The sequence below is a fragment of the Simochromis diagramma genome, unplaced genomic scaffold (genome assembly GCF_900408965.1).
Source record: "Simochromis diagramma unplaced genomic scaffold, fSimDia1.1 OVJJ01000585.1, whole genome shotgun sequence".
Lineage (NCBI taxonomy): Eukaryota > Metazoa > Chordata > Actinopteri > Cichliformes > Cichlidae > Simochromis > Simochromis diagramma.
Window position 1 is genome coordinate 6,556,701 of NW_024387398.1, and position 61,910 is coordinate 6,618,610.

Here is a 61,910-nt window from a genome sequence, read left to right on the forward strand (position 1 = left end):
AAATACATGTATGTATGTATGTATGTATGTATGTAAGTATGTATGTATTTTTTTCTTCTCCATTCATTATCTTACAATGGCTCTGAGGATTTTTCTTACATTTCATTCCTATCTCAGAAATATAACAACGATCTTAACTTGAATGCGATTGGCTCTGTTGACAGAAATGTAATCATATAATCACAACATGCTTGATTTAGCCCTTGTCTCTGTAATCTGTGTCTCTTTAAATGCCCCTTCAAACCATTTCTTCCTGCCACAAACACAAAACTGTGTTTGTGGCAGGAAGACACAAAGATCAGGGATATCTGATTTTTAACTCAGCCTCTTCCCTGCACTCAGACCGGATACACCTATTGTCTGATCTGATCATATCCCTCTCCTGTGAGGCTTCATCACAGTTACTCAATGTGAAGGATATGGAGGTCTGAAAAGGACAACCAGTCTAGTGCACACATTTCCCAACTAATGGAGATTGTGAGTAAGAGGCTTTAAGGTGGGTGGATCAAAGATATGATATGATTAAAGGAGAACTAAAACATGTGGTTCCCTGAGAAATAAATGAACAATGGACTTTTTCAGAAGCTTCTGTTACTATTTTTTTCTTTGTAACATATAAAATAAAACAAGAAGGTGAGCATAATTTGTGCTTACTTTAATTAATACATTATTCATTTACATCTCCTCAGCCTTCTGCTTAATGTTTATAGCTTTAAACATATTACTAGACATCCAGTTCAGAATTCTCAGACTGAAAAGAAAAATCTAATTTAGACTTTGTGCCTCTTCCTTACACTTTAAATCATAGGTGTCAAACTCTGGCCCGCGGGCCAAATTTGGCCCGCAGCCTAATTACATTTGGCCCGCGAAGCCATACCAAATTACTATTAGAGCTGGCCTACTGGTATTATACAGCTAATATATATATTGTTTAGTATTAAGCTTTGCTTGTTCCATATTCAGTTTTCCAGCAAAACTTATTTGAGTCCATAAGAAAATATTCATTCTTATATCTGGAGGAAGATTTTTTTTTTCAATAAATATTAATGTTAGCCCGCGACTTTGTTCCAGTTTAGAATTTTGGCCCACTGTGTATTTGAGTTTGATACCCCTGCTTTAAATCATCTTGGCAAGCTCAAGCACATTCAGATTTTATGATATCATGGGTGTAAGTCAGTTACACAGTTCCCTTGTATCATGCTTTGATGAAGAGTCGCTCTGGTCTGATTAAAAGCTCGGTATAGCCATCTATCATATTCCAAATACCTGGAGTTGTATTCACAAAATAACCTAAGGCTAAAAGTAGCTCATAACTTGCTTAGGTAGAAGAAAATATAATGGGTGTGTAACTCTGAGTGTTACTACTAAGTGATTCATAAAGCATTAAATAGCTCATTAGTCTGACTGAGGTTAGCGGTAGTCCAGAGGACTCAGGTGTTACTAAGATCTGCTCACAATCAGATGTAGCTGCTGCTGATCATCTGCACCCCTGCACACATATTGTTTGGTTGGTAAAATGATGATGAAAAGTTGCACCTTTGCAGTAAGAATATAGTGACAGATCATGACAAATTAAAACACTGTTCTCACACAGGGGATGGTGGTTTTCTCAACCCTCTTTGACTTTACCTTGATGCAGTTACAGAAATTTCTCGACAGTAACAGTATTGTTTAGATTTATAAAGCTCCATAATAGCAACTGATATGCGATCAAAACACATGCTTTACTTTTTTTAAAAGGTTAACCGATATTGATTGATTAACTAATTACAGGAATCTGTATACACAATATTTCAGCTTTCAGGGGCTCAAATATCGTCAGTTACCACTCAAAGCTGGTAACAGGTCTGCTGATTCCATACATCCTGCATCAAGTTTGCGAAAAGGTTTTAAAAAAAAAAACTGCCATACAGAGAGAGACTACCAGTGGTAAGATAAGACCCTTTGTGGATATGACCCGTGGTCTTTACAGACAGTAAGAATGATGTCTACATTAGCTCATCCTTAATCAACTAAACTAAAAATTGAGCTACATTCTCGTTTAATCAAAGATTTCTAATCAGTGCTTCTCCACTTTGATAAGACAGAGAAGCGAGACTGTTGAAAATCAACTCTCTTAAACTTGGTGCTGAATTACGTGTAGGTGGTCTAATCATCTAAGCTCCCCATCAGGACTCATCCTCACTAACTTTTTCCCCCTTGTGACTTCACTTGACTCAGTGACACACACACCTAAACACACACACACACACACATACACCTAGGTATACACAGCCCACATTTGTATTGCTGCTGACCAAAGAAGACAAATCAGAAAAGCCTCAGGGCTCGGCCTATGCGACCAAAGAGATGAGGTCATCCGACAGAACCTCATTTTCCCTCAAATTGCACCTCTGATCAGTGCGGTGTTTCCTGCAACAATTACACTCACCCTCATTAGCAAATAGTGTGGAGAAGAAAAAAAGGACCACTTGGTTTATGAAGAGCAGGATGTTTAGTCCAGAGAGGATTGCTGTGTTTTTCTACCCCCCCTTCATCTACCATCATGTCTTGAGGCTTCTTCTCAACATCACCTTTTGATTAGTGAATTCTGGTTTCTAAATCTTGCGCTTGAAGTCTGAACATGAGAGCGCTTACTTAATGTGAAGTCCATGATTTGACATTTCTTACAAGAAGTCAGTCTGAGTAAATGACAAATGCACAGACTTATTCCAAAAAGAATTTAAAAGAACAGTCCCTTTAGGAATGTATTTATAGACATGAAAGCAAAACTTTTTAAAGTACCGTATTTAAGTTATTAGCTATTTTCAGTCTCACAAAGGCTGAATCACCTACAGCATCTTTTCCTTTTACGGTAGTTGTTTTCCTTCGATATGGGGCATTTGAGGAAAACATGCTGCAGACATTTTACATCCAATTAGGAGAGTCACATTTCTCTTTAATAGAGAAACACAGATACACACATAAACACACACAGACAGTCTCTTTTAAAAGACAGCATACACCTGGCATCTTGAAGGTCAGATACAGGACAACTGTAGTACCAAATGTTTATTAGAAGTGGTTCTAGAAATGGCAAAGTTGGTCTATCTGGTTAGTTTAAACCATATTAAGTATAGATATTTGCAGTCCCCATTGGATGACTACTGATGGCTTTGGGGTCCCTTTCTCTATCAGTAGTCACAGTTTGTCCCCATTGAGCATTTATTTTAATTTATTGGTTGGAAACAGCATACAGTTTACAACATGTTTGTTGTAAACAAACTACAACAAACACAATGACATGACTTTTCATCAAGCTCCTTGATCAGACTGTTTGTTACATTTTTCCAATCTTTGCTTTATGAGCACCGACATGCAAAGTATCAAAGGTGTCATCCCACTCATTTCTTGGGTATCTTGAATCTTGCTCACTCCTTGTTTGCTGAAATATATTGGATCTGGGCTGAGTGCAAGGTGATTTCTTAAGATGGACACTTTGGCAGTGTAGGACCTTGATTCATCCCCAAAACACGGGGGCCCTCCAAAAGCTGGAAACTGTTATAATTCATTCATGCTGCTCTAGGCCAAACGGCTCCCACTTGAGTCAGTATGATCTACGAGTGACCATGAGCCCCAGACACATGTAAATGTACACCACTAATTGGTCCAGCAACAGACAAGGCTTTTAAATCAGCAGTTATAGCACCTGTTAGTTCAAACAAGATGGGATAGAGATTGTTTTATGATTTGTTTCAATATTTCTTGATTTCAGATATGTTGGTTTTATTCGCTTGGCTTGTAACTTTTTGTTTTGTTTTGTTTTGTTTTTCCTCTCAGTTTGCTCTTTTTGGTGATGTTAGTACATTATTTTTCAAATGATGATAATGGTTACCAGGTTAATGTACTTTTTAAATCCAGTGTAAGCAAACATTTATGACTATTTAAAAGGAGAACGTGCAATAAAATAATGACTATGAAATGATAAGTAGTTGTGCCTATTTTACTCCAGAGACATCTAGTGACGTTTGCATGCTAACTAGCTAGCACCAGCCCCTATACCCTCACAAGATACAATGTTGTACATCAAGATGAGATAGTGAGTCACTGTAGTGTACAATCTACCCTAACTCCAATGTGGGAGGAAGTAGAAATAGGGCCCAGAGGTTGCATTTTTCTCAATGCTGATGAAGGACAGGCAGTTAACTAAAAACAAAACAAGCAAACAAAAAAAAAACCCCAGTTATGGCTGAAGCTGTTTGAAAGCAGTCATTGAACGGCAGAATTAAGGGTAGAGTCAACTGGCTAGAGTTTCTTTTTGGCCTAGCAACCATTATTCTTCCTCTCATACTGCTTATGTCCCGTCCCCAAGGCCTCAAACTATGCCGAGGACTGAGGGCCTGGTACCCTCAGCAAGCCAGGATTTTCTAGCATATCTGGGATAATGACTGGATTCCATATGTTACTGCCAAACAACAACTGACCCTCCTAGATTAAAAATTCTATGTCTTTATATAATAGTAGTTACAATAATTGCATAGGAGATCAAAACAGTTCTCAGAACAGCACCACTTGGTTTCATTTTGAAACATCCAGATGAAATGGGTAAAGAACTTATAATATAAAATAATGAAAAAAAAAGTTGCACATGTAATGCCAAATATATGCTCATCAGTTTAACTGGCAATTTTATATTGGTTGTAGTTAGAATAAATGGTTGTCTGTCTCAGTTATCCCTGTAATAGACTGGTGAGCTGTCTAGGGGTATGCCCCACCTCTCGCCTATGTCGTCAACACAGTGAGAGTTTATCAACTGTCAACCATTGATGAAGGTAGTGGATAGACTACTCACCTAAGACCACGAGTTAAACACACCCTTGACCCTCTGCAGTTTCCATACAGACCAAGTGGGAGTGGATGATGCAATCATCTACATGCTGCAGAGAGCTTACTCCCATCTAGATAGTAATGGCTGCATGGTGAGGATCACCTTCTTCCCTTCTTTGATTTCTCAAGTCCAACACGATTCAGCTGCTGCTACTGAGAGAGAAGCTAAAGGAAATGCTACTAAACACATCCATTGGATCACCAATATGATGTTGTAGTTCAGTACAGGAGTTCCACAGGGGACTACATTGTCTCAGTTACTGTTCACTTTGTACACTGCAGTGTTTTAATTCAACTCCCGGTCATGCCACATCCAGAAATACTCTGACGTGGCATGCAGTGGTTGGATATATTAGTGATGGGCAGGAGGAGGAGTACAGAGTACTAGTGGATGATTTTCTGAAGTGGTCAGAGCAGAAAAATCTACTTCTGAATGTAAATAAGACCAGAGAAATGGTGATCAACCCCAGAAGCAAGAGGAAAGCTCTTTGTCCTGTCTCTGCATTGATGCGGTGGAGGAACACAAGTACCCGGGCGTCCACACATCAACAACAGGCTGAATTGGAAGACAGAGGAAAAAAGGGGATGAGCAACATTTATTATCTGACAGAAGGAAAGAAGCTGACATCATTCAGTGTGTGGCAGCAAAATGGAGAGATTTTCTATCACTCATTTGTGGTGAGCGCAGATTTTGACACTTTTGAAGCTGTGGTGGAGAGGAGACGCGCAACAAACTGTTATCCATCATGGATAATCCTATCTACTTTCTACACCATATTGCACCATACTGATTATTGAAGCTCTCTATCAGTAAAAGATTTGCATTAGATTCTTGCCAGCAAAGAGTTTATGTAGGGATTTAGACCTTGCATTAAAGCACGAGGCTGTACTCTACAGGAGGCTGTACAGAAACATGTTGACAATAAATTGCGAGCAAGGAAGTCCAGCTGATGCAACAGATTTTACATTTAACGGCTTATCAGACTCAGAAATGCCATACAGTCATCTTTCTTCTTCATCTTCTTTAGCTGATACCTTTGGGGTTTGCCACAGTGGATCAACTTGGTGGACAACTTTTTTGTCTTCTTTCAGTTCTATCTTTACCATTGTCTGTCCAATATATTTAATATCCCTTCTCTCCACATTTCTCGGCCTTATCTCAAAACTGTTCAACCTGAGCTGTCCCTCTGATGTATTCATTTCTAATCTTGTCCATTCTGGTTCTCCCAATGGAAACCTTAGCATCTTCAACTCTGCCACCTCCAGCTTGGCCTCCTGTCTCATTGTCAATGCCACTGTTTCCAAATCATACATCATAGCAAAACTCACTACCATCTTGTAAACTTCCCCCTTTACTCTTCCTTTTATCCCTCTGTCATAAATCACCCCTGGTACTTGTGTCCATCCATTTCATCCTGCCTGAACATTCTTTACCTGCACTGTGCACCTTCCATTGCTTTGAATGACTGACCCCGCGTACTTAAACTTAACTACCTTCACTATGACTGCTCCTTGCATGTTCAGTGTTACCCTTGTCTCCCTCTCATTTATATAGCCATTGTAAAAATAAATGTAGGCATTGTCAGGTTTTATTTATCAGGATATAGTAAAGAAAAATCTATTGGTGCTTATTAAATTCTAAAAGTCTGTAAAGCAGTTCAAATGATGCACAATAGACCAGTTAATTTCATTATTTATTTAGAAGAAGAAGTTTGTGAAAAGAAATTCAAATAAAAGTACACCTTATAATTCAGTAGCTCGTAAAATCACATTTAGCATCATTAACTTGAGGTTATCGCTTTCTGTATGACTTTGCCAATCTCTCATATTGTTGTGGTGAAGTTTTAGCCCATTCTTCTCTACAGTGATCTGTCATTTCATTAAGTTTTATTGATGCATAGCTCTGTTAAGGTCCTACCTCAGCATTTCAATCTGGTTGAGGTCTGGCCTTTGACTGCCATGCCTTGATTTCTTTTTTCACCCATTCTGTTGTAGATTTACTGGTGTGCTTGGGATCATTGCCCTGTAGCATGACACACTTGGGCCAAGCTTTAGTTGTTGGACTAACTACGTCAAGTTGGATCCAACTCAACTCGTTGGCTCTAAGATACCCAGATCCCATGGCTGAAAAACCAGTCCAAATCCCCACCTTTCCACCTTTCTGACATTTGACATGAGATTTTTGTGGTGATATGCTGTGTTTGTTTTTTTGTTTTTATTTCTTGCCAAATGTGGTGCTGTGCATTATGGCCAAATACCGCTCCTTTTGCTAGTCTTGTGGTTTCTTCAGATGAATGACCTGAATTGCATCCAAACTTTCAAAACCTCTGCTTTTATATACATGCACACACTTTCTCATAATCAAGCAATCAAGTGTATTTGATTAGCAGGACCTGGCTCCTTCTCACTTCCTGATTCCTGTGAAAGCAATAAGGGTGTACTTAGTTTTTCACAGAACTGCATTAGTACTAGTGTTTCGTCCTGGCAGCTGTCCACCTCTTCAGATCATTGTCTTTTTCCTGTCTTCATCTGGTTCCTTTTGTTCTTCAGCACAACGTATTTTGTGAACTCTATATCCTTAGCTCAGAATCGTTCATTCAATTTTGCAAGGCAGCATCTAGAGCTGATAAAACAGCTTTGACATTCAAAATATTTTTGCTTTCCTCATTGCTGCTCTATTGTTCATATCTTACAGCATCGCAGCATCGCAGTGTCGAGAATGTTCTCTTGACATAATTTGACCCACAATGTACAAGCCTGTCAAACATAGTATGCTTTCAGTTATCTTCAGTGTCAAAACTGAAAATGTTAATTGTCACATCAAAATTGGGTGGGAATAGATCAAATACTTGACCTCCGCTAAGGAAAATATTAACATATTTTTGTAGTGATCTTGTGCAGGCTTCCACGCTCATCAATGAAAAAATAGAAACTCTCATCATTTGTTTAGATGACGTTGTCCTAGCAATGCTCTTTGATGTCCAAAGTTTGTATTCACTTGCAGAAACGGCTAATGTAACCCATACTGTACCTGCAGACAAACAGGGTTAAATGCTCCAGACTGAAGTGATCTGAAAGAACAAGACAGAAGATGTGGTTTTCATTGGTTTTGGAGCTGTTATAATAAGTTTAAATCTAGTGAATGTGTTTGAATAAGTAATAAAAAGAGACAAATGAAGTCACTTATTTTGTAGACCTTTTTAATGCCCATAGTATTTTAAGTAATTAGACAGACTGTAAGCACTGTTGCCTCACAGCAAAAAGGTCCTGGATTCAATTCCACTTCCCGAGTCTGGCCTTTCTGTGCGGTTTGCATGTTCTCTCCATGCTAGAAAGGGGAAAATGGCTTCCTCTGACAGTCCAAAGTCATGCATGGTGTTGGGTTATATGGTAATCCTAATTGGTGATATTGATCATAGATGTCATAGGCAGATAGTCAGTCCAAGTGATTTGGCAACATAGCATAGCAATTCTTGGTGTTTCAAGTTCACATATTCTGTTTTCTAAGTTATACAACTAAGAATACACAGGATAATTACAATAGGCATTATCCATTCAAGAATACATTTACATTACTGTATTTAAAGACACAGAAATTATTCAGTGATAATGAGCACAGAGGTATTTTTTTTAACTAGAATTAGTTTGAAGATGCACATTAAATTAATTTTGGTATAATTCTGAAAATAAACACCAATAAACCATGCAGCCATGCAATAAACACTTTGTAAAGTAACTTCTAGAGCAATGAGCATGGGTCTAGTGTGGGTATTTGAGAATATCATTGTCTTTTTTCCTCATCTTCAAAGAACCAGTATTATTCAGTATCAGTTAATGCTGCTAAAAATACACCCAAAGTCACCAGTGCCACATGGTAAGTGCTTTATTGTTGAAGTAGTGTTAGTGTTCAAGTAGTTGAGGTGAAGACTAGTATAAAGTTTGAGACACTTGTGTAAACATTCACATGTCGTTCAAAGCAGCCAAAACTGAAAATGCATAACCTTAAGAAAATTACCCATAGAGAGCAAAACAGGTTTTTGGCTTTACCAGCCTGGCTACTTATGGAAAGGAACTTTATGGCATCTCAACACTGACTTCATTTTTCAGAAAACATTGCACCTTGTTAGAGCAAAGGAGAAGGCGAGGAGGAGGAGAAGTCTTCTGTTACTCACTTTGTTTTTACAAGCACCTTTGCTTGGTGAAACAAACCTGGCTTAAAACATAAGCTGGCAAAGGCTTGACAACTCTGAATAAGTTTCCTGTTGGTGCGTTGTCAGAACAAACGGTTTCTGCCTCAAACAATTCAAATGTCCAAATGGCTTGTCATAGTCAAATGGATATGCCATGTTTCAGTCAGTCATGTGGTCCAACAGGTAAACTTAGTCCTACTTTGCAAGCTGACACCACTTTTGTGTTCATTCAAATTGTTTTTATCCTTTTCTATGCAAATGACACATCGGTTGACTGGTACGCTGATCAGGTGCCTCCCACATGCTTGTGCTTGCTCCCTGACACATGTTGAAGCCTTGTTGTTTGCCAGTGGTGCTGTCAGGGGGGGGGGGGGGATGTGTCCTTATAAAAGGTGATACACAAATACAAGAAGAAAAATGCAAATGCAATTGCAAATGCAGTTGTCTTTGCATATTTATGTTCAGATGCAAATTACAATTACAACCTCTGATGTGTCTTAGATGCATTTGCATTTAAGACACACCAGACAATTATTAAACAAAGTTTAATAATTTTGTTTATTTAGGTGCTCATTTTGATAAACAAACATTGTTTTTGGTATTTCATGGATGTAGTTTAGGCTCATTTGCATGTCCCATAAAGGTACAGGTGAAATGAGGGGAAAAAAAATCTATGTGCATTACTTATCAACCACTTTTATCATCCCAGTCTTTCAGCGCATATGATCAGAAATGTAAGTGCATGTAAGATGGGCAAAAATATTTGGTTCTGTCTCTCAGAATTCCTTTAATTGGAGTTACGCAAACTATTAATCTGTATAGTTACTGTTTGGGCTGGCTGCGCAAGTTAATTACTCAAGATCTGTCTTTAGTGCCATGTCAACATTCTGTTTGATCACTTTACTGATTAATTACAGCACTGGCTGCCAGTGCACAAGAGACAATGTTTTCTCTGTCACGACTATGCTGTTTTAATTATTAAAAGAGCTCTGTAACAGGTGTCCCTACTTTCCAAAAATGTTTAGAATCTAGCTTGATGCCAATTACAGGCGCAATGGTGCCCAAATCAGGGTTGGATATGCCCTTGGGTTTGAAGTCATTACCAGGGATTGAAGCCAGGAGAAACAAAAAAAAAAAAAGGTTATGTTACAAAGGTTCTAATTTATTCAAATAGGGTGCCACAAACCATAATTCTTCTTGTAATAAGGAAACATTTGACCTGCTTTAAGTATTTTTTGCTGAGATCTGTCTCTTTGTGAGACAGGCAGGTGATTTGTCTTACAAAGAGCTATACATGTTTTTTCTAATACTTAATTCCCATGATTATTCTGAGTGCTTAACATTTTTGGAAAGCAAAGCCACTTTTGGTTGCTCCCTTGGAGTTTCCACCAGGTAGCTCCACGTGACTGCTTTCGCAGCTTTTTTTATGCTGGATGCCCTTCCTTCCTGATACAACCCTCAAGAATTCATGTCTATTCCTTGAACTGAACTAGAGCTCTTTCACTTGTTAGGCAAATACGTAAACCGCTACACTATGGAGTCACATTTTTTAAAGCTTAGGACTAGCATATTTAATTACTTATACTGTTTACATGAAATGGCCTAAGATCCTTTTTAGAATAATTTCTAGGAAGTTGTATATCACTTAATGAGTCTGAGATCTCGGATATGAAGTCTCTTGTGTGGTAGGTTAATGCCTCACTGGATTTACTCAGGATTTTTAATTAAGCTTTCTACTTTCTGTTGAATGTTTTAGGTGTATAGATAAAGAAAATCCTTTCAATGCCACTGTTGTTTGAAATAACAGACACTGAACAATTGTTTCCCAGCTCTGTTGTGACTACGGCTATCCTGTTGCTCTTCACTCATATGGGAAAAAATCAGTTGTCTGTTTTGGGGAGGATCAGACTCCTGCAACCTAGCAGAGAATAATGAAGGGTAATGGTCAGATATTTATTGCTGTTCCAGAGAACAAGCACTCGCAGGACACTGAGGAAGATGATATCCAATGCCACCCAAAGACCGTAACAAATGACTCAGTATTTCTGAGCATCAAAGAAGCTGAGTGCAATGTGGCGGCTGACCTGCGAGGTCGCTGGACTCCATGACATCAGACACAGCATTATGTCATGGTCAACCTCAGCCCCGGAGTGCTAATTAACACCAGACAGAGGAATTATGGACAAAGCTCAGGGCATTACCATTCATCACTGAGCAGCTTAGTTTGTTTATTTGCAGATGTAGACGAGAGAATAATAACAGATTGTGTAGATTAGAGGAAAGAAAACCCAAGGGATATATAAATTAACAAATATAATGGTAGGCAAACTTTGTCGTCTGCTACACCGCTGCTGATTAGACTGCAGCGCTACAATGTTTCCCATGTGACTTAGCACTCCTTAAAGTGGACCTATTATGCTTATCTGTATTTTGTTTTTAATACTTATAAAGTATTGTGCAAAAATCTTGAGCTTCCACTCATTTCTTCATATTTTACCAGGAAAGTATAATATATAATAGAAATATAGTATATAAGGCAAAAACAGAGTTTTTATAACTCTGACAAACTTGAAAATCAATTATTTAGCATGGTCACCCCATTCTTCAACAAAGCCCGAACTCTCTTAGGCATCTTGTTGTAAAATCTTTAAGTATTCGTCAGGTATAGTTTTCCTGGTATTTCAAGGACATCCAAAGATGTATCTTTGGGTACTCGCTGCCTTTTGTTTTGCTCTCTACAAAGATGATTCCACACTGCTTCAAAATGTTGAGACTCTGGTGAGGCCAGAGTCTGAACGGTTCCACTTCCATTTTTCTATTCAGATAAGCTTTTATTGCAATGGCAGGATTTTGGGGACCAGTTAAGCCATTTCCAGTAATGCTTTTCTGATGGTATTGTATAGCAGATCAAAATATAACAATACCTTTTTGCATTATAATGTTATTAATTTTGACAGGATCCCTAATGGCCCTGGCTGAAATGCTGCCCCAAGCAATGACAGAGCCTCCACCATGTTTTACTGATGGTAACTGACACTCGCATTTCTCCTAACATTTGCTGCACATATGGCTATTTAAATTAAAATAAAATAATCAACATTCTTCACTCTAAGGCCTATTCTCTGTCCAGTTCTTGTGTAATTTGGCACACCTCAGCCTTTCGTCCGTGTTTCTCTTCCTTAGAAATGGCTTCTCGACAGTCCCCCATTCACTAAGGTCATTTCTGATGAGGCTTTGGCAAACAGTAGATGGATCAACTGCAGGGCCAGATGCATCTCTTAGGTCCTGAGTCAGGTCTTTGGTGGATTTTTCCTATTTCTTAATGTCTTGACTTTCAGATACTGTTCGTGTGCTGTAGATAGTTTTTTAGGCCTGCCACTGCTTCTTTTGTCCTCCACTTGTTCAGTTTCTTCAATTTTTCAGAGCACAGCACACACCAATCTGAAATAGACCCAATTTTCAGTGAATAGCTCTTTTGAAAGCATTTTGTTTGTGCAAAATCGATCGCTTTATACCTATCAAACAATATTATCTTTGTAATCTTTGAAGAAATTTCAACAATTTAAATGCTTTTGTGACAGACAAGTAACAAAGTCCTAAGGATACAATTTAAAATAGATTCTTTAGGTTGCTGGTTCTTTGTCTGTTTTGTCTTTTGTCTTTGAGTTAGGTGCCTTCTTTATGCTTGATATAGTCAGCTGCAAAAAAACCCGATACTAGATCAATACTATCACAGTGGTGTACGCTCATGTTAAAAATGGTGAATATTTTGAAATAATAAACAATATGTGCATGTAATACTTGTGAGTATTACTTGCACTAAAAGCTTAGGCTTCAGACTACTCAGACAGTTCTTCCTGCTTTATATGATTGCTCTGTATGAGGTCAAAGAGAGGGGATATCTTTAATATGATCCTCTCAGGCACAAATAAAACCTTTTGTTTACAAAAGACAACGAATCACAGCAAAATTTGTTTAAAGGCAGGATGGCCTTAAAGGGGGAGTAGCAAAAATAACTTGTTTCACAAAGTAAAATAGCCAAACTAGGTGCTGCACTAAAGGTCCAATATAAGATAAAAATTAATTATTTTAAACTGCAAATCAAGCAAGGCACTCAAGTGAAGCCCAAAGAAAAAAAAATAAAGTTGGAAATTAGCATAATAGGTCCACTTTAATGTGTCATCAAAGTTTATGAGATTGAGAGGCCCAGGGCAGCGGCTTAAAAGCTTGTACATAAAAGAGACAATGTTTGCTTTGCTGCCTTTAAATTGCTCACCAAAGAGAATTGGAGAGCTGAAGAAAGAAGGAGAAAGAAATGGGGAAAAACAGATGTAACTGATTCGTGGAAGAGCTTTCTCTAAACAGTGAACAACAAGTCCTCCCTGTGCTTTTACACATGAATTAATGTAGATTCCAGGCGTATTTTAAGTCCATCTGAGACACCCCGACTCACCGGTGTGGTGGAATTTCGTAGGGGTGTGAGAATCTTGTTGTAATGGGCATTCCAATGCAGCAACATTACCACTATTTCCCAACAATCAATCAGAGTTGTTTATGAAGAGAAGAGGCTACCAGACCTTGCATATGCGGTTGTTATTGTGTGTATAAGGTATGTGTTCCTGTGCATTTTTACATTTGTATTAAACATACAGGAACATCGTGAGGCCAGGTAATAAACAAATCTAAAATTGTGTTTTTCTTCCTTCAAATATCAGCCATCTATTCTTACTGTTGTCCAAACTAAATTCTGTCCAAGGCCAGCCCAAGAAGCTGAGTATGCATTTTTTTTCTCTTTTTCAACAGATAACCAAATCAGATCTACAGTAGAGCCCCAAACCATGAGAAGTTATCTCAAGCTGTATGTTATGTAGGACTCCCTGAGGGGGAGCTGACATGTTGTGGAGGGATGAGCACCCGACTGCAAAAAAAGCTGAGATGTAGAATTAAAATAGCAAAAAGGTGAGTTGTTCATTTTTAGGACTTTGTATCACAAATTCCAACAAGAGAAGGCCCACAAAATTCCCATAAAAGTCTATAAGAAATCAAATCCAAGAAACACACAAGAAAACACAAAAGGTAAGCAAGTGGGCAGAACAGAGTAAAATGCATCAATCAATCAATCAATCAATCAATCAAGAACATGACTTTTTATACTACAAACACTGAGGGGTAATGAGGAGAGTGGAAACAACTGGGTTATATGAAACAGGTGAAGACCCAGAAGACAAACATATAACAAAATAAAACAGAATGTAATAGATCCTAAAGAATGAGAAAACCAAATATAACCAAAAAAACCAAACTATGAATAAAACATAACACCAAATAATGTACAAGAATTTAGTCCAAGACTCAAAACTCTAGGTCCACAACCCAGGATCATGAATAGAGCATAACACTGCCAAGGTTTGGGATTTAGCTCACTATTGGTCTGGCTACTTTAAAAAGTAAATGGTACGGTTGTTAGCAAGATCAACAAAAGTTATGGCTGTAAACCTGCTGGTCAGTTTTGGGGTTTTTTTTGTTCATGTTCTTCCTGTACCTGCTTGGTTTTCTCTGCATCTCCAGTGAAAGGTATGTTAGGTTCGCTAGTGATTCTCAATGAGACGATGAAGCGAACCCAAAAGTCTATCTGTCTGAATCTGTTAGGTTTCTGATTAACCAGTGAGCTGTTCCCGTTCAAGGTTTACACTGCCTTTCCCTATGTCGGTAATGGTTAAAGAAAAAAAAATAAAAATAAAAAATGTATTTCCATAACCATAAAAGCAGCCACACAGGAGTGAATCATTCCAACATTTTATTTGGTAATACATGAACTTTCTGCTCTCACTAGCAAACTGAGTCATCTCTGTGATGTAAAGGTGAGATTGAGTCATGCACAAACCATCTCAAACAGTGAGACCTGTTGATATTTTGCAGCATTCTGATAAAGATATCTAAAAAAAGAATAGTAATAAACATAACCTAATGTTTTCCCCATGTTTAATAAAGCACATAGCAATGCAGTGCTGTCATGTTTTTTCCTCTTCTGCTCTTCATCATTACTAAACCCAGCTAATATTTATACATATATTGGTTTGTCTTTGCAGTAAATTTACACATTTCCAAGTAATTGTGGTTTTGCACTTTTTTAAACTGTAAAACTGTGTATATGTCAAAAGAATTCTATAGCTAGGTCTTTTCCAGCTAGACATTGTTATTATTGGGCAGACAACTAAAGAAACCTTGCTGTATTTTTACTTGCACTAGAATATGTTTTAAGTGTTTAATTTACTTCATAAAAAAACAAACAAGAAAACAATTTTGATATTTATGCAAAGGCATTTTGCATGTAAAAAGATAACTGGGGGTGCACATAACCCTCTTATATTTTAAAGCAGTATTTAATGTTGGTCACCTTGTTCTAGATTTCTTTCTGAACTGTGTTGACCTCTGCTTAAACTGCATCTTAAAGCAGTTACAGGCATACAAAATATAATATTACTTAATTATATGCTGAACGGACAATTACATGACAAGCTTTTGAGGACTTGTTTTGTTTTTAAAGTCTTCCTTCTTTCTTAGTGTATTTGTTTATGGCTGAATTTTGAGGTCCTGGGCAGTGCCTGACTCACTGACATTGACATTGCACATGTGGATCTTCTGACGACAGGCACATGCACTACTTTCCATCAGAACAAGTTCAGCCCAAATTAAAGAGGGAGGTGGATGACGTTGTGTGACAAAACAAGAGGGCGTTCCCCTCTGTCTTCCACACATTCTCAACTAATCAGGAACTGCCCTGCCTGGAGACACAGTGTCCACTGAATAACAGCATGCAGTGACAAGGTCACCAAATTAAGTAAAGCTGGAATCAAGAATCTGAAGCCTTTTATAATCCATGACTAACAAGATTAGAAGGTCTCCACTCAGCATACAGGTCACTGGAAGAATTATTTGGAGCTGTGGACACAGAGAGACACTCAAATTTCATAACCTTTACCCTAAAATGAAACATCCATCTTAGTTAACTGTGCTGCAATTGCAAGATTTGTGGTTTGATCTTCAGCCTAGGACAGAGTGTCTTTGAGGTACCGCTCATGTTCCTGATGAGCAGACCGAAGCCTTGCAGTTACAGTACCAATAGAAAAGACAGTCTGTGCTTGGCATAAAACTTATACCAGATGATGATCCTTGTCTTGTCCTAAGAAAATGTATCATGCAGATGTAATTAATTTCTTAAAACATACACTCAACAAAAAAAAGAAGTGTTAAAAGAATTCGAATTTTTAAGCCGTGGGTGTTTTTTTCTTTGAGAATAACACCCTATCCTAGCTGTCCCTTGGCTTATAACTCTTGGGATAGTTACAAAAAGTAAGAACAGTAACAAATTTGCATGCATTAATTCTTTTGTATTATTAATTATAATTGATTTTTTTTTTTTTTTACATTTGTACCTCACCTGAGCAACTTAAACTGAGGATCGACATGAAATATGTGAGAAACTTTTTCTAAAGAACTTTCATGCAAATATGAAACACTTTGGTTGTAATTATTCGTACAAATATAGCAGTCGATTTCTGGGAATTTGTTTTATCTTGCATCAGTGGACGTTTTTAGTTCAGAATACTCAATAACTTACTGAACTGTTAAAATTATTTATTTTTTTACGAGCATAAAAATAAAAAAAATAAAGGGATCTTGTAGTTCTGGGAAAACAAACAAACAAAAAAGTTTTATCTTCACTGTGATGATTTTGAAGGTGAATTAAGATTGAAGCTTTTTTTTTGTAAATCTTTCAGGAATTTGAAACATTCAGTGCCCTCCAAACAACATAAAGCACAAGGAGACAGAAAAGAATTTGAGTCTGGAAAAAGCAGACCAATATGCAAAACAACTCTGTGTCTTTCCCAAAGAAAGGGGAGCCTCGTCTCTGAAAAGATTCCATACATGAGGTAGCGAGGAGAATGCCACACAGGCTAAAAAGACAGACTGGGGAGAGGAGAGAATACACTTTCTACCTCCCTCTCCATGCTCAGTGATCCAGCACAGTGAACACAAAAGCGACTTCAACCAGTTACCTCAATGAGAAAAAAGCCCCAAAAGTGCTCCAAATTGAAAGCACCCATATAAGAATATAACCAGTCCAAAAGAAAACAAAAATGCAAGGTATGTCTCAGAAAACCGGCGAATAAGTTATTTGACATAAAAAAATAAGACTGAAAACTGAATAGTAAAAAAGTTGTGAATAAGAGTGAAGTGAGTGACAAACTGACAAGACAATCTTAACTGAGAATCTTGCTCCAGTTACGCATCTCTCATTCAGACTAGACTCGACAGAGTAGACAGGCCCATTCAGAATATTTGCAAAATTATTGTTTTCACATAAGCTGAGTGTTTTTACAAGTACAAATCCTTTTCAATGGCATATGCACTATTTTGGAAAGTAGTGATGATCTGAAAATTTTTTAAATTAATCTTTTTGAAAAAGAACTGATGCCAATGAAGAGAAAGAAAATTATGAAAGAGGGAAAAAGGAAAATTAAAACAGGGGAAAATAAAAGAAAACATTATTCTTGATGTTCTATTTACTTCATCATCATGCAAATGCAATATAAACAGTCCCATTTATAAGTATAGATGAATTTTCTATTGTTTATTATTAATATTATCATGATTGTTATTGTTATTAATGAATAACAGTCTTACCCCACAACATGGTTTTTGTAGAAATCTGCATCTATATTTGTTAAAATGACATTTCTTTACACACTGAATGAAAAGTCTTAAATAAACATTCTGCACAGTAAATAGTGTCTTACCAGATGAGCAATTGTAATCAGCTCAGCCCAGATTTCTTTCCTCAAGTTCTCTATGTGACTTTTGAGAACCACACGCAATCCATGATAAATCCTGAGTGCTTTATGCTGCTTTTAGAGGAGCATAATTCTTGCAGGCTGCTCTTTTTTTTATCACCCAGTGTTTATCCTGGGAACACATCTTCTCTAGAGAAATTTCACACAGGACTCGTGAATAACATTTATCTTCACTGGAAGGAGACTACTCTGTAGATTTGTGCCTTTTATGAATGTTTCACTCTGAGGAAAAACGAAGCACTTAGAAATAATAATCAAACCATCAGCCAAAGATTATTTTCTGTGAACAAAGTTTGATGATTGATAATATGTGCAGTTGTATTTTGGGTTTAGATATTAGGTATGATTACGCTATATAAGATTTATCTAACTCTGTTAGAATGCATGCACTTTACTGAGCAATAAAAGATGAACTACATCATGAGTATCAGTAGAATTAGACAACTAATATCAGTGTTGAAGTTGCTGAATTTTCAGAAAGTATTCTTAATGATGCTCCTAACTATAAAAACATTTCATTATAATAATGTCTTTCTGTAGCTGCTGGAAGTAATTTAAGGATATAATTCCTTCACTGTTGCCTTCTTCAGTACCATCTGCCAACACAGTGCAGAGCAGCTGCCTGAACTCTACTTGAACAGAAGTTGATTATCTGATTAAAAGTGTTACACCCTCACTGCACGAGACTCTGGGTACTGTTGTTTGTCTGAAAAAGAAAGTCTCAAATCAGAAGTACTGAACTCCCTAGTACAACTCACAAATGTGTATCTTAAAGCAGATGACTCATAAGGTATGAGGTAATAGCATCCCACTAATTTAGAATGTCTTCATTTAGGCAGGACCTAAATAAAAAAAAGACCCCCATAAAGCTATCCAAAATAAGAACCATCCCATATTCAGCTTCAGCAGTTTTAACCTTAACCAGAAATTACTTCATGAATTTCTTCACAAAAAAAAAATTAAGCATGAGAAAAAAGTATTTCTAACTATCTCACAGATGTATCATTACATACAGCTACTTTCGATACTAATGGTATTTGTTTAGAGTCTTCCTCTCCCATGAATCTTTCTGCATTCACTTCAACAATCACTTCCTAAGCAATCTACCTCTATTAATGGGCTACATACCCCAGGTCTTTAATGTTAGAACCACCATGGGGTCATTTTGACCCTATGTCATTTTAAAAATCCTGTGACTCTGTTATATTAAAAACCCACCATCTCACATTTCTCAACTTTCCCTAAAATAAGGTTATTCATCAAACACTGAATTTTGTTGAGTGTGGGATCAAAAAAAGGAAAATTCTGACCACCTGTGCCCAGAACTGCCAAGAACGTCATTTGAACCCCATAGAAATGAATGTAAAACCACTACTCCAGCACACGATTATTTACACATATTTCAACGTGAAGACCGCTATAACATGACCCAGAGCCAGGTATGGCCTGTGACAAACAAATCCTCCCTTACTGCATTTAATCATAAGTTAATCATTATTCAATCAATCATTAATCTCTAGCTCTCTTCCACTATGTGGCACCAGTTGACTGCTCATCCCAGAGCTCGGTTCTGCCAGACGTTTCTTCCTGTTAAAACTGAGTTTTTCCTTCTCACTGTTGCCAAGTGTTGCACAAAAGGGGTCATTTGAATGTTTGGGTTTCCTCTCTGTTATTGGTGGGTCTTACAATTTAAAGCACTCTTGAGGACACTGTTGTTGTGATTTGGTGCTATATAAATGAATTAAAATTTAACCTAATTATGACTGGTAAAGAGAAAGAGTTGCGTGACATGATGAAAAGACGGCAAATATAGTGTGTGCAGGAGATTATGGGTAAAGGAAGCAATGGCAGGAGCACTAGAGGTGGATTGAAACTCTTCTGCCAGAAGTAGAGTAGTGGTAATCTTGAAGGAAGAGTAAGTGAATATGTTTGTGGCCGTGAAGATTGTATTCTATATTATATTGAAAATTGCAGATCTAATAACCTAGATTAAACTGGTAGCGACTGTCCCTAGCATGTAGAGATTAGTATTTGGAGCAGACTTTAAAGGAAATGTAGGTGAAGGGAAAGGTGACAAGGAGGTGTTGTGTAGGTATGATGTTAAGAAGAAAAAAAACAGAAGGAAAGACAGTAGTGCATTTTATCAAAAGGAATGGAAAAGGCTGTAGTCTGTCGGATGATTGTGGACATCGAGAAGAGGAAGTAAGTGAAGGCAGAGACAAGAATTAAGTGATGGAAGTTGAAGAAAGAAAAATGTTGCACAGATCTCGGGACGAACTTGATGCAGACTCTGGCTTGTAGGAAGGAGCTAACAAGTGACTGAAGAAGCACAGCTGTAGTGCTTTGGGAAACTGCCAAGAAATTATTTGGTGTGTCCTCTGGCAGAATGAAGAGGTTAGCAAAGAAAAAGTGTTTTAGTCAGGGAAATGAAGAAAGCAAATAAGAGTGGAAAGTCTGGAGAAGTGGAGGTATGCACAGGGGAGATGGAGAATAAAACTATTTGAAACACGCCCAGATCCATGTGTGTAAACTGGAGGGAGACAGGTGGAAAAGTAAACATGTATGGAATGGAGGAGAAGGAGAATGCAGATTATTTGGTCAACCATCCAAAGGAATGGACGGTGAATAGAGAGGTGAACAAGAGAGTGTATGTGGGCAGGGTGAAGTAGCTGGACAAGAGTGTTACAGGTGATTTGTGATATAGTTTGGAGACTGTAGCACTTACAAAAAGACAGGAGACCAAGTTACAGGTGGTAGTGTGGAAGATGCTAAGACTTTAATTGGCAGTGATCCGAATAAACAGGAGTAGAAATAAGTATATAAGGGACAGGTCAGGTTGAATAGTTGGATATGGTTAATTTAACTGAAGAGGATGCTAGGGTGAGATGGAGGCAGATGATCTGCTATGGCAGCTACCGAAGAAAGTAGCCAAAAGAAGAAGGAGCAACTATTTCCTCCGGCTTTATTTCACGCATTCCAACTAAACCACATTTTGAGAAAAATGTATCATACCTGTCATACCTGCAGAGCTATTTACCTACTTAATGAAGCCTAATATGATTGGTCACATTCTCAGGATGAGACCACACAGATTCCTCTTAATAGATAGTTGCTGCCAAGCTACCCGATTGCTTCAGTTATGTTTTCCAGTCGTAATGCTAATCCCACAATCCTTTAAATACATGTTTAAAAAATGGGGATGGCTTCAATATTAACTCATTCACTGCCATTGACGTCTATAGACGTCAATTACGTTTTTCAATGGGAGGGGCTAGAATACAACCTCGGGCAGCTTGTCAGTGAATATCAGACTTGCATTCATGGTTTGCGCACGTAAGGGATTGTGCAGTGAGACAAAAATGTGGTGCAAGTCTTGTTGTGTGCCCTTGCATCCCGGAAAGTGTTATAATGATTACCACACAAAAGTGAATTATTCATTGTGAATAAATGATTCACTATGTACATTTTATTTTTTCATATATTTGTAAATAAATTGTTTTGATAAAACATAACCTTTCTCAGTGTTATTTCTGTTTTATAGAAGTGAAAAACTATTTTATATGTTAGAGGTGTCACAAAGCAAGAAATATTAGTGTCAAAGGCACTTTTCTGCTTGAAATGTATTTTTCACAAAAAGCTCGTTTTCTCCCTTTTTTTGGTCGAAACAGGCATTTTTGGTGGAACCCACCTCTCTTCTACAGCTGATTACTAAAGAATGGAAAATGGTAGAAACAAGCTTTTTTTTTTTGGATGAAAGAAGAGAGTCTGTTCTTCATTTTGGTAGGTTCAGCGTTTATATGATCATAACACACAGTTTTCTGTGGCTCTTCAAAAATGAGTAAAAATGCTCAAAAACCCTGGCAGTGGGGAGTTACCTGATTTGAAAATGGCTGGCAGTGAATGAGTTAAGTCACGTTAGTAACTAGACAAAGAGAATTTGTCTTTCTTTCTCTGCCATGGCAGTCTCATATTTCTAATTTATTCAGAGTGACTGTTCAAACACCCCCCAAAAAGAAAGAAATGTCACAGTTACACAGAAAATAGCCTAACGTTAAAACTCGCCTGGGTTTTATTACTACAGGGAGTGCAGAATTCTAAGGCAAATGAGTATTTTGTCCACATCATCCTCTTCATGCATGTTGTCTTACTCCAAGCTCTATAGGCTTGAAAGCCTACTACCAAGTAAGCATATTAGGTGATGTGCATCTCTGTAGTGAGAAGGGGTGTGGTCTAATGACATCAACACCCTATATCAGGTGTGCATAATTATTAGGCAACGTCCTTTCCTTTGGCAAAATGGGTCAAAAGAAGGACTTGACAGGCTCAGAAAAGTCAAAAATAGTGAGATATCTTGCAGAGGGATGCAGCAGTCTCAAAATTGCAAAGCTTCTGAAGCGTGATCATCGAACAATCAAGCGTTTCATTCAAAATAGTCAACAGGGTCGCAAGAAGCGTGTGGAAAAACCAAGGCGCCAAATAACTGCCCATGAACTGAGAAAAGTCAAGCATGCAGCTGCCAAGATGCCACTTGCCACCAGTTTGGCCATATTTCAGAGCTGCAACATCACTGGAGTGCCCAAAAGCACAAGGTGTGCAATACTCAGAGACATGGCCAAGGTAAGAAAGGCTGAAAGACGACCACCACTGAACAAGACACACAAGCTGAAACATCAAGACTGGGCCAAGAAATATCTCAAGACTGGTTTTTCTAAGGTTTTATGGACTGATGAAATGAGAGTGAGTCGTGATGGGCCAGATGGATGGGCCCGTGGCTGGATTGGTAAAGGGCAGAGAGCTCCAGTCCGACTCAGACGCCAGCAAGGTGGAGGTGGAGTACTGGTTTGGGCTGGTATCATCAAAGATGAGCTTGTGGGGCCTTTCGGGTTGAGGATGGAGTCAAGCTCAACTCCCAGTCCTACTGCCAGTTTCTGGAAGACACCTTCTTCAAGCAGTGGTACAGGAAGAAGTCTGCATCCTTCAAGAAAAACATGATTTTCATGCAGGACAATGCTCCATCACACGCGTCCAAGTACTCCACAGCGTGGCTGGCAAGAAAGGGTATAAAAGAAGAAAAACTAATGACATGGCCACCTTGTTCACCTGATCTGAACCCCATTGAGAACCTGTGGTCCATCATCAAATGTGAGATTTACAAGGAGGGAAAACAGTACACCTCTCTGAACAGTGTCTGGGAGGCTGTGGTTGCTGCTGCACGCAATGTTGATGGTGAACAGATCAAAACACTGACAGAATCCATGGATGGCAGGCTTTTGAGTGTCCTTGCAAAGAAAGGTGGCTATATTGGTCGCTGATTTGTTTTTGTTTTGTTTTTGAATGTCAGAAATGTATATTTGTGAATGTGGAGACGTTATATTGGTTTCACTGGTAAAAATAAATAATTGAAATGGGTATATATTTGTTTTTTGTTAAGTTGCCTAATAATTATGCACAGTAATAGTCACCTGCACACACAGATATCCCCCTAAAATAGCTAAAACTAAAAACAAACTGAAAACTACTTCCAAAAACATTCAGCTTTGATATTAATGAGTTTTTTGGGTTCATTGAGAACATGGTTGTTGTTCAATAATAAAATTATTCCTCAAAAATACAACTTGCCTAATAATTCTGCACTCCCTGTATAATAAAAAATGTGAGTAGTGGGATGGCCTGTGCCTTTCAGCACTCAGCTCAAAGATCTTTTTTTCCCCACCGGACCAATCTGTCATACTTTTCACTTTTCTTGTTTTGAAACATCAGGACCACCTCATCATCACTTAATGTCGACTATACTTTTTTAAATAGTGTTTATTGTTGCAAAATTGCAAATCTTTCAGTGTGTATATACATTACATATAAAAGTTTTCATTAACACAGGTGGGACACCAAGAAACTAAGATAGGAACAAATCAGGAATTACAACACAACAAAACTTAAGCTAGATATAAAAACTATCTAAATGGTAATGTCTGTATTGATAGCGCTTTTACTAGTCCCTAAGGACCCCAAAGCGCTTTACACAACCAGTCATCCACCCATTCACACACACATTCACACACTGGTGATGGCAAGCTACATTGTAGCCACAGCCACCCTGGGGCGCACTGACAGAGGTGAATAGAATAGAATCCACCCTCATAAACTAGAACAGAAACTGGATAACTAACACAGAGAGAAGACTGAGGAGAGCCAGAGCAAAGAGCTAAACACTGAGGAATTACAACTGACTTGACACAAGAGGATAAAAGAGGAAAACACAGACAGGACTAGACCAGACATGGGAGCATAATTGACTCAAGGAATACAAAATAAACTTTAACCCAAAACAGAACTAGATGTGAAACTAAACCTTAGAATATCAATATACAAGGAAACCAGGAAATACTGAAAGTAAACACCAGGTCCTAAACCCAGATATCCAAAGGCTGTCTTTCCAAATGTTGAACCTGGGAAGGACCAGGTGATTTTTTTTATTATGATATGATATGTGAAACCTTAGAAATGAATGAGTGTGTACTTTCTTTTTACCACGACTTTACATGCAATGATTGTGTCAGTCGAATGGGTGTGAATCTAACACTGCAGTTTAACCATGACCTCTATAAAGTGAGCCAACAAAGAAAAGAAATTCTCATAACTCAACAATATGCCTTTAATTTTGGATCACACCATTCTGTTTAAGAAAATATTTTGCTTTGTTTTCATCAAAATATCTCAGTAACCTTGGAATCTGTCAAAACATTTTGGGTGCATCAAGTTTACCTGACAGTGTTCGATTCCATCAGAATATAGGTCTGAAATATTCCACTGTTCCAGATTAGTTGGTGTTTTGTTAAACAAAGGAGGGTTTGACTCTGAGCAGAACTCAGTACTCCACCTCGTCGGCATTACATAAAGCGTGAGCCTGGACTTGGCATAGTGCGCCTGTGACAACGCTCTATGAGAACATGACTGAGCAATGCAAAACCCATGACCCCTTTTACACTTGTACCCCACATCATCCTGTCACCACCTCTGTGTCTCATTCTCTCTGTTTTTCAGTTTTTAGTCTTCTCCTCCCTTCTGTCCTTCCTTTTCTCCTCCTAAACAGCTTATTGTGTGTCACTGGTTTTGGATGTAATGCTCTTTGCAACATTGTGCGGAAAAATAAAATAAGATCTTTGGTACTATCAGCGAGACTAATACCAGTAGTAAAAAGTAGCCCTGAAAGTAATGGCCAAAACTGTTAAAATAGTACTAGTAATACAGGAATCTTTAAAAGGTAAATTAGTGGTAGTAGTTTTAAGAGTACTAGTAATTGCAACAGTTAAAGAAGGTGACTGCAAATGTAGCCTCGTAGCTGCAGATGTAATGTTATTATAAGTGTAGTGGTTCTTGTTCAATATGATAACCACAACTCTTGTTGTTTCTGCATCTGGCTTCCTCTCGCTCTCATGCCTGCTAAGACTTGCAGCTTTGCAAGTCCAGCCGGTACACCTTGTACCATAACACAATCATATCCACCTCCTATTTGTTTTGTGTCTCACTCTCCAGCTTACATCCTATCACAAAAAGTCCTGTCACTTATTTAATCACACATCAAAGGCCTTTCTGCTTGGATCATATCATATGAAAATATCACTGCTGTCACTGCTTCTGTTATTGTTAAGAGTAATGGCAATCTTGTCTGCCCTCTTTGCATATTTTAGGTGGAGCATAGCCCCAGGTAAAAGCATTATAGAAAGTTAATTCTGTCAGTAGTCAACCATACACTTGTAAGTACCACTCTAAACATGTGCAATATTCAGTACAGAACAGACATAAAAGAGTCACAAGCAAAACTGAAAAGCAAGGCAGTCTGCAGACCTAACAGTGTGTCAGTCTTTACACACACAGGGCCAAATTATGATGGCAGGCCTAATCGGTTAGAGCATTTCCAAAACAGTGGGTACCAGGAAGCACAATGAGTGAAATGGGGTCATTTGATCCTAAAAGAGAAGAAATGCAAGTGATTAGCTTACACTTACACACTTATTGATTGATTGATTGATTATTACACCAGATTTGATACATTTTCCACGTAGTTCTGATTTTTTACCGCTGATTTCTTATTTATTTCTCATTGATGCTTTGTGGGGAAAAAAGTAGAACAGAAAAGGCTCGAATGTAGTGCAGGTGTACAAAAGTTCTCCTGGTGTGAGTTTAACATTTGTTTTTGCGATGTGTACCTGTCAGAAAAAAATCACAGCATTAATCATTATTAACATTGTTTTTATAAAGATACTTAAAATATAAACACAAAATATATGATGGATTAGACAAACTGGATCAGGTTCTCTGCTCAGTTTGCATCCCATGTAGACTGCCCATCAGAGAATGCATGTAAATGTGTGATTTCATTCACTAGTATAATGAATTCATAAGGATGAATGCTAATGATTTGGATGGACTGGACTATTTGGAAGAAACACTCAGTTCCCATCCACTCTTGTAACCCGATCGTCAGAGACTGAAGAGCAATGTCATCTCCAACCAGGGCCTCAGCTCAGCTGACTTCCCCGCATACCACACCACTTGGTGACAGACCAATCATTGTCTCTCAACCACTGCAGCCAAGGATTCTTTGGGGATTGAATAAACACAGGTGAGCTACTGCTCTGACAGGGAACTGAAATATTCCTATATTGTATAAACATTACATCACCTACCCTATAAGCTGTAACTGGCAATTGTCCACAAGTTATTAAAGCTTTGTTGCTCGTTCCCTATATTGCCCCTGGTTCTTTAACTGAACACAAAGGGTAAATTCTACTGGATCTGTTTTTGTTACGACGATGCATGAAAGCTTTAAAAGTGTGCAAGCTTTTGCTGAGTAACAAAAACAGACTTTGGACAACTGGGACTGAATTTATGTCACCTATGTCATTATTAGTAAATAGAGACTCACTAAATGTGATCGTCACTAAATTCCCAAGTGGAATAAAAAAACACTCCACCACTTAATGGCTGTTTCTAAAACTGTTTTTATTTTTTTTTCACTTGTTATTACATATTCTTTATATTAATAGGTATTAATAAACCCCTGAGCTGCCCACTTATGTATTTAATATATTGAATTAACGCTAAGAGAAATTCAGCACCAGAACTATACTAAGTTTAAGGACAGAAAAATATTAGTAACATCAGCAGGATAGTTTCTATTTCAGACCAAGACATTTTCTTTTATTACCTCTTGGCACTTTTAAAACATTCCACTTATTTTATCTGTCTTCCCCTCATCCATAAAATCTGATAAAACAACCAGACTTAAACAGTTTTTAAGCATCTGCTAATATTTCTTTTTCTGTTTTAAGTCTCACATTGCTCAGTTCTTCCTTGAAGGGCTCTCTTCATTATAAACCAGGTGTTTATTAGTTTAAGAAGATGTGTGGGGAAAGACAAGACACAGCAGAAGACAAGTTTCAAAACAAAAGGTCATAAATCTGTGAAGGCATTTCTATAATATGTTCCCCTCCCAGACAGAAGGAGTTAACACAGGCACGCATCTGCGATGTTTTGTTTTTTTACACTGTCATGCGATACTTTCTTAAAACAGTGTTATGGCTATGCTTTTATTTATGCCAAAGGATATGTGAGAAAATATCTTAAAATACATTATCGTGAGAAGATGACCAATTAGGCTGTTGTCCACAAAAATAATCATCTGTTGTTCCTCTTCACTATAACTTTGTTTGATCAGGTTTCATTAAAAGAAAACTAAAGAACCTATCAACTACTATAAGCTGTGATTCATATGTTGCAAAAAAGTTGCTATCATGTTCATCTTTCTGTGAAATGAATGAATACCTGAATTGCCTTGAATCTGATCTTTATGCAGTGTGCACTGGATCTTCTGTATTGTGTCAAAAACAACGCATTATCATAATTTGACACCCTAGGAATGTGAATGAGATGGTTTAAAAGAAATGAGACCCTGCAACTGGTATTTAGTTTTGAGTGAGAGCATGGAGCTAAATCTGGCAAGCAGAACTAATTATTAAACTAGATTCTGTATGTAGCCCTTTTTTCGTGTTGTGCGAGCAAGCAAAAGTTCTCCCAGACACACCTCAGGATGTCAGAGTTAAAGTATGCATTAACAATGTGACCCTATGGTGTGAATTTACTAAGCACAACCCCGTGAACATTAGAAAAGAAACAACAACAACATGCATGCTGCTCATTGTGCCACCTTCATAGACCCAGTTTTCATCATCAGTCATGATACTCAGCACAAATTTAGCACAGTATTTGATGTATCCTTTCACAGCAGATTCGGGGTCCACAGTCAAATCCAAAATGCACACATTCAAATGATCAGAATGGGATTTCTAAGGAGTGGCTTTAATGGAGCAAGAGAGCTTCAATACTCCCTGCGCTTCACAAGACAACTTTGAAAGGGATAGTGGCCAAATCCCATTAAATATTCAAGGTGATTAAGAAAGGCCTTGATATATTGTTCCTAAGAGGCGTCTTGGTAGACAGCTAAGAATTTAACTCTGAGTTGAAGACATTTAGATAAAAAATAAATAAAACAGCAATTTTATAAAAATCAAATGTGGAATTTTCACTGCGCACTAAGGAACTATCTTAGTAAGGATCCTAGTCATTGCTATCCTATTTCAACTTTAGTCATTCCTCATTCACCCCACAGTTTGGTCAGATCATATGTTCAGAGGCTGCCTAGTCTCCCATCTGTAACAGCTGATAGAGCAGCAGGAGCAGCTGTAATCTGATCATAGATAATCTGGGGATAATCTGTGGATCATAGATCACTACTATATGACAACAGTTTGAACTTGTCTGAATCCTCGCACAGCAGTGACCTCTGTGCAAACAAAAACTCTTGACGGGCAATCTGTCACTCTCTGTTCAACCTATACACGAGAAAGCAACAAATTGCCTTTGAATTGCTTGTTGTGGGTGAAATCCCAGCTTCAGGGGAGCGTTTTTCTCCTCCTCTCTAAGAGCAATGAATCATAAAAATGTGACAAATATAGTTTGACATTGCTTTTGGGGGCTGATTAATGACTGTAGCTATAGTCACGGTGGAAAGTCCCACACAGACAGGTTTGAAGATTTCTGTTTAGCGGTGGAGCGGTGAAGAAAAGCCTCTTCATGTGTGTCCTGGCGTTGAACACAGGCTGGATGGATGATATGCAATCAGGCTATTCCCTTTATGTGAACCTTAAAATTTACTTTACAGCTTGCTGCTGTCTTTTTACTGCCTCTACAGTAACAACAGAATGCTCAATTTGTCATCTACTGTATGTATTGACACTTTCAGTTTTACAACAACATTGGAACGGTTAATGTACCATAAATAAGAATAAAGGATTAGTCAGGTTTACTGTCAATCAAGAGATTACCATGCACTCAATATGGAGAAAGGTTGTCGTGTGTTTAATGTATTTAAGATAACAAAGAAGTATGAAGCATGTAGAAATCCTAGCGTATGAACAGTCTAGAAGAAATATCCTCCAGTATGGGCAGTATTAATTGTAACAAGACACTAAGAAAACCACTTTTCAGCTTTTAAAAACAAAGTATTGTAAGACAATTTGAATCTGATGCAGGCTATAACACTTTTTATGTTGCATATAATAAACACGAATAGGATAGTTTTTCAAGAATGTGTCATGAATGGGATTTCTCCTCTCATCAGTACCCTAGAAAATATACATGCAGTGCAAATACACTGCCTATTTGAGCTCTTAATCAAAGTTATTAGTCAGAACCTGTCGTTTGTATTATTGTCAGTGAGGCTTCACCTAATAAATTACCTGCCAACTTTTTCTAGATCCCTTACTCACCAGAATATTTAAAATTCTCTGAATTTGTTTTGTTCTACAGGAGCAATTTTGAATATTTTAGCAATTGGCTTAAAACGCTAGTGTTTTGGGTTACAATAGTGAGCTTAGTCACAATAGAGTAAAAATTATCCCAAATTCCTTGCAAGTAGAAAAAAAAATCAAATAGTTATAGGTGCCCAACTTGTTGCCCTAAAGTTAAGCGTGCAACACTCTGATCCTCTGGTCAACCACTTTTAATCGGAAGGCGACTGCACAGGTTTCCTACTGTAAGGCATCTGTTGCCAAACAATCACAGTCTGATTCACACTGACTACAATCCCCCCTGAGACAGAGTGGTGAAGGTTTGCAAATGACTGTGATTGGATTTACAAATACAGATAGATGACAGTAGAAGCAGTGTAGATTTTACTCATTTAATTTGTTAGAAAACCTGAACGACCTGTTGATGTGTAGTAGCAAAAGCACTAAGGTTATTGTTTTGGTGGTAATAGTGGGTGGAATAGGTCTACTTTAACATGTATAATAGTACTAGTAATAGTACTGTTAGTTCTCAAAACTAGCAGTGACTTACTAGCACTTGAGCTAGTCATTAATGCTGAAAAGTTTGGGGATCAAAGTAACAGTTGTAATGGCAGCAGTAGCATGATATCAGCACCACCAGTGGTAGCAGTAGAGGTGATGTAGTTATACTGGAAGTTGTAGTGATGAGGCCTTCTGAGAATGTCAAAGGGAATGTTCAAGTCCCTGTGTTGCTTCAAAGTATCACCACACAGAGAGATGAGCTTTAAGGCCCACTAAATATTTCACAGTTGAAGAGTTACAGCAGCAAAATATGAAATCATCATCTTCAACTATGAAAAGTCGCTGGTATTTCTAGTGTCGGCGCCTATGATAGTAACCATGACTTCATACAGAGCTGTTTGAAAACAACCTCTTTAACCTGTTAAACTCTCACCAGTTTATTTTATTTGTCACCTGTAGCAACATGTTCGTCTGTGTTTTATTTAGGCATGCATTCCAACTGGACTACATTTAGAGAAAGGTTTATCATACCTGTCATACTTTCAGAGCCATTTTCCTCCCTTACGAAGCCTAATATGCTCAGTCAGACCACACAGAGAAGGCAGCTTTTTATACAACATCCAGCACAAGTAATTGGTCAACGATACATTCCAGGCGTGCCTATAATTCGCACAATGCACTGGATGTGTTTTATCGAAAAAAATGAACTGGTTGCTACAGTAACAAATGGCTACAAGGTAAAAAGACAGTGAAATATGTATGACACCTCTTGTGAAAACACCCCCAGCTGCATTATGGTTGTATCATAATAAAAAACACCTGGAGATTAGGTTTTCTTTTTCAGGGGTGGATTCTGTTTTTAATCCCCAGGAGTCTATTGCTCCAGTAATGATGTAGATTCCCTTTTAACAAATGACATACATTTCTGTCCAGATGAGAAGTTTAACAGATGCATACGATGGTCAATGCGATGTGTGTTCACACACATGTAAAAATGCATCACAATGACTAAGAATGTGCATGTGTACAGAAATGACATGTAATGGAAGGACATGGAACACACCATGGAGGAGGAAGATAAATGGCAAGAAATCATTATTACAATTTCTGTGCTTCAACCACCGAGGTGGAACTATTAGGGGAAGCTGACAATACTGCCATCATGGCAGCAGAAACCATGTACAACAATGTGAAATGACCATGAAGTATCCACACAAGAAAAATGAAGTCAAAACAGGCATGTGAGCCAAGGGTTTGGGTTAATTAATGTAAATGTTGAGACCTACTGACAAAGTAGTAGTCTGACCTCCATTTTTTGATATAGGATGGAAAAAGCAGTAAATCATCTCAGTGCCAACTCTTGATCTAATTTTTGTTTCATCTTTGGTTGGTTTTTGCTTATTGTTTTGTTTTTAATGGCATCATTACCCATCATGTAGTGTTCCTCCTACTAGCTTGTCTTCCATGCCTACGACTTTGTAGAGTTACATCAAGTGACCAAAATTGATTTGAAATAGCCGGTAATATGTCGTTGTTTTTGCTTTTGCAGTTTGTTTGTTTACAGATTGTTTCATAGCTAAATCTATGTTTTACAAGAAGTATGAAAGATCACATTATAGGTTTTCTGCAAGCCCTTTGATCAACTGGCATGCTCTGCAGGGTGTACCCTCCCTTATGTCCAATGACTGAAATGGGCTCCACCCTGCCATATCCCTAACCTGAATAAGCAGCAAAGAAAATGGATAGACAGATGGATTTTTGTGATCTGTTCCAGGTTTACTGTCCAGTTTTAGACTGTGCTGTGTGCACACACATTCTTCATAACAACGACCAGTTTGTGAGAATGATTTTTCATTTAATTAAATCATGTCTGGACAACATGTAACCGATGAGCTCCCTATAACAAAAAGCATATTAAAATAACCAACCCAACAGATGTATGGCAAAATGACAAAGTTTAAAAGCTGGACGACAGCTTTAAAGAAGTCAGGGTGGTGCCGTAACACTGAGTTACACTCAAAATATCAAGTCAGTTATTGCAAAGCAGAAAACATCTAACATTCATTTATCAGTGATTCTTTTCATGAAACTCTGCTGTCTTCACTGCACTGGCATTATCCAAACATGGAAGCATTTTTAAATTAATTTGAAATTGAAGATTTTGTTAAATACGTCACCAGAGAAACAACATAGTTTTCATAGAGTGCTGCATTTCAGTAGTTATTTTTGTGATAATCTGGCCTCCTGGCTCCTAAAATGGTGATGTGTTTATTTCAAAACTGCTGCCTGTCAAAAAGAAGACAGACATTCTTTTCATGCTTTCCTCTGTGGTTTTGTCCCACAGCTGCAACATAGCTGTAATAACTTTTGTCCCATTACAACACACTATGTGATTTCAGCATTGTTTGGGAAATTCCCCCAAAGAAGCCTAATATTGCATAATTGTATTAAAACCGCACAAAGACTTTGGCTACAGAATAGGTAGAGACAGTTTTTCAGATGAATTAGCTGCTAAAATAATAAACATTGACATTCCTTACTTTATCTCACTATCTAGAGTTACCCACAGGCTGCCAAAATGAGCAAGGTGTTTTTTACTACTTGCGAAAAATATTATTATGTACAAGACTTGAGAACATGATGAAATGGGATCACACCAGCCACAACACTCATCAACGTGTTGTTGCTCTGATGCTTGTGTAGACTGCTCAGTATCTTAATAAAATATTGGTCACCATATCAAAAGATGAATATATAAATACGTAACTCTGTTAAAATGGTTATGTTATGCTTGTAATGTCATTTTTCATTATCCGTTCTTTTATGCCTAATGTCATTAGCCGTTTCTGGGTCCAAACTCTGCTTCACTTCCAAAGTCAAACGAACACTGTGGCATCACTGAGAGTTAAAAACCGTCTAAATTTTTTCATCTTTAATAAATGATCAGTGTGGCTGCTCTACTAGGTGTAACAATCAAGTTTAACATCCAGGCATCCACAAAAGCAGAATGTATTGAATTTAATGCTGTTAGAAGTTAGCAGGAGTTAGCTCACTAGTTTCCACTCAAACATAATATAGCATGTTCTGACTGAGGGATTTCTGAAAAAATTTAAAAAAGTATAGCTCTGCTATCGCTTCTGATATAAATGAAGACAGAAAACTAAACAGCAGTGACTTTTGTAAGGTTACTGAAGTTGGGCTAGCTGGTATATAATGATGTGCTGGCTAGCTACAAAGGTATGGTTAGCATAATATAAACACATTAGCACACTGAAGCTGGAAGATGAACACTTACTTTTTTCCATTCGATAAAAGTCTACGTGAGGCTTCCTGATGGTTAGGGACAAATGCAATTTCATGGCAGGATGCTGTGAACAGACTAAACTTCAGTCAGGAGAACAACTGAGATAGTCCATCCACAATACGAGGTTAGTCATTAATATACTGCTACATGGGCTAGGTTTTAAAAACTGAGCTAATGAATAGTGGTAACAAAAACTGAGAGAGGCCGACACTTTTTAGGGGCTTGTTCATTAAATAGAACACGACACAAAGCATTAAAACATGTTAAAAACACAACAGCTTAATAAATGCAGACTAGTTTGGACCTGGAAGCAGGGTTCATCACGTCATCACGTAAAGACCAGATAGCTGCTCCTCTTTTCACCCTGTGTCTATGACATGGTTTAGCTTTTTTCTCATAAAGATGCCTGCCAAAACAAAGGTATCCCAAAAAGTTGATTGTGTTCATCTGGATGTAGTGTTTTCAGTGGGAGAAACGTTTTGCAAATGTACTGTTTATAAGGTTTCCCCAACCTTATAAACAGTACATTTGCAAAAAACCCCAAAAAAACAACAAAGCCATAGCCCTTGAAGATCTATTAACTTAAAACAAAAGTTCAGCCATATAATCTAACCAGAACTGTCTCCAGAAGAAGACGGGACTCTTGCAAAAATTGTGGCATTGGAGTATTCATGCAATAGTGTTACCATTTTACAGAATTGTTACCATTGTGTTTATTTTTCATATCAGAAAATGCTAAGGAAAAAATACATGATTTTAGAATCTACAGGAGCATAAAAAGTGAAACAGTAACCCACATATAGGGACTATTTCTAGGTGTGTGTGGCACTGCTCACACTACTGTCCCTATACAAATGAATAAGCACATGGTATTTTCTTATTAGTCTCAAATCTTAAATATTAAAATTTATGATTTTCTATCACCTTTACAGATTATATATATCTCTGACCTGTGAGCATAAGAAGAAAGCTAATGGTAACATTGCTCACATTATACATACAACCATGGGAATGGTCTAGGCTAGTTTTCAAAAATGGTAGATTGCTAGAGCAGAAAATGGAAAAATATGAAAGTTTTTTACTAAATTAATTTCCGAGTTAAACTTAGAGTTCCATCTGGAAACGACACAATTTTAATCTGTTTGTACAGTGAAATCTGATAATTCTATTTTTGTGGTACAACTTGTCATATTTGCTCAATCCAACATAAAAATATTAATATGTACATTTTACGTTTTTGCTTCAAAGGTCATTTTGTTGGAAATTTTTTATTTTGTTTTCTATTTCCTGTGTTTCTTTTGTTGAATTCTTATTTGTTCGAAATGAAAGAAAGAAAGAAAGAAATGAACATTGTATTTTCTCTTCATTTTTTGTGACTAGGATTTCATGTTAAATACATGCTTTATTTTACTATATCTGAAATTCAACTATATAACATTCAGAAATTGTCACTAGTTATCTTTTGCAATATAAAGGGTTTTTTTTTTTATTTAATATGGGACTTTGCAGCAGTGCTAAACTTTTTAAAAATATTTTCATTAGCCAATAACTAAACTGATATTTAAATTAAAAAAAATATCTGTCACAAATTACAAATTCTGATTCATTTTCATGGTAAAAAAAAAAGTGAAAATGTTTTATCTTTAAGAGTCTTTGAGATATTCATGTATATTAAGCTAACATTTCAGAGCAATAATTATATATATTCAAAAATGTACCATAAAACTTATTTTTACAAATCAAATACTCTGGATGGAATGGCCCAAATGGAAAACACAAAACCCACAGGACAAGCAAACTAAAACAGGCAATTACTACAGAGAAAATCAGACATAGCAGTAAACTAATCAGACCTGAAGGGAATATCATTGTGCTTTACATCTTATTACTGGCTGTGGGAGCCATGCAGATCACTGTCCTTTGTATGTTAAGTGGCTCACTCTTTATGCCTATTGACTCTCCTACTGGTTGGGTTGGTTCTTTTTTGTGCACATACATTTTGTAAGAAAGAGGATTATAAAAATTCCATTTTGTTCGACTGATGAATGTGAATTCTAAACTTAACTTGCTCTAGTTCTTGATCGATTATTCCATACGATCCAGATGCTTTGTTCACTAATTTTTCATTGCTCATTGTTCATTTTTATTGTGTGACAGTTGTATTTTTTTCTTAACTTATGTTTATTTTTGTTACAGTATCTGCTGTCATCTTGTCCATGTCCCTCTTTTTTTTCTGTATAAAAATGTGCTGATGTGCTTTCTTGTGCTGATGTTGTCACAAACAATTTTAATAAATAATGTTGTCTTTTGAATTATTTACCAATATAGACTCTTTGCTCTACTTTGCTCATGTTTGAGACATTCTTGAGTTAGCAGTTTTGCAGTGTCCATGTAAAAATTCTTTCTATTTGAATGAATACTAAACTACCTGCTAGACTGGCAGTATGCAAATTGATAATAATATGTACAAGCACTAGTTGATGAGTAGTGTATTCTGTGTGAGAGACTTACCAGCTGGTAAGTCTAGGTTGCTCTTGTAGGATCCCTAAATCCAAAAAAAGAGAAAGTAAGACAGGAAAAGTACCCTAAAGGAGAATATAAAAATACCTTTCTCACAGTGTGAAAAAACATGGAGTACTGAGAGTGATGGATTAGGCTGTGCTTTATCAAAGCAGAATCCTGATTTTTTTTATTTTTTCCCACTTTAGGGCATTCCAAAAAAACACAAGATTGTCATCTAACATCATAAAGTTATTGAGCTAAACTTGTGAGCTAACAGACCTGGAGCAACAATCATTTATTAATTCCTTCCAGCAAAAAGCAAACAAAACAAAAGAATCAATCATTTCAAAAATATCTCTGAAAATATCATCTTCTCAAATCTTTTTTATAAAGCACTGGTTCGCAAACTCTGGTGAGGCATAAAGCCATTGCAGGGTAAATCCCTGAGTTACGCATGGTTGAGGTAAAACATGGAGTGAAAATAAATTGTATGAACAAGATTCAAGATTCAAAGTTTCTAAATGTTTATTGTCATGTGTACCAAGAAATTTCTCTGTACAATGATATTCTTTCTCTGCTGTCCACACACAGATGATGGTTAATATGTATAAACAGATAAAATTACAAATAGCATGAATAAATAAATGGAGACAAAAAAAATGTTTCAAGATGTTTCAAAGAAAAAGAGTTTGCTGATGCTATCATTTTACTCAAGCTCCACTTGATCCTATTTTTCCCCTTCGTTTTGGATTCTAAATGAAGACATGTCAGAAAAGATTCGAAAACAATTAGTATAAAGTAACCCAGTCTACCTGGGAAGTAGGTTGCGTTGAAGGGACACATATGCCTAAATCAGCTGGTCAACACCAGTGTTGGTCAAGTTACTTGAAAAAAGTAATCAGTAACTAATTACTGATTACTTCCCCAAAAAAGTAATCCTGTTACTTTACTGATTACTTATTTTCAAAAGTAATTAATTACTTAGTTACTTAGTTACTTTTTAAAAGCACGATTTACAACCTGAATAGGTGATAAAGCGATAGATCTTTCAGCCCAATTCTACTTTTTCTGCATAATCCATCATACAAAATGTAATCAAATGGAAAAGTCTCTTTTTTTTAACTTGTTTTATCAGTTTTAATCTTTTAACTTTATGCATCAAGCAAAAATTTAATTATATGCAACATTCTCTGACTTGAATAAATTAGTTTAACATTTAAACCTATTTTCTACACATTCCAGCACATAAAATAAAATATTTTTTGTGTTTACACTCACTCTTTCAAATAGATGCAAGTAAAACACAACAGAAAATAAATAAAGTCAAAGACTAGCGGTCCTGTTGCTCTATTTTCACCTGTAAAGCAGGACTGGGGTAGGCGGAGGTTTACCCTGGTGCAGGTGTGCCGCGGTCAGTTGAAGAATCCACGAGTTTCTCTGTGAATTTCCCATTACATCGTTGCGCACTCGGTGCTTGCTTGGAAGTTTAGGGGGGGTTTTTTCGCTGTAAAAAGAAGTTTTCTTCCCACGCACGATGGACGCTAATGTTTTTGTCACTTTTTATGGAATCAAACTCAAAGTAAGGTCAGTACTTCCACGCTTTAAACGCTGCACGCTCATACTTTCTCCCACAATCGATATGTGATCCATTGTTGATCTGCGCACAGCTGTTGTCACTAACGGCGCACTCGCTTACGTCACTGTCGTGAGACATTCTCGCAAAAAATCACGGTTTTAGTAACGCAGTAACGCAGCGTTACTACGGGAAAGTAACGGTAATCTAATTACCGTTTTTGCAATAGTAATCCCTTACTTTACTCGTTACTTGAAAAAAGTAATCAGATTACAGTAACGCGTTACTGCCCATCTCTGGTCAACACAAAAAATGGCTTTACATGAAAGCATCAGATCAGAAAAGGCTACTGTGCTTGGCATTCTCTCTTCCTCATGGATACGTATTTACTTTTGTTACTCTCCAAATACTTCTAAAGGGGAGAATGTTTGGGTTTTTAGTTGCTAAATGTTTTACTTGTTTTTAGTAATTTGATTCCTATATAAAATAATCAAAGCCTTATAATGAAAATGAGAAACACAGTAAGATACACCAAAGAAAAGTTACAATACATCCCTGCTGCTGGAGACCAAACTTACACCAAATTACATCACTGGATGTGAGGCCTTTCTTTACTTCTTGCTTTTATGTTTTCAGCTGTTGTCTTTATTAAATATTCTTAACTTCAATATGTAGACAGTGACACATAAAATGTATATTATCCTAAACACACTTTCACAGAGGACTAGTTATTGTAGATGAATGAGTTTCTTTATTCAAGCTCCCAGAGTTCATCCAACCATGGCAAAGTGCTATTGGCATTCTGCATTGCTGTGATTGGTGGTGTTGATATGTTTTATTAAGCGGTAACTCTAGCTCCTCATATCTGTGTTTCATCCTCATAGTCTCCTAAGAGCATGCTAGAAAACAAAGACGGCAGGGTCCTTTGTGGGGTACACTTAGGACTGGTTTGGTTTACTGTAAACACACTGGCAAGGGTGTCACAGAGGTCACATGTGTGTGTTTGTGTGTGAGTGTGGAGGTTTTTGTCACAGGGCTTCCATAGAGTTAAGTTGGAGGTTCTGGACTGTTTTTGAAGTAGGCAGGTGAGATTGATTTTTATACACTGATCTTTATATAGCTGAAGAGTGAAGAAGTCTACCCCAGCTCACACTGGGTAGGATAAGCTGTAATTTTACATAGAGAATTAATGAATCATTCTTTTTTTTAACTGGGGTCAAATAATGAATAAGCATCTATAATCTTTTTGAATCCAGTTTTCTTGTTTCTGTTCATACTGTTTGTGCTAGGGTTCATATGATGATGATTTGGAAATGCTGTGAAAAAGCAGCAGTTAAAACATCATTTTGATTGTGTTGTAGTACTAAAATGATAGAGGAAATGTGCAAATATGCTGCTCTAACAGAGCTCTAAAGCATACCCAAGACGTAAGTTGGAGGAAGTAGGTTAATTGTTGGCTGACCAGTTAGCAGGGATTGGTATTTGTTACCTTGACCCCTAGTCATTCTACAAACATTGACTGTGGCTGTGAAGTGTGTGTGTGTGTGCGTGTGTGTGTGTGTGTGTTTACACTTGTACCTTTTCTGATACAGAGGTCAACCAGTCAACTAGGTGCTGAGGGAACGATTTTTCTCAAGCTTTGATTTGCCTGTGAGTAAGTTGGCAAGTATGCTTTCAAAGTCCAGTAGTCTGCAGTCCCAGCAGACCACCACAAAGGAGTTAATCCCCTCTATCACAGCCAGTGCAAACACATTAGCCACACAACATCAACACAGCACTCAAGAGCCCCATTGACAAATCCTCCTCGCTTTCTCAATGAAATTCAGACTGGGAGTCACGATGTTCCTTTCCCAGCAAAACAAGGAGCTCAAATTTTGAAATGCAAGATACTGTGAAGAATAATTAAACTGCATTGTGCAAAGTTTTATCTTAAAATAACAACTGAATAAGACACATGTGATATGAGTTGGTTTTTGTTTTTGACATATGGGCTTACTTTGTGAATGAGCCTGATTTTTAGGAGCAAGACACAATGATGAAGCTTAGAAGTACAATAGGCTTTAAGCAATGAAGGGACTTTCTTTCCATTTATAATTATAAGTATTATGTTGTTACATCTGGTTTCTCATAATGGCATGATTGTACATATCATTGAATGATGAAAAAAGAAAAAAGAACACTCACACATACACAGGACAGCATTGCACCAGTTTGTATCATAAATAAATGAATAGTAAATACAAAAATCTACAAGATGTGTAATTGAAGAGTAGCAGGTTACTTTGGCCTCCAACAAGATGTCAAGGCATCATCCAGCTGTTGGAGCATGAACTTGACTGAGATGCCTAGACAGCAGTTGGCGACTTCCTGGCAACTTCAAGTCAATATGCAAAAATAAATATTCCCTGAGCGGTTGCTTGTGGTTGCAGGCAGTTGCTGACAGTTGCTGTGAAATTGATTGCTAAAACTCTAGTCACGCAGGCCCGAGACAATTCAGTGATCCCAGGTGGCCATCAGTATATTGGGCTTCATTTTATATTGGGACCCAACTTTCAAGGACCCAACTTTGAAGGTCCTTGAAAGTTGCTGGGTGAATTTGGTATACAGTATTGCATCAAAACTTCCTTATGATTTCTTTTGTTTGGTAGCAGACCGATGCAGTTATCCAGTGTTTACACGGAAGATGCCGACTTGTCTGGAAACATTCACCAACTACCTACAAAGTGGCAGTGAAACTCAAAAATGAAAAAAACAGAAACATAGAGTGATTACCTTCAAAGGTAAAGCTGTGACTTTTGACACATGCATGTTTCAGCAGCAAGGAACAACTTTTACTCTGAAGGTGAACCCTGTTCATTTCCTGTTTGCTTCGCACTTCTTTAGCTGTTACTTCTACTCTTCTTCTTCTCTTACTGTGAAGTGTGCTATTTAAAATTTTGTGCATATGTTACTAAACAAATAAAAAATTAATCCCACAATTGCATTTGGAGCCCATGCTCATACTGACTACAGGCACTTTTCTTTCTTGTCTGACAGTAAACCTTTGGTAGACATTCCCTTCAAGCAGCCAATTATGGACCTGCTTTGCATGACGCTCTGCCTCTCTGTGTGGCTCTGCTGGCACCACACCTTGCACTCAGGCCACTGAAAAGTAGAACACCAACATAGCTGCTAGCAGTGTGAACACAGAATTACTGTCAAGCTCCTGAGAGGACGTCATTCGAGATACAATGGCAAGTGGGCAGTGGCCTCTTGGTCCCCCGTGGGGGTTGCAGGCTCCCAAGTGAGAGCACTGTAGACTCCCAGCTGTTCTATGCAACATGCTGAACAGTAGGGGGTCGCCCTGTGTTTGTTTAAAACTAACAGGAATCCCATTAAAGCCCTGACTCCCTTCATTTAGGACTGCCATGGGGACACAAAGGACAGCCCTGGGAAGCGGCATGTTGCAAGGGACACCAATTATTGAGGCGAGGACACTGGCCAGCTTGTTCGTGCTCAGGGACATGTCAACTCGTTGGACGACCCCCTCCGTCAAACCCATTGACCAGAGCACACGGAGAGGCATCTTAATTGGTGTTGGGCAAACAGATTTTGTCACAAAGTTGCAAAGGAAGCTAAGTAGCTGAATGTTCACATTGTCTAACCCCTGACCTGAGCTTTAGGGGCCACTCCGAGACATCATTATGCTCCATTACTTTGAGTAATCGTCTCAGACTCGTCCTATACCGCAGCAGGGAATCCAGGACAGCAATTAAAAGCAATATTCTGACAATAAAGATGGCGTAAATAAAAAGTGAGCCCTTTTCTCTGTGTACAGTGATATGATAGTGGCGAGGGGCAAGATCTGGCAGAGAAAGTAGCTGCTAGGGTCTTTTAGCCAAAACAAGTTGAGTTTTTTGATAATGAGAAGGGGTCTTTTCAGTCTTTTTCTTTGCTCTAACCTGTCACTCAGCTTCAACTCTATCCCCTTGCTGGACCCCCAGAGCCCCTGCACTTCCTCCCCTCTCTGCCTCTTTCATTCTGTTTTAAAAGGGATTTTTTTTAGAGGGAATCACTTGACATCATTAGTTTTGGAGAGCGGCCACCATGGCAGGGTTGCTTGTCTTGGCTCATGAAAACATATGTTAGATTAGCAGCAGAGGACTTGTGTTTCGACCTCAGGTGAAAGGTCAAAGCGCAAGTCTTTTCTTTTCCTTTTCCTTTTTTTCTCCATTACCATTATCATTAATCTAAGAATAGATACTGGCCACCAATTATTCTTGATATTCCTTTTAATCTGGCTAGGAATTGGAGTTGTCTCTGCTTGTCATCTCGCTATAAGATGTACATGAAGAAAGCTTGTGCTACTAGTTTCTCAATACTAATTCTCTAAAATAAACTGTCCTTATCAGAATTTCCATAAATGCATCGGTAGAAGTTGGGGTGGACTGCTGGATAAACAGAAGTTTGGATTTTAGAATCTTTCCAATGATAAAGTTACAGTTTGTGAAATCTCACCACTAGATGTCAGTAGATTAAAGATTGCAGTCAACTGAGTTCTTTGTAGGCTGTCAGTCCGATGTTTACCTCAGCTGTCAAAATCTCAGGTATTTTCTCTAGAGGAAGCTGTAAAACTTTGTCAGTGAAGCCCAATATGAGTCAGTGAGTCTGTAAAGCTCACTTCTATCTGATGACAGCAATGCTGAGGTGAAATGTTGAGGATGTCCGGAACTTTTCTTGCGGTAAGAACTACTATAGTTTCTGCTGTTAGCTGCTGTTAGCCGGCATTAGTGAAACTGTCTTTGAAGCAGATCAAACATTATTGTTCTTTGACACTCAGTGAATAAATTGATATGATGTTATGTTAGAATTTGATCAAACCGTTTATCAGAGGGAAACTGTGTCATAACGTTAGCTTTTCACCTATAATCAGCTGTTGTTTAGACAGCTTGTTGCTGTATTGCATGTCTAATCTGCTGAGAATACGTAATTGCAACAATATCAGAAATAAATATGCATACACATTTTTGCTTCTTTGATGAAAGGGACTTCTTCTCAGATCGATCCTATGATCCTTAATCCTTAATCCTTCGTGAGTCTGAAGGTGCAGCTACTAATTAAAATTTGCAGTAACACGCGAACACCTACAAGTTCTCTTATCTTTTACCTTTGGTGTCCTACATATGGTGTCTTTAGTCACATACAAAAACGTGACTGGGGGAATAACAATGTGACAGTAACTTCATATTGGCCACTGTATTCAAGTTGCTGGGGCAACATGGCTACTTCCACAAACCAATAACCTGCTGTATTTTTATTCAATTAATTCTACCCACATCAGTTTTTTGGAAGATGTAATTACACATTAATCAATGTGTATTTCTGAGTATCACATTTGTTTTCTAATAAATAAACTTAAAAATAAATTAACTGTTCCTTTAAAGCTTAGCTTATGCTTGCTGTGTGCTTTAGTGCTGCTTCAGGTGTTCAGGTGCTTCATGCATGGCCCAGTTTTTCGACCATGGCGTGCACTGTAGGGCTGTTGTATATAAAAAAATAAACAAGCTAGAGTGACAAGTCTGCGAGCAGGCCCCCCTCTGCTGGCATCTCTTCAATCACTCAATGCGGGAGCATAAGGATTCCCAGATTAAACAGAACTCGTGGAGGGAGATTACTACAACAATTGAAAAAGATGAGACTTTCTGCTGAAAGCCTCAGAGAAACTACCCGCTTTGACTGTTATCATCACAATGAATGTCCCTTATCAGTTGTAATCACACACACAGATATGGCCAGTAGGCACCCTCGTGTATCTACAGGTAGTCCAAAAGGTGCACTATCATCCTTTTTAATCACTGATATAAGAGAAAGCAACCCAGATTGTGTCTGAGAACACCTTCATGTAAATAAGTGTGTGTAAAATTTCTAGTGGAGACCCTAGTAACACTAGACAACTAAGCATTCTGATTTGTAGTAAAAATCTCAAAAAGATGTCTTTGAAGCCAAATCACTGTCTTTTCCTAACTCTACCCACAATATCAGGCATCGACATAATACTCAAAGTATCCTGAACAGAAACATATGCGAGAATTCTACGAAAAAAGCCAACTAACATCAGCCACTGAGCCTGGGAAACTGTGTTGTGTACACTGCATAGTTTAAACTGTGAGGTGGCAAGGATATCTATTTATGGTTACACTAAAAATGTAGGTAACTGTGCCATCTTGTTTTACTGTACATAAATGGTGCATGGTGTTTTGTTCAGTGCTCTGGTGCATGAGCCAAAGACATGAAGATGTTGACAAAAAAAAAAAAGCTTTTTAAATCTTGTTTTGGGAAGGAGTCACTTATCAAATAAAAGTGATATTTTGTACCTTATTTATTTAGATCGGTGCTTCATATTGTTACAGCCCAGAACTGTTGCCAATATGACTTTCAAGTTTGTAGACTTGCTTCTAGAAATATTTATCCTAACCAGTTAGTTTTTAGTGCCTAAACCCAAAGCAGTCAAAAAAAGATGGGTGTCTAACTCAATTAAGTGTTTGTGCTAATGCCTATATAACTAAATTATACCATAAAATAATCTCATCATACAGTTCTTTTTGTTTTTTTGGGGGGGTTTTCAACGATGATTTTCAGTATTTTATCTGATGTATACCTCTTGCTACTGGCTGTGGATCATATCTAGGACAGACAACCTAATAATATAATCATTTTGGTTGGAGGGCTTGTTTTCATGTACTGTGTAACAAACCGGAACCACATTCTTCTCACCCATCTCTCCCTTTGTCTGTATAGCACTGATTCAGATGCACCCACCCAAATCACTGCACTAGGTTGTTGGTGTTGACTGCTATTTTGCAAACAAACCATTCACATAAATGCCTAAGACAGCTCAGTGGTTAAAAAATAACCAAAGATCATAAGGAAAATATAGGAAAAAGATCGTGTGAGAGTAGATAAGACAAGACAACATTGTTTCATACAGGAGTAACAGTGGCACAATAGATCGACGATATAAGTAGACTTCTGAGATGTCAGGCAATCACCGCTGGTGAATTTTAAAAACCCATCAATGGTGTGTGCTCACTGCTTTGTTTTACAAAACTAATTCCAAAAGTTGGCACATATGCAGACATAAAAAACATCAAATTTAAATTTAAAAACTTATTTGATTATACCTAAAGGCACAATGCATCCATTTTATTTGACCTGGCGTATTGGGTGACCCCTTCGCCAATTGCATCATATATTTTGAAAATCATTGTTGCATCCTGACATTTCCATTGCCGGAAACAGGCATCACAACTTAAAAATTTGGCCTTGATAGAACCAAGCATTTTCTGCCCATTGGTGGGAAAGTGCTGATTAATTGTGTCGTAGCCCTGTGAGAAAGTACGCCCAGCGCAAAGCACTAATTACGGGCCCTGCCTGGTTGAGAGAAAAGGGGGCAAAACTCTCAACAAAGGCTCATCTCATATCTCAAGACAATGAGGAGCCAAAATAATAGGGGAAAGGAGAAGTTAATGAGCTGTGTCACCTGGCATCTGCTGATGTAGGGACAAGGACTGACTAGTATAGTCTGTCTGTGGCCATGTGAGAGGAGAAAACATATTATGTATGTTCAAATGTGTTTTCACAGTTCGTCACTTTAAGTTCATTTTTCTGCAACATTGCCCAAAAGATAGAAAAATGTAGCGCAGAGATATAATAAATTTAAACTTTCTATTACTCTATTATTATGTATGCAATGTGAAGCTTTGTCAGTGTTGCTGTTTCTCCCCCTTTAGGTGTTCAGCCACTGTGACTGTCATTGTCTAGTCAGGTCTGTTAAGGTTTGAAGAATAAAAACAAAAAAACAAAGCTGTTCCCAATCACATGCTTTCCAAATAGCATTGCATGGTGGATCAAAAGCTGAGAGTATTCTATACATCCATCCATCCTCTTCTGCCTATCCTTGTAAGGGTCATGGGGGGAGCTGGAGCTTATTCCAGCTACCACAGGGCAAGAGGCAGGGTGCGCCCTGGACAGATCGCCTGACAGAGCCGCCTGTAGCAGTAATTCCATCAGTTGCTACTGTAGTTATGAAAACATCAGAAAGAAAATCAAAGTATAGGTACATATGATGGAATGAAATACATTCTGTTCCAGATGCAAGTGTGCTGCTAGCAGTTTTAAAATGCTGTGACTGGTGACATAATGTCGTAACCCTCAATTACATGCAGTAGGATTAAAACTGCCAGGTAAGCTTTGATATTTCACACTTTAGTTTTGACACAATATTTAAAAAACACAGAATTTTCACTTAAGTTGGTTAATGTATTTCCCACAAATGTGGATAGGGACTTTAACCACTGTGCTAACTTTAAAAATCACCTCATGTGAACTTGAAATAAAATATAATAAGGCTGACACAGTATACATACTGACCTTTATTTTCGACCCTTCTTATTCAAAACATGCTGGCCACATGTTGTTATGAGGAGAACAGAGAAGAGGTCTGGCTTTCCAGAAACTGTATGTACAGTAAGCACATTTGTAATCCTGTAAAAACACAACTCAGCCATGTATTCAAAAATACTTTGAGAATCACAGAGAGGGTTTCCCCTGTGGATTTCACAGTCACAAAGGCAGTCCAGTCAAGTGTGGTTAGCGCTTAGCGTGAGTTAGACGGGCGGTAGCAACAGTCCTGTTTTGACAGTAAATGACGTGATGTCAAACTACATTTAATGACACAAGGTATATTATAGGTTGAATACTGTTTTATTTGGCTTCAGAGTTTTGTTTTTCACTGACCTTGAGGGACAATTTCAGTAATATTCATCGAGAAAAAACTTGTTTCATGTCTCAAATAGAAGAAAATTTCTGTTGACAGGGCTAATTGTTAAGTGTGTGGTTGCTGATCTCAAGGCCAACGGACCACTTTTGGTTGTTCCACTAAAATTTGTATAATTTATTCAGAACCACAAAGTTTTTTCTCTACGTTGACTCTGCTTTCTGGTCATACTGTATCCATTGTGCACATTTTCAGTGTGCTGAGATTTTCTAATAATAGAATATAAACTACTTGGCAAGGAGGACTGCATTTAAAGATTCCACCTCCTTTGAAAAGGGGCTGGGCTTTGCAAAAGGGAATTCTATGTTTCATTTTGAAGTTATTGGTCCAGTTCCAAGACCATCTAGCCTCCAACGATCAAAGGTTGAGTCAGAGAAAAGCCTAGCGGGAGGCTTATGCAAAAATGTCATCTCCTTATTGCGAATGGGCTGCCATGTTGGAAACCATCGGCTCTCGTTTAAATGTCAATATACCCAGATGCATTTTGGCTGTGCTTGGTCAAGTTTGAAGTATGCAGAATGGAGAGAAAAAAAGAAAAACTTGTTGCTTGTATAAATAGAATTTGCAGGGTTTCAAAAGTTGCATTGATTAAATTCCTCAAACATCTACCAGGCTGATTTTAACTCCCAGTCCTCTAGAGTAACAAATCTTTGCAGTAAGTGACTGGCAGGACAGAACTTTGGCGATTTAAACAGGAAGCAGTGAATTAAATGTTTTTATTTATGGCACGTGAAATTTTTCATTGTACAATGTATGTACTCTGGCTGCATGTTTCTATTCCTTTCAGGAAAGTCATCATTCCTCTACAGAAGTGACAATACACAGTTAAAGAAGATGAAGACAAGATAAAGGGCATAAAACATTCTTCAAAATCCTACAGATACCTCCTTCCATCCCCCCAAAGACAAGCACCATCTTCAGTGCTGATCCATTATGTTAATGGCACATAACAGGGTCACACTTCAAGCACTATGTTTCCACCTTTAAAAGCAGCAGGCCAGACATTCAAAATCCCATGACGGAATGGGGGAACTTCTGGATGTGTTGGAGGCAACTACCAGAGTGGAGTGAAAGGGAGGGGGGCCGATAGCGTTGCAAGGAATTTAAACAAAAGTATTTTTTTCCCCCTCAAAGCCGCCATCTTTCAGTCTGACGGTTACTGTAAACATCATTCCTGCACACAGCATTATAAGACATGCTTTCCCCACATTCTTTCAGTGCTTTTAACAGATGCAAAGTTGTCCATCTTTTACCTCTTCATGCTTACTGTTTGGAGGACGAAGCATTTAAATCAAAGTAGGCTGCACTGCAAGTACTCAAAGATTGTTTGGGGTCTCATACCTGATCAAGTTCTTTAGTCTTGTGACAAAAATATTTGTAATTGTCTCACCACTCACTTTAGCTATGATTGAAAAATTCATCAAATCTTGATTTATAACCTTAATAACTTGGTGGGAAAACTTTATTCCACCATTTCCTAAATGTTAAAAAGAAAATCTGTTTTTTAAAGCACCAGGTGCTTGAACTCCAGTTGCCACACACAATGATATAAAGAAAACTTGAGAAATATTTCAGTGGCCTTTCTCAAATCACTGCGCTTAAAAGCAGTCCTCACGCTTTGGGTTTGTATATAAAAATGCATAACTTGGCAGTATGCAGAGAAGGGAATGTACTCTATTCATCCAAACCCTACCTGGAGTGATTTCACTTTCAGGGAGTGTTATAGTCAGTATGCACATCTCAAAAATCTGTCTCAAATTAGGCTATAAAGACATTTATACCTGTTTTCAGAGTTCAATAAAGACATAAAATAAGTCTGTTTTAAAATATACTCCTCATTTTATTAACAGAGGCCAAATAAAACTCACATTTTATTTACAAAGAGAGGCAATAAATATCTTAATAATAGTCATAAAATTATTTTTTGCTTACATTTGTTTTTTAAAAAAAAAAATCATAAACGTGTCATGTTGTTAGTAGCAACTCATACAAAAGACCTGCCTGACAGCAGGTAAATACATACTACGGGTGATAAGAGGCTGGAGTTTGTTGTCAGTGAGAAAAAATAATTATAAAAGCAGACTTTTCCCTTTAGGATTCAGATTTGAAAACAAAATAAAACTACCATGCTGCTGAAAGTATTCCCTGGATCCTTGACGTATTGGTCATCTGGATTTTTGAGGAAATTGTTTAATTGTTAAATATGAGTTTATGAGGTGATGTGGAGTGTATTATGTACAGTATTCCTATCCATGGATGACTAATCTGCATAAAGCTAAGCCTTCCCAAAAGCATCTTTGAGACTGTCTTCCAGTGAGAGTGAAAGGAGCGAAGATGAGCTCACAGTCAAAAGATGATTTTGTAACAGCGAGAGAATTAAGGAGAGACAGAGAGAGAAAGAAAATGAGTCAACAGAAAGGTTCCTGAAATCAACCGAATGCAGACCGTGTAGGTGAAGATAAACAAAAGATCAAGGAGGTAGAGGAAGTCATCATCAGCCCCCAGACAGTAGCTCCGACTCAAAGAATTAAGGCAGCTTTTTGTTGTGGAACAGCTCTAACCCATGCAAAGAAGAGCTGTAAAAGATGCAATCTGAGGGGAGATGAAAGGGATTAAGATCCCTACTCAAATGCAATGAAGTTGGAAGACAGTGTGGATTTATGTATCACATCAGCTGTTGTATTTTTGTGTTGGTTTTTCAGTCTTTAAACAGAACAAAAGCCACGTTTGGCGCTTGACTAGTCAAAGCATGTTGGGTTTCAGCTGAATCTCAGGCTGTATGGAAATCTCACACAGTACTTGGAGGCTTCCGCGCATTCTAGGAGCTGAGCCACACATGGAAAGAAAGAAGACGAGAAAGAGAGAGACCTGTAAAATATTGCACTCGAAGCTACACAGTTATTCTGGCAGCACAGTGTCACCTGCAACTGCCACCTCTCTCCGTTTCATCTCCATGGTTTCTAATTCCAGTGGAAAGTATGGGATCCGCATTGTCAGGGGCAACACAAACAAAAACCGACAGGTATTCCAATAAATCTCTAGTTGGCTGATTTTTATAACATTGCATCAGCTCCTGCTTTTGTCAAAAAGAAAGCATGCCTTCAGCTTGCAGTTCATATGTAGCTGAGGGCCACGATCACAGGAATTCGCTCAGAGGTCCTTTAGTTTATCCAGTATAAATAACATGACAGAAACATTAGCTCAATGGCATCAACCCAGAAGAATCCGACAGTTAGGAAATATTCAGTCATCCTGAAATACAAAAATAAAAATTCTTTATTTTTTGTTCTTTTAGTCAGTCTTTCTTTTACAGAAGAGAAGTCTTCTTTTAAGAAGCTTGAGATTTTCAGGTACAGTTTTTTTCCTCCACGAGGAAAACTAGAGCTGTCCCATTAGTCCTGTCAGTTCCTCTTTGCATTGGATTTTAACCGCCGAGCCCTTCGTGTCCGCTTAGTTACTGTGGTGAAGCGAAACTCCTGCACTGGGTTCACCTTGCCCTTCGGCTGGCGTTTCATAAAGTGGACATCCTGTTGTCGTTGCGTGGTCCGCGAGCCTTTCTTAGGCTGCCCTTTCCGATTGAATCCGAGGTACCATCCTTTGTACTTGGCAGAGACGAGAGCCGTGTAGTTGTTCTCCAGGAATTCCTCGATAAAGACACACTCCTGCTTCCTTCCATCAGGCTGAAAGAAAAAAGAACAAGAATGCAGAGGAAGTTATCATGTGACACTAATTATTAATATAGTAGTGTGGCCTTTGAATAGTCTACCTCATTTTCTCCTCTTTTTCAGTTTGGAGTGATTTTGTGTTGCAATCTAAGTTTTCCCGTCACATGGTTATAACGTACTCACAGATCAAAAAAGGTTTCAGTCACAGCTGAAAATACAATTGTTAATCAGTGGTGCTAGTTTCAGTCATTATGCAAATGTACTGTTTATAGGGTCGGGGAAACCTGCAGTCAACTGAGAGTGAAGAAGTCACTTGAATGAGTTTTGGATGAGTTTCCCCCCCGGAAAAGGTTAAGTTTAACAGAATCAACTTTTTGTGAGGTAAAAAAAAGTTCTCCCTGTGACGTGAGAGTTAATGTTAGGTAAGCGTAAACATATTAACTGTTACTTGACTCATTCCCATTTTTACCACTAATGCACTCTCGCTAGTTGAGAAAATTGAACTCTTTAAATAATTGTAGAAAATCTTTTTATTTGAGCTTCCTTGCTGCTTAGAAGGGTTCTATAGAAATTCCATAGATAATAAGAAAAAAAATCTAACAGTTTCTCTAAAGCTCACATTTAGTTAATCCACACAAAACAAAACAAAGTGGTGAAGTGGCAGATAAAATTAAATATCTGGCTTTACAGAATATTATGGGATGGACAACTTTTTAGAGCAGTGACGTCTTGCAGTTGGATGGATTTCTTAGCTTGTAATTCAGTTATGCTAGCTATATCCCGTTGCATCTAGCTTTTATGCAAAGTTAAGCTAGCTATCTCCCAGCTCTATAGCATAGGTATACAAGTACACTACATATGGCTATGTATAGGATGACACACAGGAAGCTCTCACACCATATAACGTTCATAAAAGATGGTCTTAAAACTAAAGTCAGCCGAAGCGCCTTCAACCTGCATAATCTCTGTAGGCCAGAAGGGGGCACTCCTCTGGTTGCACCTCTCTGATTCTCATAGAATTCTCATAGAAGTCTAGAGGAAATGGCTCTTGGCTCAACTCATTAACACTTTCTTGATAGGTTTAGAGTTAAAAATAGTAAAATATTGACAGACAAAAATCAATACATCACTGGGTTTCAGACAAATCAGAGGCCAGGAAAATGAACACTAACATGGCAAATTCTGGCATTTGGGTTAAAGAAAATTTAGAAATCTTGATGGGAACATAATTTAGTTCTAGCAGACGACCGCAGCGAGGGAAAACTTGAGTGAAATAATCCAGTCCCACCAATGCAAAGAACATGATTTATTAGAGAAACAGCACATGCGCTCTAAAAAATGTTACAGTTTCAAATGTTAGCTTTTTTCACACTGAAATGGTCATCTGCCGAGCCACATGCAGTCATCCTGCGCTTGTGGCCACCTGGTGCGACTAAGTGATATAATTGCAATGGTATTCCTCCTAAGTGACTATTAGTCTCTCAATGCATTTTGGTGATTGCAGACTGTAATTGACTGATCGAGTGTCAAAGGAGTAGGCCGATTACGTAATGGAAGAATGGCTGTGAGTTATCAAAGAGGTTTTGTTAGGGTGTAGAAAAACAGCAGGAGAAAGCAGATCCCAGGCTGCGTTTGATTCAGCATGGATTAAGTGCATGCTTTAAAATATCAGTATTCATTGAATATTACCAAAGTGAAAATCAAAATGTACTCACCATTCCAACTATTTTGCCCTTCTCATTCATGCAAATGTAATGTTCGCTCTCTTTTCCTTTTATTCGGACGTGGCTCCCAAAGGTTTCTGTCTCAACAATAAGGAGAGCTGCAAATGAAAAGAAAAGAAAAACACATCCAATTAATGCCATGTATATGTCTTGTAGCACACATACCTTAAGGAGTCAAACACATTTAGTTGATTCTGTAAGAAAACAAGTTTTAATCATGGTTAACTTCTTTTGTTATTTTTTAGTTAAAGAAACACAAACAAAAGGACACAATATTGTGATCATTAGCTAAATAATGATGATTTTCTTGACTAAATGCAGTTAAAATATTTCAATTCAAGTAGAACATTATTTAAAAATTCCTTGTATGATACACATCAGAAAAACAATGCCACTGTCACTTCAGTAGTCCACTTTAAAAACCTATCTCGGTAGCCTTTTTAGTTTTCCGTGCCCACTCCGCCACCCCAGTGTTAACCCCTGCGAGGTCACCTTTGTCTCTGCTCACCCTCTGACCAGTAAAGAGATCTGCCAAACATTTGTGGAGCGGTTATGTGCCCCTCCAGATTAGGTTTCAAGTTCCCTTTAGTCTGTGCTCACTCAATCAAAAAGTTAAGATGATCCATTTGTTTAACACACAGAGCCATTCAGTAGCACTCAAGGGAGGAGAGAAAGAATAGTCGAAGGGGACGGGATAGGCTCGGGGGCAGAAATAACTCTCCACCCCCCTAAATCCAACCTTGGGAGAAAAGTGGGTTGTAGGTAATCTGTCTTAAAGGTGAAAGAAATAGTTATTCATTCTTCATTTGCAAAAGATTTGTTTGTACGTCTTACTTGGGATCTAAAGAATAGCACATCGGACTTGGTTTTATCGTCGATTAGATATGCAGGGACATCCTTAAAAAAGAAAAAACAGCCCAACAAGATTGGTTTTCACACAAATAAAATAATATTCTGAAAGAAACTACTGCCATGAATGCAAATTTAGGAAATCTTTAACCACACCTTGGCCTTTTCATTGTGAGCTACTTTTACAAAAAGACCCAAAAATTCAACCTCAGTTATGCTGGAGACTGAGAACATCAGATAAAACAATATTTCCCTCCTTACTGTAAGTTGTTCTTTGTCTGTGACCCAGTTCCAACCCCTATCTTGAGTTTTTCTGGGAAAACACTAATGGTTTGATCTTTATAAAAGAAGAGTTTGGCAGCTTAAGGCATCAATAAACGTAATTAGATCCTTGAGTCATAGTTACAGTGAAATGCAAACACTTGGAGGAATCTCACTGTTGTCAATACCTCTAACAAGTGGCACTGAGTTGACAAAGGAGGGAATGTGGTGCTTTTATTTACACTGCAAGCACTTGAATACCCCTAATCTCCATAATCCACAACCTTAAAAATTGCTGAATGTATGAACCGGGTGCTTCAATAATCTCACAGCAGCCTTGTGAGTGTAGGACTCCTCAATGCTTCCCAGTTTTTTATGGATAAACAAAAAAAGGTCTAAAACATGAAAAGGGTGTATTTTATTTAACAGAGCAGAAGTCAGAAGATCAAAAGAAAATGAAAAAATATGACAAAAGTTACAGACAAACTTGCCAAACTTCTACTTTCTAAAGTTAAAGAGACACACAGGCAGAACTGTGAGCCATGAACCCCTTCGCTTCTGAGGTATGCTGCACTTTTTCTGCCTTGCTTCCATATGAATAATACAGGTTGCTGCCATATTTTGACCTCAGCAAAAGGCCACCTGTTCAAAAAGCTGAAAAAGTCGGCATTAATCAAAGATTGCAGCTTTTATCAATTTAAAAGCCTTTGCAATGACCCGCCATCACTCTTGGCAGACATCACTTACAATGGACTGTTCAGGAAAATGACTGGTCTGGTCTCCTAAAAGTAATGAATATGCTACATTAATACCTAAGAAGATTTATAATGCCAGTGATGTTAACTGGAGAGATACCTACTTAGGAGTATATTAGCAATATATTATATTTCTTCAGCAGCGTATTTTGGTCCCTGTATGTGAAGCTGCAGACACTATGCATGAATTAGAGTAAGGAGAGTTATCTCACTGAGCATTATTGCTGCAAAGGAGTTCACAGGTGCCAGGTACTGCAGCTGGATGGGGAGGAGGAGGTGGGGGGGATGGGAGGAGGGGTGGAGGGTGGAATTGGCAAAGCCTCATGGGAAAAATTGGATCTGCTTCCACTCAAGCTCTAACAAGCAGTGAGGAAACTTCGCCTCGGCGCATCTGTGACTGAACACACTCACTCAAAGGCATTCAAGACCAGCAATTTTAGAGCCGTGAGTCAGCTGTTATGAGCAAAATATCTGCAGGGAAGCACAACATAAGCCCCACTGCTTTGCGTTTGGACTACTACTTCAAAAGGGTGCTATACTGACCATCGATTTAGTCATTCGCCATACTCGTTTTAAACCAAAATAGCAAAGTGCACGTGAAAAAAAAGAAAAAAGAAAGAAAGAAAAGACAGAGAACACTTTAAAAAGATGATAAAAGCCTAAGATTTATCTGAAATACTACTAATTACATAACAACAATGATAATTACTGGGTCAATCTGCCAAAAGTATTTTGACATCTTCAGACTTAATGCTTAACATTTTCAGGTGAGCACTTTTACACTGCTTGGCTGAACAAAACTCTCCTGGCTTTCCGAAACAGTGTATATAAATTTGATTTCTTGTAATGCAAATGTGAGATTTCCCCAGTTTGCATGATGGAAGTTCACAGTAACCAAGTTGAGACTGAATCCTTAGAGGGCAAAAAACTATATTTTACAACTCAGAAACCAACAGAAAAGAATATTTTCACCATTAGATACCAACAAGTCTTGGTCTGTATTAGACCCCCCCAAAAAGCATAACACTGCTGACATATGACTCCAACAGGATAAAAACAGACTTGCCCCAGATACCCAAATCCTGCAGTAAACATCAACAGCAAAGTCAGCAATTTCAGTATGTATTCATCCACCCCAACCTGTAGTTGGTGGCTTTGAAAAGTCACCATCCTCTCTTGAGCCAGCCAAACACAGAGCACGGAAAACCACCGACAAACAATGAGTAGTAAACAGCCAAAGTGGCTGGTGGAGATAGAAAAGCTCTGGCTGGCAGGTAATTTCTCATCCTATTATAACAGTCTATCTAAATGTCAAGTGAGATGCACAGGAGTTCTCCCATACCATACTTGCCCCCATCATCTCCATTGGCGTTGACTTTCTTTCCCAAGATCTGGACGTGTTTGCCAGTGGTTCTGCTGTAGAGTTGATAGATCCGGACTTGCTTCCGGCTCAGGTCATCTGGGTTTCGGGTGTGGTTTTCGATGTAAAACCTGAAATCAGCAGAGCGCTGCTGCGATTCCTGCACAGATGTGAGACAGGAGGAAACAGAGAGAGGGACAGTAGATGAAGAAACAGAGAGGAGGAGAGACAGATGGTGAGAGATCATCGTAGCACAGGTATTGATAGTAATGTGCACTGCTCATTTTATGGGGCTGGTGTAAAAAAAAAAAAATTGCCCCAGGGTTTTAAAAACTCATATAACAACCTGGAAATTGTGCTGTGGCTTTTTAGTGTTTTGCTCCTTGCTTTTAACTGACACATTTTATATGCAATGCATTTACAAGCTGCTAACTATGTTACGAGACATGTTAATGAAGTCACGGTTTGAGTAAAAATCGCACAGAGCAAGAGCAAACCATACAGTGAAAACTGAGTGTTGGTTTATATTGACAGAGTATATATTCTGTGCCCTGGGCAATACTGAGAAACCTGTATTCCATTTCCACAAGCAAGCAAGCCACTAGCAATTATACACCTGAAGCATCCAGACCTGTTGCACTATCATCAAACAAATATCTGCCTGCAGGCAAAGTAAAGTCCATAAATTAGGAAATGCAGCAGGCGGAGGACAAGATGGAAAGAGGCACCTCAAACCATAAAAGTTCTCTTGTGGGAGGAATTTTTGTAAAAAACGCATTGAAACCTGCTTCTCAAAACTCACTGGTCAGCTGTTTAGGAATAAATTTAGACTTGACATGAAAATGGAGGAAATTGCAGAATTCAGCGGCAGCTCAGCAAAGCGACTGCGACTCAACACGTGGAAGAGGAAACGTATACTTTCAGAAGCCCTGGAATCTAAGTTCACGCCAAGATCCCATTTCCCCAGCTGTATGGTGTCGTAATTGCACAGTAATGGCTTTTTATGTGGCTGTTCTCAGGTGGCTAATTATATACACATTACATACCCCAAGTCCTTGTTATTCTAGTAAAATGACTGACATGTAGCAAACTTGATTGAAAATTATGGCCTCTACCGAACAAATCCTTAAAATCAGAGAGGAAAAAGTAAACAATTTCGCAACACTGGGTGCAATTCTGAAGAGGCTTCCGACAACGCTCTGCTGAAACATGTCGTATGAGTCGTGCACCACGGATGTTGTCCACGAACATGGGTTCTACTGAAGAAGCCCGGCTTTACAGTTTAACCTCAATAAACCAAACTAAAAGACACGTTTGAGCACCAACTCATCTGTAAACATTTTAAATTGCCAAAAAGGTCATGAGGTGCAGATTAAGTAGCACTTCTTGGTCATGTTTCAAAGAGCCTTTGAAATATGAAAGATATGCTTGCTTGTTATGGCATATTTGGTCTACAACGGTGACATATCCTCTGTGTCTGTTGACATTTAGGAAACACGAATGATATTATTTTTGGCATCAGACAGTGTGGAAAATAAGACGCTGAAGATAATCAAATCAAATGTACTCGCTTACTCAAATTTGGCATGTGATGGCTTTTTTGTCTCTAGTCACAGATTGACTATCCCCCTATAAGAATATTCTATAGTATCTTTTCCCCAGAAAGGTACCAATTACTTCAAAGAAGTACACAACCTTCATGATACAATACAGAACAATGATGTTACACACTGCCCTAGAATATATTTCGATTTTTCTGCACATAACACAATATGAAATCAAAATAAATCACAAGAAGAACCCTCTGGAAAACTCTGAAAACGAAACATTCCCTGGTCTTCAATACTCACAATCCTCAACCCAACCTGAACCAGAGGCTTGTACTGCAAAGCAGATTTGGGGTTTGTTGGGGTCAATTCAGGTTTAACCTTGATTTTTCAGAGCTGCAGTGGTTGTTATCTTCGTACTAGGATACCACACCATGCTAACACATCTCGAACTCTTAACCTCCATCACATCTTATGTTTTACTTAACATACTAATCCAAACAAAAAGACTTGTTTCTGGCTAATCAGTTCTTGTGAAAAATACTGTCAGTGTCAGACTTCGTCGAAGGTCCCATGGAGATGGGTGGATTTAGAGAGGGTCTCTTAGGAGGGTAAGAGTATTCCAGAAAAACCCTTTGCCGTTCCTTGACAAGAGATATAGATTATCAGAGATGAAACTGCTTATCTTTGTAAGCTGATTAAGGCACTGATTGAAGCCTTTGTTGATCTTACAAAGATGTAAGAGAGGAGTCTGCTTACTGGCTGGAAATATCCTTTTATATTTGCACATTAAAACTGACCAAACAAATGGAAATTCTAGAGAAAGAGTTGTCATTTTACATTTGTGAGTCGTGAAAGTTTCAGTGTCTGTTGTTCTACGCAGTATGTGTCTTAAAAAAATGATAAATATCAACAGTTGAGTGGGTATTTCAGATACAGCAGTTAAAGAAACTGACGGGGGAGAAAAGTGTCACCATTTCAGGTGAAGAAGTTAGTTAAATAGAGTCTTAGGGGCTGGATTACCAGTGACTAATGCATAACAGTGTAAAAGTAAGCATGTGTCCAATGGTTCCAGCAAACTTGCTTATCGTAGAATAAGTACAACAGTGTTTAAAAGCTGAACATTAACATCATCTGTTGTCAATGTTCTTTCTTAATATGAAACTCAAAGCTGAAGAACAAGAAAAAAAAAATGAACGCACAACAAAACATAGCCTAACTGGGCTGCTGAGGGATTTATCCCAAATCTCCCCATCTCTAAACAAACATAAAGGTGTGTTTGGTAGACAGTTGCATTTCATGTCAAGGGAAAGGCAAGCCTAAGCACATGGCTGAGGTGAATGCTAGCGACAACAGCTTTTTTTTTTTTTTTTTTAAATCACTCTGTCTCCTTTCTTCAAAGACAACACGAAAACGGATATGGTTGAAACTTCAAAAGTCTGGCACTCAGTTCCACGGAGGAAGTGAAGTTGTCGCAGTCATCTAAGATACACCTTGCTATCTGCTCCCCCCCCCCCCCACACACACACATTCATACATACATACAGATGGGGTCACACACACTCACATACAGAAAAACATTCCGACAGACATTGGCAGTGTATTCAAAGTTAACTTCCAAGTGCGGTTGCTTCTTTTGTTTTACCTCGTAAAGTCACAACCACAGCATGACATACAAGAGCCATTAAGCCATACCGAGGAGCATTGAGAAGGAGTGGAGGATAAAGGCATGTCCCTGCATTTTTCTAAGATAAATGATTAGGCTGAAACCACTGAAGCCATGAACATCCTCTGTTTACCTGTAGCTATCATCTGACGAACTTTAAATCACAACAAGCATGAAGTTCACATTAAAAAAATAATAACCAAAAATGTTGGGTCAAGTGAAGAGGGGTCAACTTTTTTCATCAACTGTGTTTGTGCCATCTCTGTTGAAATAATCTGATTACACAGTTTTAAGATTGCAATTTCTAATTTCAGGTTGGTTTACATTTTGTCCCTAGGAAATTTACCTATTACTCTAAAAGCTGATGGTTTTCAGGTTGGGACAATGTGATCCTAGCAGCAGTAACTGTAACCAATAAAATGTATTGTTTATAGTTTACAAACAAACACTCCTTTTATTCCTTATTCTTGGTATAGTTTTTATTTTTCAATTAAAATAAATAAATAAATGTAGTAACTTTTAAAAGATGTAATTACATAAACACTAAAACGTTGCCAACTTTTTAAGAGCTGTTTGTTAAAAAACGGATGAGATACCGGTACCTTTTAAGGCAGGGTATCCTGTTTTTATTAAATGTCGTAGATCACAATAACACCGAGAAATTAATATGAAACAACTGTGTGTGCAATATTATGGTCGGACACGTCATACCAACAAACCCATCAGATAGTTTTATGAGAGAAGGAGTGTGCTGACTGCATCCTATGTGAATCACGGCGCGCAATCAATTAGCTGAGTGGGTGCCTGCAAATCATTACTGTTCAAAGTGAGAGGCGCAACTAATAAAAGCTGAGCGCCAAAAGAGCCATCTGTTCAAAGAACAACTGTTAACCCCAGGGATCGCAATATTTTTTTTACACAATTCTGCTGTAAAATATCGAAACTGCTACTTGAATGTCAAATTGCAAACATCGGGTTTTAATTAAGGTGTAGCCCGGATAATTGTACTGATTTGAATGAATAATGAACATTTTGAATATACATTAATTATGCATTACTGTAATACTCGTGAGAAGTATTTAAATCACATAAATGATATTTCACGGGGTTTTTGTGGTTTACTGTACGACTAAGTTTTTGTTTGTTTTTTTGGTGTTGTTGTTGTTGTTGTTTTTACTGTGGCACGCAGTAGACCCAAAATTTGTCATTTTTTTCCCTCATCATTCTAACTAATTAGTATTGAAATGAACAGAATTAAAGCACATGAATTTCCTGTCCTGCGTGGCAAAGACCGTCGTGAAATTAAACTATAACCGTGATATAATCAACAGTTACATCAAAAAGCTGCACAGGGACATACAAACACATACACACAAAAAGTAATAAAACATACCTGCAGTTGGAAATAGAACACCAGAAAATGTAAACACCTAAGTGGAGAGGAGAGAGAAGGGAAGACGGGAGTTAATCACACAGGCAATTACGTGAAAAATAAACGCTGTCTACCTGGATGACAGCAATCCAAAAATATGAAGCGTTTGGCGACTTCTATTGGTAAGAATGCATGAGTTTGTGTGCAAAAGCAAACGGAGAGGTGGAAGACTTACAGGTATATGAACCTCGAAGGCAGGAGAGACATCTTGACTTGCAGAAATACAGCTGAAATACACCTGCTTCCACTGATTTAGCCCCAGGAAAGGTTGGCGAAATCGCCCCCCTCTCTCGCTCCGTTTCGCTCCCCTGTGCGTATTTTACGCATACAGCTCCGGGGGTAAGTAGGAGACTGGATCCCAGTGTAAGGGCAGATGACGGGACACCAGCGGCAGAGTTACGGAGTGCAACATTGGGTGCTTCCTTGTTGGATGAAATTATCCAGAAGATTATTTCTTCTCTGCTCAGTCTCCTTCACTTCCCGAAAAAAAAAACCCGTCTCCGCAAGTCTGTGTCAAGAATGGGAGTCAGTATTCGACCTCTCCAAAACCACTCTAAAAAGTATCCTTTAGTTTTGCGCACCAACAGCTAAGTTACCCCACAAACCGAAGGTTGTTGCTCCAGAGATCACATGCTTCTCATCTCCGTCCGTACCTGTGCTGGATTTCTACACCTTGCATGGATCATTTTACGCTACCAAGTGCAAGAGTAAAAAAAAGAAAGTGGCGATAAATAAAAGAGCAGTCCACCAAAACGAAGTTGTTTAATATGGGAGGACAAACTTTCCCGAGCTCAATTTATATTTAAAAAAAAAGAAAGAAGTGCTGAGCAATCGCAGCGGTAGCAACAGGAGCGGATCCCTGGAGAGGTTCGGGAGCTGAGGATGGCGCAGCAGTGCCTGTCAGTGGTGTTTGTGCGTCTGCGGCTTGAGATTTGGGCACAGAGAGGCTTTTTTGTTGTTGGTGGGTGGAAACATGTCAGCGGTTAGCACCTGATAGGGTAATCTTGGAGAGACCATCATCTAGGAGAGGGTTTTTTCTGCTTGGTGGGCGAAGCGTTGCGCAAAGAACTTGAACACAGAGATTAGGTGCTTTTTTTTAATTTAGTTTAGATTTGGACTTTTTTTATTATTAATTTATTTTTATTTTTTTTAGAACTTTTAGGACTGAATGTGTGTGTATTCGCACATAAACAAAGATAACCCAATCCGACAATCTAATATGCACTCTATGTATTTAATTGAAAAAAAAAAGTCGATTCAGTGGTTTTGTATTTATTAGTATTATTATTATTATAATTGTTGTTAGCTGAAATTAGGCGTTCTAAGTGTTACAGAAACTGTTTGTCCCTAAAGTTATTTGTGCGTTTTAAACAGCGGATGGTTTGTGTATTGGCCTGGCTCTCCCAGACAGCATTCAAATGCAGGTTGTCTCGAATTTTTTCAGTAATGTGCTATAACTTACCCTGAATTTAAATGAGAGAGAGGTGTGAATGTGGTTGGGAGTAGCTTACTTCAGAGCTGGTGGCAGTAAAGTGAGTCCATCTCTGCATGCTGCCTTAAAAAAAAGAGAAAACCTTTGTGGCTGGCCCTTATTGTCCCATTAAAACTGGGTCCTCGGGATTCTTCTCCCATTGATATTCAAAATGATTCTAAATGATCACATACATAACTCCCCATGCTGGGAATTTCAAAGGGTTCCCTGCAGCTAGTTCAGTGGGAATTGAAAATGAGTGTTTAACTAAGAACTTGAGCTTATAATTTCTGCTAGCAGAAAAAAGTCAGGATTCTATCAGGAAAGTATCTATCACTTTAATTTAAAATATATTGTGTTTATGAGTTTTTAAAAGCCTGTATCTTTCCTGCAAGTGCATGGATAATGTGGGTTTATCCAGTGATTTATGGCTCTCTGCCTAACAAGACTCCTTGATCCTGTCAACCTCAGTGCACTGTACAAATCCCTTTAACGCACCTGATGTACAATGTAATTTAAAGCATGACTAATTTAGTCTTGTCTGCCTTAGGGAGGGAAATCACCAAAAAATGAGCAAATAGTAATTATCCTGAAAGATAATTTGATTATTTCCTTAGAAATAAAGGGCTTTCAGATTGTGTGAGCAAACAATAGCTGCTGCTCATTGATTTCTCTGAAGGTCAAATGTAAATGCACCTGACAATTGATTTAAAGGCAGGATGATA

General features: G+C 38.1%; 1 protein-coding gene and 1 long non-coding RNA gene across 3 annotated transcripts; one reads left to right on the forward strand and one right to left on the reverse strand.

The window, feature by feature from the left end:
* Positions 1-21,541: 21,541 nt before the first annotated feature.
* On the forward strand, positions 21,542-39,307 carry LOC120720454. Its single transcript, XR_005692953.1, has 3 exons — positions 21,542-21,825; positions 37,910-37,915; positions 39,296-39,307. It is a non-coding gene; the product is annotated as an uncharacterized LOC120720454 (long non-coding RNA).
* A 9,093-nt stretch (positions 39,308-48,400) lies between these two features.
* On the reverse strand, positions 48,401-60,652 carry fgf24 (fibroblast growth factor 24). 2 transcript variants are annotated; one of them, XM_040010405.1, is made up of 5 exons: positions 59,890-60,652; positions 59,676-59,712; positions 55,061-55,229; positions 51,836-51,942; positions 48,401-50,135 (listed from the first exon to the last, which is right to left on the reverse strand). In XM_040010405.1, the coding sequence occupies exons 1-5, from the start codon at positions 59,919-59,921 to the stop codon at positions 49,857-49,859; spliced, it is 624 nt and encodes a 207-aa protein (XP_039866339.1). In that variant the 5' UTR covers positions 59,922-60,652; the 3' UTR covers positions 48,401-49,856. The 2 variants fall into 2 exon arrangements, with proteins under 2 accessions (XP_039866339.1, XP_039866338.1); XM_040010404.1 differs by having other exon boundaries at positions 55,052-55,229; positions 59,890-60,651.
* Between the last annotated feature and the right edge of the window lie 1,258 nt (positions 60,653-61,910).

Excerpts from the sequence above, each read along its gene's own strand:
- fgf24 (XM_040010404.1), bottom strand. The coding sequence starts at position 59,921 with ATGTCTCTCCTGCCTTCGAGGTTCATATACCT. Across the intron at positions 55,230-59,675 it reads TGTTCTATTTCCAACTGCAG|GAATCGCAGCAGCGCTCTGC; the intron begins GTATGTTTTATT and ends ACATCTGTGCAG. Across the intron at positions 50,136-51,835 it reads AGGGCAAAATAGTTGGAATG|CCTGATGGAAGGAAGCAGGA; the intron begins GTGAGTACATTT and ends TTTTTCTTTCAG.